At 45.0% G+C, this 70,727-nt stretch overlaps 5 protein-coding genes and 1 pseudogene across 10 annotated transcripts; 4 read left to right on the forward strand and 2 right to left on the reverse strand.

The window, feature by feature from the left end:
• The first annotated feature begins 3,604 nt into the window (after positions 1 to 3,604).
• LOC136451053 (histone-lysine N-methyltransferase, H3 lysine-9 specific SUVH4-like) lies at positions 3,605 to 18,611 on the forward strand. 4 transcript variants are annotated; one of them, XM_066451790.1, is made up of 17 exons: positions 3,605 to 3,735; positions 3,880 to 4,324; positions 4,406 to 4,489; positions 4,636 to 4,716; positions 4,815 to 4,869; positions 4,977 to 5,086; positions 6,331 to 6,510; positions 14,409 to 14,507; positions 14,699 to 14,797; positions 15,202 to 15,251; positions 15,968 to 16,056; positions 16,528 to 16,545; positions 16,791 to 16,953; positions 17,038 to 17,143; positions 17,376 to 17,555; positions 17,698 to 17,928; positions 18,007 to 18,610. In XM_066451790.1, exons 2-17 carry the CDS (start codon positions 3,887 to 3,889, stop codon positions 18,118 to 18,120), a joined length of 2,097 nt encoding a protein of 698 aa, XP_066307887.1. In that variant the 5' UTR covers positions 3,605 to 3,735; positions 3,880 to 3,886; the 3' UTR covers positions 18,121 to 18,610. The 4 variants fall into 4 exon arrangements, with proteins under 4 accessions (XP_066307887.1, XP_066307890.1, XP_066307888.1 ...); XM_066451791.1 differs by having other exon boundaries at positions 3,628 to 3,700; positions 18,007 to 18,611; XM_066451792.1 differs by lacking the exon at positions 3,605 to 3,735 and adding an exon at positions 3,755 to 3,792 and having other exon boundaries at positions 18,007 to 18,611.
• A 446-nt stretch (positions 18,612 to 19,057) lies between these two features.
• Positions 19,058 to 20,600, forward strand: LOC136453960 (trihelix transcription factor ASR3-like). The gene is made up of 3 exons (XM_066454508.1): positions 19,058 to 19,604; positions 19,678 to 19,731; positions 20,254 to 20,600. Exons 1-3 carry the CDS (start codon positions 19,058 to 19,060, stop codon positions 20,577 to 20,579), a joined length of 927 nt encoding a protein of 308 aa, XP_066310605.1. The 3' UTR covers positions 20,580 to 20,600.
• A 1,423-nt stretch (positions 20,601 to 22,023) lies between these two features.
• LOC136453961 (uncharacterized) lies at positions 22,024 to 26,343 on the reverse strand. Of its 2 annotated transcripts, none has more exons than XM_066454510.1 (3): positions 25,979 to 26,343; positions 22,666 to 22,747; positions 22,024 to 22,394 (listed from the first exon to the last, which is right to left on the reverse strand). In XM_066454510.1, exons 1-3 carry the CDS (start codon positions 26,135 to 26,137, stop codon positions 22,186 to 22,188), a joined length of 450 nt encoding a protein of 149 aa, XP_066310607.1. In that variant the 5' UTR covers positions 26,138 to 26,343; the 3' UTR covers positions 22,024 to 22,185. The 2 variants fall into 2 exon arrangements, with proteins under 2 accessions (XP_066310607.1, XP_066310606.1); XM_066454509.1 differs by having other exon boundaries at positions 22,024 to 22,397; positions 25,979 to 26,342.
• Positions 26,344 to 28,090: 1,747 nt separating this feature from the next.
• Positions 28,091 to 30,254, forward strand: LOC136453963 (heat shock protein 82-like). Its single transcript, XM_066454511.1, has 2 exons — positions 28,091 to 29,015; positions 29,175 to 30,254. Exon 2 carries the CDS (start codon positions 29,304 to 29,306, stop codon positions 29,670 to 29,672), a length of 369 nt encoding a protein of 122 aa, XP_066310608.1. The 5' UTR covers positions 28,091 to 29,015; positions 29,175 to 29,303; the 3' UTR covers positions 29,673 to 30,254.
• A 1,319-nt stretch (positions 30,255 to 31,573) lies between these two features.
• On the reverse strand, positions 31,574 to 34,031 carry LOC136453962 (uncharacterized; annotated as a pseudogene).
• Positions 34,032 to 36,428: 2,397 nt separating this feature from the next.
• On the forward strand, positions 36,429 to 40,810 carry LOC136453965 (inactive leucine-rich repeat receptor-like protein kinase CORYNE). Of its 2 annotated transcripts, XM_066454513.1 has the most exons (3): positions 36,429 to 36,980; positions 37,061 to 38,264; positions 40,117 to 40,810. In XM_066454513.1, the coding sequence occupies exons 2-3, from the start codon at positions 37,309 to 37,311 to the stop codon at positions 40,424 to 40,426; spliced, it is 1,266 nt and encodes a 421-aa protein (XP_066310610.1). In that variant the 5' UTR covers positions 36,429 to 36,980; positions 37,061 to 37,308; the 3' UTR covers positions 40,427 to 40,810. The 2 variants fall into 2 exon arrangements, with proteins under 2 accessions (XP_066310610.1, XP_066310609.1); XM_066454512.1 differs by having other exon boundaries at positions 36,429 to 38,264.
• Positions 40,811 to 70,727: the final 29,917 nt, after the last annotated feature.

Consider the following 70,727-nt stretch of genomic DNA (forward strand, 5'->3'; position numbering starts at 1 on the left):
TCACAAACATTTTTAAGGGTGTTAGCACTCACTAGAGTCTAAATGCATATGCAATGAGTTAGAGCATCTAGTGGCACTTTGATAACTGCATTTCGATACGAGTTTCACCACCCTCTTAATAGTATGACTATCGATCCTAAATGTGATCACACTCGCTAAGTGTCTCGATCACTAACTAAAAAGCTCCTATCAAGTTTTCACATTTGCCTTGAGCTTTTTGTTTTTCTTTCTTCTCTTTCCAAGTCCAAGCACTTGATCATCACCATGGTCATATCATCATCATGATCTTTACCAATGCTCCACCACTTAGAATAGTGCTACCTATCTTATGATCACTTAGATAAACTAGGTAGCACTTAGGGTTTCATCAATTCACCAAAACCAAACTAGAGCTTTCAACCACTCTGTACACACCAGAGAGCTCGGTGCTCAAAATAGCCCAAAACGCATGCTAAAAACCTTCTCAAGAACTACTCATCGGTGCACTACTCTGGTGCATATAGCTCTCATGCATTCAAACATTGTTTCTTCTCGCCTGTTGTTAGACTACTGTGCAAAATCTCCAGCACATGCACTCTGATGCACACCAAAAGGTAATTTGTGAATGCATTTTTAGCCATACAATATGCACTATTTGGAACCTCCGGTACAACAACTCGGTGCACACCGGAGGGCTCTGGTGAGTGCAAAACAATATCACCAAGTGCATCTCTCAAACTATTTTTGCAAGTGTGCTAACTCTCCAAATGTGTTCCACATGAACACCAACACTTTAGCACTAAGTTACCATTTCAAAATATTTTTCCAAACATTTTCGCTTGATTGCTTTCCACGCCACTCGATCTAAATGCAACATGAGGTTAGATCTCTCTCCTAGTGGCACTAGTAACCATTCAGTTCACAAGAAAGCCCCTCTTGATAGTATGACTATCTATCCTAAATCCAGTCAAACACTTCTCTACTCAATCCTTGACTGGTGAAATAAAATGCCCAACAAATATACCTTTGCCTTGCACATTCCATTCTATCTCCATGTCGGTGATGCCACAACAAGCATCTAACCTCCATCTTGATCAAATGATGAACAATGGTCATCCATCAATGTAGCCAACCACGGTACCTTGATAATTGCCTATAGCATGAAGCTCCTCCATCATTCTCCATCAAGCCACTTGATCACCACAACAAATCAACGCTTGACTTGATCTTCCATGAATGATATATTCCACTTCATAGCTTCGCATGGCCTTATTGGTTCATCGATCGTAGCCTCGCTTGCTCTTCACCGTTACCTCGATCCATCGGTGCCAAGCCCTCTACTCGCACTTCAGCGCCTTTACGATCCATCACACCCGAGTCTCTAGCTTGCCCTTCACGCTTGTAATTTATCCTTCATAGCCAAGCCTCGCCTCTTGATCTTCTCTACCTAGCCATATGACATCATATCATGTCTCATATTCAATGAGATCCTTTTGGAAAGTGAACAAAGCATACCCTAAAAGTCCTAAACAAGAGCACATTTGGTTTCTCAGGCAAAAACTCCTAATAAGGGCGCTTTAGATTTCTTAGGCAAATATTGACTAACCATTCTGAGTGAGAAACTAAAGTTATAAATGTGTTTGAATAGTCAGCTAACTATTCTTAGAGTGTGTGCTGGCAAGCTGTGCCAGCATTTACCTGTGCTAGGAAGCTATACCAGCATTTTTTGTGCTGGCAAGTTTTTCGAGGCTAGCTGGCTACAAAACCAAACACGCTCTAAGCCTTTTGTTGTATTGACTTGTCGCAACTTGCTTGTTGTAGCCACCTTATTTAGCTGGTTTGGGTTGGTATAAGGTGGGTGGCAGAGGGATACTTATTTGTGACCATTAAATGAGTGCTCTTCGACGAAGACGTCAGTCAAATGATGACAGCTCCACCATATCGATGTACAGCCTGTTCGTTTGGCTGTGGCTTGTCGTAAACGATCGTAAATTTCCAGTTGAAACAATATTTTTCTTTCACACAAACCAGCCAGCAGTACTTCTTCATGAACCAGCAATGATACAAACCAGCCAACCGAACAGGTTGGTAGCACACATATGACACAATTGAACGTGCACTCTGTCTTTTGGTCATATATCTGTCACAAAATTCAAAAGGGCACAACAACTCTATCATATAAAAAAGACAATAAACAGTGAGACAACATGTCACATCATACTCTGCGATGTACTCCATTCGTCCCATTAAAAGTGTCGTTTTTTGACTTTTGAACTTCTTCTTTGACCGTTCGTCTTATTCAAAATTTTAATATAAATAATAAAATAAATAAATCATTATTAAAGTATCTCTAATGGTAAAATAAGTTATAACAAAATAAAAAATATTTATATAAAATTTTTGAATAAAACGAACAGTCAGACATTTTCACTGAGATGGAGACTGTACACCCTGTCTTTTGGTCACAATCAGACAACTCCTGCATTGCCTGGAATCCACGAAAAGTCCATCTGTCACAAAATTCAAAAGAGCACAACAACTCTATCATATAAAAAAGACAACAAACAGTGAGATAACATGTCACATCATACTATGGGATGTACTCCCTCTGTCTCATTAAAAATATCGATTTTGACTTTTAAACTTTTTATTTGACCGTTCGTCTTATTTAAATTTTGAATATAAATAATAAAATAAATAAATTATTATTAAAGTATCTCTAATGATAAAATAAGTCATAACAAAATAAATAATATTTATATAAAAGTTTTGAATAAGATGAATATTTAAATAAGAAGTCTAAAAATAAAAAACGACACTTTCAATAAAACGGAGAGAGTAATTAACTGTACACCCTATCTTTTGGTCAATCAGACACCCAGTCTTTTGGTCATAATCGGACAACTCCCGCCAGGAAAAGCTCAGTCCCACAGCTGCTTTACCCTTTTTAGACTGCCCACAGCGTGATCGATGCTTAAAACAAAAGATTCCTATGCCACCTTCATCGATGCTGGGAACACTTAAAAGCCTACAGCGTCAGCATCGATGCCCATGCAAATATGGGACTATCTTGTCAGAACGTCACTGTCTCTATCTGCTCTAGTGGCTGGCTGTGAAATTATTTCTTTATTCAGCAAGCACCGGTGAACCTACATGCCACGGTGCTTGATTTTTTCAACTTGACATCGCACTCTACGATGGTATGAGCTGGTGCCTCATCCTTCTCTCTCCTCATTCAGCACCGGTGAAACCCAACACTGTGCGCAGTCTTAGCTCCTAGAAACCATACAGACAGTAGAAAAGATATGCAATGAAACCCCCGCATTGGGCCGTTGCCCGTTGGCGATTCTGGTAGTACACGTACACCACTGGCGCAGCGGTCATGTCGGGTTCAAACACCGCATCCCCCAATCGAACGGTGCTGCGGGCGCCTTCGATTCGAATCGCCAATCCTCAGCCGCCCAATGTGCGCCTCGCCCAAAATTCAAACACGCCCGGGCAAACACGCCCAGCCCATCCCGACGTGGCAGTGCCCATGAATACGATACGCCCCAACACTCAGGGGCAGTATCGTCATTTGTCTCCCGCAGCCAGAAAGGGCCGAGGACGCGCAGCGCGTGCGCAGCACCCAACCCCTGCCTATTTTGCTCTGTTCTGGACGCTACGCTCTCCTCTCCCCTCCCCTTCGGCTTCCGCCATTCCCGCTATCGCGGAGCGCAGGGTGAGCTCCTCGTCTTCTGCGGCAGCATCGGAAGGGTGAGCTCCTCGTCTCTCTGGCTGCTCTCGACGCGGCGGTCTGGGACTCGCCGCGAAGTATATTGCTGCGCTCGTTTGCAAGTGGGGTTTTCGGTTCCTGTGTTCTAACTTTGTTGGGGTTTTGTTGGGGCTGGTGTGGTGAAGCTGGTGGATGGCGAAGGTGGATTCGGTGGCGCCGGTCCCGAGCCCGACGTTCATGGACGCCACTCCCCTGAACCCGCTGCCGCCGCTGGTGGTGGAGGAGCTCGTGCTGCGCCGCAGTGCTCGTTGCCTCAATAGGCCAACCCGGCCCAGCTACGCGGACCAGGAGCCTCCTAAAAAGCCCGGCGGCCGGGGCCGGGGCAAGCGGAAGAGGGATGAGGAGAAGCCAGAGCTGGTGGTGGCGCAGCAGGGTGCCAAGAGCCCTGGCAGGAAGGTCTCCAAGGTCGAGGCGGGTGAGAGGAAGCCGATGCCCGTGATTGCGGCGGTGCCGGTCTCTTGCGCTGGCGTTGCTGCGGAAGACGATGCGACGGGGACAGGGAAGAGCGCCAAGCTGAGGGTGAAGGAGACATTGAGGGCGTTCAACAGCCACTACCTCCACTTTGTGCAGGTACCGTTGTGTGTCTGAATGCTCAGGTATTATCCAGTTTGGTTCATGTTTTTCGCTGAACTTGTAAGCATGTTGATACAGGAGGAGCAGAAAAGAGCTCAGGCTGCGCTACAGGAGATTGAGGCTAAGGGTGGCCTCAAACGTCAGACCAAAGGGGGTAAAAAGGTGCGAATCTTAGCTCTGTCTTGGAATTTATGTAATACCGATTTCTCGTATGCGTTTGTTCGTTAACTGTGCTATGGGTCTATGAGTTGTATCATGGTGAAAACTGTTCGGTAAATTTGTATGCTACTTTGCCCTTATAAATGCAGAAGAGCAGTAAGCAAGAGGCTGAAGCTGAGGAGAAAGAGAAACGCCCATCAAAGCGGCCTGACCTGAAGGCAATCACCAAGGTACATGTTGTTCTTTGCCATTCTTCTCCGTTACCGAGCTGAATCCCTATATGTGTTTGCTATACTTGCTGGTCTTATTCTTATTGTTGAAATCCCAGATGCAAGAAATGAATGCCGTGCTTTATCCAGAGAAGAGGATTGGGCATCTACCAGGTTAATCTTTTACTTCTCTCCAAGGAAAAATTTGTATTGTGAAGTTTGAGGGGCATGAATTTAGTATATGGATGTGTAAAGTGATGGTCTTATCCAATCCTTCTCAGGGATCGATGTCGGAGATCAGTTTTATTCTCGTGCTGAAATGGTAGTGTTGGGCATCCACAGCCATTGGCTCAATGGCATTGACTACATGGGGATGAAATACCAAGCAAAGGTAACAGCAGCAGACATTTCTGTAGAAGTAAAGAGACGTTTTTCAAGAAAAAAAATAGACGGGAAGGTTTTGGATCAGGAAATTTGCAAGTTTACTTCATTCTGAACATGCCATAGAACATCTCTTTTGTTCATTTGATAGGGGAATCACACCTTGATCCAACATGCTTTTATCGCTGTATGTAATTATTCAATATTAGCATTTCCCTTTCAGCACTCCCAAGTTACCCCTTCCGATCAGATATATAAGTCCATCTGGGTGTATCTTTAGTCAAACTTTTTTTTTACCTTTTGACTATCAATATCTGAATTTTAGTCGTATACTAGATTCATTATGAATCAAGAACCGTTGCTAGACTGCTGACCGCCTTGCAAGTTGGGGGCTTCCCACCCTGCAGTTTGTCCCTTGTGTGATCAGGCCCATGAAACGATACAGCATATCCTGATTGCTTGTGTTTGCAAGGCAGGTTTTGACAGCTATTTTTTTTCTGTGTTGGGGTTGCTTCCTTTTGCACCACAACCAGAGGACTCTCGTTTCAGTAGCTGGTGGAGCAAGAAAATCAAGGCAGTTCCTAAGGAGATAAAGAAAGGGCATTATTCGCTCATAATCTTAGTTGCTTGGGAGATTTGGAAACATACGGACCACTGTGTCTTTGAGGGTGGTAGTCCTTGCTTTCAAAAGGTTCTGCTTGTAGTTCATGAGGAGTGTAATCTGTGGTGCTGGGTTGGTGCTAAGGCTTTACATAGATCCTATGTAGGTCGTTGCCATTGGCTGCTTAGAATCCTGATGGTTTTTTTTGTCGTGTTTTTGTTTCCAGCATGTGGCGCTGTTAGCGTTGTACTAGGTGGCCTAGGGGTGTTGGCTCTGCCTCTCATTTGTTTTTTTCTACTTAATTAAATGACACAAAGATCTCTTGCGTCGTTTGAGAAAAACAAAGATTCATTATGAAAGATAGATCATGTTATATAGATCTCTTTATATTTTCATATCGACCGGCAAGATCTGCATTATTTAAGATAATATATTTTTATAGATTTGTGTGTCAAAGTGTCATATTGGAGACTATGTCAATGTCCTCATGGATAATTCCTTGCTGCAGCATCTTGTAGTTGTTTCTTTGTATTTTTCTAAATGTTGAGCAATTTATTGGCTATTCCATTTCAAGCTTCTAAAACAAACCAGAAATGGCTCCTAAAGGGAGTGATCATGTGCCGTAACTAATAATTTTGAATTTAATTATGCAGAAGGAGTATGAGAAGTTAACTTTTCCACTAGCCACCTGTATTGTAATGTCGGGGATATATGAAGATGATCTAGACAAAGCCGATGAAATTATTTATACGGGTCAAGGAGGAAACGATTTACTTGGTAACCATCGCCAAATTGGCTCTCAGCAGTTGAAACGTGGGAATTTAGCATTGAAGGTTGGTTTCAATGGTCTTATTTGTTACTTAGTTATATCCAATGTTTTCTGATCGGCTTATCGTTCCTAATCGGTCTGGTACCGATTAGGACGATCAGGACGATTAATCGATGATCAGGACGATTAATTGACCTTTGATCGGGCTAATCGTCCATATAATCGTCCAACATATAGCAGGACTTTATAAGTATATATCATATATGTATGGTATATATATAATATATCATATACTATATATTTATATAGTAGACATCGAGCATATTTCTAGTTAGTTGGTTACTTACCTATGAGATCTGACTCCATATTCTTGTCCCAGCCTCCATATGTTTGCAGATTTTCTGCAGGAATAATAGATAACTTGAGTAAGTAGATGCAAAAGAACAGTGTGACAGGCTGACAGCATTACAGCAGCACATACTCAATCCAGATCCAGAAAAGTAGGAATTAAGAAAACTAGCATAGTCCACAACTTAATATAGTACGAGTACTGAGTACATACTACAAACTAAATAATTAAACACTGCAAACAACATTAAGAGTTTTTAAGATAACACTACCTGCCATTCAATCAGCATTCAACACATCTAAATCTAAATAAGCAAATCATCATCCAAATTGAAGCCTCCTCCTCCATCTCCACCTGAGTCTCCATCCACCTCCATTCCTACTTCAGCATTAGATGCATCTGGCTGAACTTGTGCTTCATGGTCATCATCTTCAACATCAATGCTATCTGGAGCAGCAGCTGCAGCTGCAGCAGTCCTTAGACGCTTCCTGGTATACATCTGGCTGACAGAGGCTGCTGCACGAGCAGCAATAGCCCTAGGCAAGTTGTGGCCCTGTAGATTCTCAGATGCACCAATAGCTTCATCAACAGCAGCCCAAGTCGATTCCTCACAATTCTCATCCACCCATTCATTATCCCACTGAAATTCATCTAGCGTGAGAGGGTTGCTCTTCTGTCCTTTGCAACGAAGCTCTCTGATTTTTTGAAACATGTTTGACATCTTTTTGTTGTAACTGACATAGACCAATTTATTTAACCTCTTGTGCTCTAATCTGTTCCTCTTTTTGGTGTGGAACTGCATAAAAAATAATGAAGCCCATCTGCCTATTTAGTGCTGATCGGCAAAGAGACCTAATCGGACGATTAATCACGAGTAATCGACGGTTAATCGGACGATCAGGTTTCTGATCGCTCTGATCAAATCGTAGGGTCTAATCAAGTGCTAAGTACCGATAAGGACGATTAATCGCGATTAATCGGACGATCAGAAAACATTGGTTATATCAATTGCATGTAATGTACTGTGTTCCACTTTTTTGTGGTTATGCTTCTGTTCCAAGTTATAATTAATTTTGGCTTTGTCCTAAGTTAAACTTCCTCAACTTTGACAGTTTATACAAAAGTACACAAACATCTAGAACATCAAATGATCAAGTTTGTTCAATCAAACTCTTCATGAAATAAATTTTAATAGAGATTTTGTTTCAACTTGTAGATGTCTATATATTTTTCTAAAAACTCGGTTGAGGTTAAAGAAGTTTGATTTAGGGCAACCAAAAGTGAACTAGAAGTTGGAACAGAGGGAATATTATAGTTCTATAAAATGTGTTGTAATGTGACATACCAACTTGACTTGATTTGTCCCATGGTGGATCATGTGCACATGTGTATGATAAGTTGGGTGTTTAGTCCCATCTTGCTTGCATAGGGTGAGAAACACCAACATATAAGCTTAGCTGGTCCAAAATCCAATAGCACTAGCCCCAAATTAACCCTTCTACGTGAAACACGGACAAAAGTGTAAGTGGTTTTGTTATGAGTGTGGTTTACTAGGTGTGCAGGGTAGGCCTAGTCTTCGTTGGACCCTATGGGTCTGATTGGTTGCCTGTATTACCCTATATCCAGACTTGTGCAGTGCAGTTTGCTCGTGAGTGCTCAAAGCAAGCCTAATGCTGCATTGGCCAGTACGCCAGATTTTTTCATATTAGACAATGCAGGGCTGCACAAGCTGATGTGCATACAAAAATGAAATATTCTCATCCTTCATACCTTTACTAAAAACATGGCACCTCAACTAGAACATGGAGGTGACTACATGCAACAAAATTTAAACAACCAAATATAGTTTTATCAAATGTGTCTTGTCTGTGCAGACTGCAGAACAACTAAACACCAAGACACTTCATACGCTTATGTTGGCTTAGGTTATGTTGCGTAAGGCCTAATGTAGGTTAAGACTGGTTTTCCAGTTGTTCAAGCCATGACCCATGGCATGTCTATTTAACATTTCAGTGCCCGAGTTAATTTATATACTCAACATCTTGGTTGAGCGCGGTGGTAGGTCCTGTTGGAGGTACAGAGTGTTTTTACTCAGCCAGGGATTACACACCCAGGCGACTGCTCTTTCATATATAGGAGATAAGTAGCACATTGATTACATTGATGGCTCATTAGAGCATTAACTAAACAGCTAACTGCCTGGGTACTTGCACAGTCACTTGTGCTGCCCAAGGCCTTAATAGCAGAAACATAATTAAGCACAGATAACTAAGTGATAACTGGGAGCAGGACTTAACTTCTACAGTTCTCCCCCTAAGACCTGCTTCCCCCATCCTTGATCTTCATGATCCCAATCTTGCTTCTCATGTCTTCAAACTTGGCCTTGCCTAAGGCCTTAGTCAGAATGTCTGCCAGTTGATCATTTGTGGCGACGAACTCAGTCTTGATGCTGCCTTCTTCAACACAATCTCTGATGAAGTGTTGTTTGATTCTTATATGCTTGCTTCTGTCATGAAAGACAGGGTTCTTTGCAAGTGCTATTGCTGATTTGTTATCCACTCGCAGCTCTACTACTTCCACTTTCTTTCCCAACAATTCAGCAAGTAACCTGGACAGCCACAGAGCTTGTGTTGCAGCAGTAGTCATGGCAACATACTCTGCTTCACAGCTAGATAAGGCAACCACTCTTTGTTTAATGGACTGCCAACTGACCAGATTGTTGCCTAGGAAAAATAGACAACCTGTAGTGCTCTTGCTTGAGTCAATATCTCCAGCCAAGTCTGAGTCACAGTAGCCAATAAATCTGGCTTCACTGGATGCCTTGGTGAAGTGCAGGCCATACTCCAGACTGCCTGCCACATACCGAAGGATACGCTTCACTGCCTGCTGATGCTCTATGGTGGGCCTCTCCAGAAATCTACTCACAAACCCGACTGCAAATGCCAAGTCAGGTCGAGTATGAACCAAATATCGCAGGCTTCCAACCAGCTGCCTGTACTGTGTTGGATCAACTTCCTTGGCTGTACTCTTCTTGCTCAATCTTAGCCTTTCCTCCATAGGAGTGGCTGCTGGGTTGCAGTCCACCATACCACCCAATTCCAGTATCCTTTTGGCATAGTGAGTCTGTCTAAGGGTGATGCCATCGGTGTTCTGCTGTACTTCAATGCCCAGATAGAAGCTTAAGAGCCCGAGGTCACTCATCTCAAATGTTGCTTTCATTTCAGCCTTGAAGCTTTCAACATCCTGCTCTTTGGCCCCTGTGATGATCAAATCATCCACATACACACCGACAAGCAACAGAGAGTTTCCAGAACCTCGCCTATAGATTGCAGCTTCATGGTTGCTTTGTCTGAAACCTTTCTTTTTCAATGTTGAATCAAGCTTTGCATTCCATGCTCTTGGTGCTTGCCGTAGGCCATACAGAGCTTTGCGCAAGCGATACACCTTGTCTTCTTGTCCAGCAACAACAAAGCCAGGCGGCTGATGCACATATACCTCCTCGTTGAGGTCTCCATTCAGAAATGCGGACTTGACGTCCATCTGATGAACAGACCAACCCTCCTGTGCCGCCAGAGCCAACAAGACTCGAACGGATTCCATGCGTGCGACAGGGGCGAAAGCATCATCATAATCCACGCCTTCTTGCTGGACAAAGCCACGAGCGACAAGTCTGGCTTTGTGTTTGATAACATTACCGTGTTCGTCCTTCTTCAATTTGAACACCCACTTCAGGGTGATTGGACGGTGACCAGCAGGAGGCTTCACAAGCTCCCAGGTCTTGTTTCTCTCTACTGATCGCAGCTCTTCTTTCATTGCTGCGCACCACGCTGGATCTCTCTTGGCTTCAGTATGCGAAGTTGGTTCGCCAGAGTGCGTTAGATGCAGCTCTGCGAACAGGCGAGTTGCAGGTGGCGGTGTGGGCTGCTGGCCAATGATATTGCTGACAGTTCTGTAGCGAAGTGGTTCATCCTCGTGATAAGCATCCAGTCGATCATCATCATCCTCCAGAGGCGTGGCATGCTCAATCTGAGAACTTGGTGGCGGTGGTGACACTTCCAGTGCCGCTGGAGCAGAATTAGCTTGAGGATGAGTTGATGCGGAGCCCTCTACTCCTTCAACTCCAATTGGGCTGTTTGATGCGGGTGTTCTTGGTGAATCCGGGAGCAGAGGCGACGACGGCGGTGCTGGTTCGCTCACCTCCTCTGACCAGACATACTCAACTGTGAATTCACTGCTGTTCACAGCTGATGGCCCAGATTCCGGCGAGGACCAATCCCAGCCATGTTCTTCATCAAATACAACATCACGGCTGATCCTGACACGCCCGCTCACAGGCTCAAACACCCTATATGCCTTAGCTCCTTCTGCATAACCAATAAACACGCCGGCCTCGCCGCGGTCATCAAGTTTGCGCAGCTGACTGAGCTTCCTTGTGTATGCCACACACCCAAACACTTTCATGTGTCCCAGAGTTGGTGAACGTCCATGCCAGGCCTCATATGGGGTGATCCCCTTCAACGCACGTGTCGGTGATCGGTTCAGTATGTGGACTGCTGTCATCACAGCCTCCCCCCAAAACCGAGCTGGCAGGCCCCTCTGCTTAAGCAGTGCCCTTGCCATGGCCACTACTGACTGATTGCGCCGTTCAACTACCCCATTCTGCTGAGGTGAGTGAGGAGCACTGAAGTGCCTCTTAATGCCTTGTTCTGCGCAGTAGGTAGCGAAATCAGCAACTGTGAATTCTCCTCCATTATCGGTGCGAAGCACCCTGATTTTCTGACCACTTTCCGCCTCTGCGCTCAGTTTGATGCGCTTGATGGCTTCTGCTGCTGCATCCTTGCTTGGTATGAGCGCTGCCCACATGAAACGGCTAGCGTCATCGACGAGCAGCAGGAAATATCGATTCCCTCCAGGTGTTGCAGGTGTCACTGGTCCGCAAAGATCGCCGTGCACCAGCTCAAGGGGCTGTTTGGCACGGTACTGTGTTGCAGCTGGGAACGGGCGCCTTCTCATTTTGGTGGTGACACAGGTGTCACACACCTGCTCCACATGGTCAATAACCGGGACACCGCGCGCCATCTCCTCCTTCCCAAGTCTGCGGAGTGCATCAAAATTCAAATGCCCCATCCTCTCATGCCACTGCCACGCTACATCTCCTCTGCATGCTGCAAGACAAAGTGGCTGGACTGCATGAAGTTGGAGTGTGTACAATCTGTTAGCCCCTCTCTTCACCTTGGCAATCAAACGGCCAGTGTGTTCCCAGATACGTAACACGTCGTGATATATCTCCACCTTGGAACCAGTCTCGTCAAGCTGACCCAGACTGATAATGGAATTCTTCAGGGCTGGTATATAGTACACACCCTGCAGCACCCTATGCTCACCAGTTCTTCCTTCGAAAGCAATCGAACCGATGCCTTTGATGTCAACCTTGGACGCATCTCCAAATCGGACCGTGCCTCGCACGTCCGTGTTCAAGTCAGAAAAGAGCTCACGCCGTCCAGTCATATGGTGTGTAGCTCCTGAATCAAGGTACCACACATCTGCCTTTTCTTCATCGCCATTGGCACCAAGGAAGGCGCGGGCTTTTGGTTCTTCCAGATTCACCTCTTGAGCAGCATAGGTGTATGCCGGCGCGCACTTATCAAGATCAACGAGCCCATGCGCCAGAAACAGAGCCCCATCATCCTCGCATTCTGCATACTGCACACGGCCATTGTGGCCGCCGTCACCGCCGCCTGCGCCCCCTCGGCCACCAGCGTGCTGGCCTTGATTGCCACCGCGGCCGCCGCCACGACGGCCTCTGCCCCGTCCGCTGCCACGGTCACCGCCACCATCACGGTCACCATCTCTGTCTCGGCGTGGATGAGGGCAGTCTCTTGCCCAGTGGCCCTCCTGGCCACAATTGTGGCAGGTATCGCCACAGCGTCCACCATCGCGGCCGCCGCCACGGCCCTTTCCTCGCCAGCCGCCGCGACCGCGGCCACCACCGCCGCCTTGGCCGCCGCCGCGCTGATTCTTTGAACTAGAGCCAGCAGAATCATCCCCGCTGCCCTTCTTCTCCTTCTTCCAGCGTGCGCGCCATTGCTCCTCAGTATACATGAGCTTGCCGCCGACGGTGATTGGCTCGGTAGGCGCTTGCTCTTCACGGTCATCAACAGCCTTGAGCCTCCCAGTGGCTTCCTCAAGCGTGAGCATGTCAAAGTCCAGAAACTGCTCAATAGCAACCACAATCTGCGCATACTTCGACGGTACTGTACGCAGATACTTCTCCACCACACGCCTCTCATCGATGTCCTGATCACCATGAAGGACAAGCTGTCGATGCAGAGTTGAGAGGCGGAAGGCAAAATCTTCGACGCTCTCTCCTGGCTTGACACTGATGTTCTCCCAGTCGCGGCGGATGCGTTGCAGCGTCGCGCGGCGGACCCTGTCCACGCCGATGCGCGCAGCAGCTATGGCGTCCCACGCCTCCTTCGCCGTCCGCTTGTCGATGAGCGGAATCCCCATCTCCTTGGGAACCGCTGCGACAATCGCCTCCATAGCCCGCCGGTCGTCGCGGAACGAGACCCGCTCTCCTTCAACTGCGTCCCACAGATCGCGGGCCTGCATTCGCAGTTTCATCTCTTGGCTCCATTCGTGGTAGTTCGTCTTGGACAGCATCGGCCAGTTCGTGCTGCTGCCCGAGTCCCTGTATACGACCCTATCGTACACAGGCGACTCCCGACGCCCGCCACCGCGGCCACGCCTGCGGACTGGCGGAGATGGAGACCTCCGGCGCGGGCTCTTGACCTCCTCCTCTTCTTCTTCATACTCCAGCTCCTCTTCTTCCTTCTCTGCTGCAATCTCCTCCCTCAGCACCCGCGCGGTCCTTGCCGCCTCCTCTGCAGCCGCCGCCGCCTGCCGCGCCGCCTGGACCGCCTGCGCAGCTGCCTCCTCTGCAGCTTTCAAGCGCGCGGCCCGGCCAGAGGAGTCCTCCGCATCGCTGACGCCCTTGGCAGCCTTCCTTCGGCGCTCAGAAGATGTCGAGGCCATGGATAAGAAAGCAGGGAAGAGGGCTCGAGTAGAAGATGAGAGAGAGGTGTCTAACCTAGGCTCTGGTACCAATTGTTGGAGGTACAGAGTGTTTTTACTCAGCCAGGGATTACACACCCAGGCGACTGCTCTTTCATATATAGGAGATAAGTAGCACATTGATTACATTGATGGCTCATTAGAGCATTAACTAAACAGCTAACTGCCTGGGTACTTGCACAGTCACTTGTGCTGCCCAAGGCCTTAATAGCAGAAACATAATTAAGCACAGATAACTAAGTGATAACTGGGAGCAGGACTTAACTTCTACAGGTCCTCTGGTTGGGAGGCTGCCGGCCAGGGTTCAAATCCTGGGTTGCATGGAAAAAAACGTCCATCGATAGGTAACTGTCTACAGAGATATACGTGCTGCAGGTGTGTCCTGGGCAGCCAGCTTTCGGGGCCTTTATCCGACGGGTTGAGTTTTTTCTCTCTTATCGATCACAAATGTTTTGCCTTACACTTTCAAATGAATCGATCTCTAGCTTATATATAAATTAAGCTCATTTTATTGATCTCATTTTATTTTGCTGTTGCAGAATAGCAGGGACAATGGTAATCCTATCCGAGTTATTCGAGGTCATTTGTCAAAAAATAGCTATACGGGAAAGATCTACACCTACGATGGAATTTACAAGGTCTTTATGTTTTCTGAATTCTCTTATGAATAATGTAGACCAGATGTTCTCGTCTTGTTATTGGAGCTTGGGCTTTTTAACCTGCAATCCCATGGAGATACATACACACCAGAAATAGATTTGCTAGTATCTAGTTCTATTGCATTATCTGACCAATTCTATTTTTGCTATTTCATGTGGATAATCTGTAGGTTGTAGATGACTGGGTACAGAACGGAGTGCAAGGCCATGTGGTTTTCAAATTTAAATTGAAGCGGCTTGAGGGTCAGCCATCATTGACGACTTCTGAGGTATACCTGAACAGAGACAGCAAACTGAGTTGGTTGTGCTGATATTACCCACTGTCTTGTTATAGTTTGGATGGGTGGCCTTCACTTATTTTATACTATATCGTGTCAACTGGTAGAGAAGAAATGTGGAAATAACATGAGACTTCTCAGATTTGCTAATTCAATCACTAACACATTTGCTAGTTCTAGTGCAGTTTTCCTTTCAGAAATATGTTTGTGTCATCTTTTCTGTAACTGAAATATGCTTTTGAATTGCGATAATATACTAATAATACAGCCATCGTTGTGCTTGACCAGTTGACCTTTTAAATGGAATCTATATTCCCTTGAATAAATTTAACTTTGCATTTTTGTATATACTGGAAATATCATGTGTTTGTGTCATCACATATCTGTGTGTCCAGGTGCGATTTACTCGTGCAGAAGCTCCCACAACTATTTCTGAATTGCCTGGGTAAATGATCCAAACACCTGAAGTTTCATTTTTTGTGCGTGCGGAACTGAAGTTTCTATTTTACCATTCATGATTTCATTTTTTTTACGATAAGTTATGTGTTCTAAAATAAAGTAGCTCGTATTGATTATATGTGTGCTTAAACATGGAGGATACAATATTGAAAGACTATTGTCGGTTGTATTGCCTTAGCCTGGAGTGCGAGTATGTATTCTCCCTTGGTTCCAAAATGCAAGTCGTTTTAGTTTTGTCCTAAGTCAAACTTCTCTATCTTTGACCAAGTTTAGAGAAAAATGCATAATGTAAACATTAAATTAGTTTCATTAAATCCACTATGAATTACGTCTTGATAATTTATTTATTTGGTATTGTAGATCTTAATACTATTTTATATAAACCTGGTAAAGTTAGAGAGATTTAACTTAGACCAAAACTAAACCAACCTGCATTTTGAAACAGTAGTAGTTTTTAGTTCAAGTATCTGTATAAACATGCCAATCTACTAGAGATAAAGAAGGATCTGTACCATATAGAAATCTTAATAACTAAATATATCTTTAAAGATTTGTCATATATCACATATGTGGTTGTGGTCATTTCATGACTGTGCTATGCTAACATCCATGCATGTATTCTTTTATCACCTTAGTCTTAGTGATACAGAGGTTATGTTTCCTTGAATGAAACTTAATCATATGTCATGTTTAATTTGATAGACTGGTTTGTGACGACATCTCTGGAGGGCAAGAAAATATTCCAATTCCTGCTACTAACTTGGTTGATGATCCGCCTGTTCCTCCATCTGGTATGTTCAAATTTATCAATTGTTTATTTCATATTTTCTTTGTTGCAGGGCTGTTTGCATTGTTCCAATAAACTAGAGCAAATGTGTGTAGTGTGACTTTTAAATTTTGAACAAGCTACATCCTAGAATATGTCAAATAGCACTATAGCAGTTTATATCGCAAATCAGATTTTTGGAACTTGTACTATCCAATGGCTCTTCCTCCTTCCACATTTTTTCCACTGATTTTTCTGCGAGTTTCAAATAAGTGACATTTTGAGTTGGTGTCGACAGTTTGGATATTCTGAAAACGATACAGATAGATTGTATCAAAATGTAGTTTCATAACACTATACTTTTGCTATGTTTTATAAATTTAATTACAACAAAAGTCAGTAGTCAAAGTTGTATTTTGATGATCATGTCTATGTCCAAAACATATCTTATTCTGTAACTGTTGGGAGTAGAACATAACAATACTTCCGTTTGCAGATTTGGAAGTTAGCCAAGGTGCCCAACAAGAATATTTGGAAGTTGTACCAACAAACAAGATAATACAATGAAGTGCTCTTTGAAACTTTTAAAACATAATAGTAACTAAGCTGCCCAAATTCAGTGCCAAACGTTTCTTGTTTTATGAGAATTCATCGTGTCGCTTCTAGCAGATCTGCTTTCTTCAATTCCTGTTCCTGTTTCAATTTATACACTAATCATCAGTGGCTGATTGCTTAGTGTCACCTTTGGCAACATTTTAGGTTTCACATACTTGAAGTCTCTAAAAATTCCAAAGGACATCAAGATTCCATCTAGTATTATTGGCTGTGATTGTGAAGGAGATTGTGCTACCAACAAAAATTGTTCATGTGCTCAGCGCAATGGTTCTGATCTGCCTTATGTATCATATAAGAACATTGGCAGGTAAGCACAATGTTTAAATGGTTCAATACTTGGATGGATTTTGCAACTATTGTTTTTAAATTTTTTTTGCCTCTAATTCTATAGGTTGGTGGAGCCCAAAGCAGTTGTATTTGAATGTGGGGCTAACTGCAGTTGTGACCATGATTGTGTAAACAGAACATCTCAACAGGGTTTGCAGTATCGCTTAGAGGTTGGTATTTCTCTTTCCAAGAGTCGTGTGTTCTGATACTTCCTAGGATATCTATTTTAGACTTTTTCCCCTATCAAAAACGTAGGAGAGCTGTGTTTTGTTTCATTAAGAAAACACATTCTTTCTTGTGCTTCCACAGTTTGGCCCCTTTCACAATTCTTCCGTTGGGAGTGACACCTCTTACTAGCATTTGTATCTAGCTATATTTTGCTTAACAGGCTGAATTTTACAGGTATTTAAGACAGCTTCAAAAGGTTGGGGAGTCAGGACTTGGGACACTATCCTCCCTGGGGCTCCCATCTGTGAGTACACGGGGGTGTTGAGGAGGACCGAAGATTTGGATGGTTCACAAAACAACTATTGTTTTGACATCGACTGTCTTCAAACCATGAAGGGTTTGGATGGAAGGGAGGTAATAGTTTTCTCATTTACTGTAACATGAAATATTGCCAAATTCTACTCCTATATCACTAGTCCTTTCTGTAATAATTATTTTAGGTGTGCTGAAATTTCATCAGATGCTGAGCACTCATGCTATGTACTCTGTCCTGCAGAAAAGAGCTGGATCTGAAATGCACCTGCCTAATCTTCATCCTGAGAATGATTCAGATGGACCACCTGCACCTGAGTACTGCATAGACGCTAGTTCTATTGGCAATTTTGCCAGATTTATAAATCACAGCTGCCAACCTAACCTTTTCGTCCAGTGCGTTTTGAGCTCACACAATGATGTTAAACTGGCAAAAGTGACGCTTTTTGCTGCTGACACTATACTTCCTCTTCAGGTGAGAAGTGTTTGAGTTCTCTCAACCAAACAGTAGACTCTACCAAAATAAAATTTCTGATTACCATGTGCTTTTCAGGAGCTATCCTATGACTATGGTTATCGCTTGGACAGTGTTGTTGGGCCTGATGGAAAAATTGTGAAGCTGCCTTGCCACTGTGGTGCTCCTGATTGCCGGAAGCGCCTCTACTAGACCTGCAGTGTGTTTCTATTTGGATTTTGGAGGAAACAGCTTATATTGTAGGGAAGCAGTCATGGTATCTATGTAGTTGGCATGCTCTGATATATAGCAAAAGAGGAGCAACTTAATCTCCTTTTAGAGCATTCTTATTTTGTGAGCATTAGAGGACATGCTGGTCATGGTAGCATATTTTGCAGACAACCAATTAACTGATATCTCTGGACATCTGGTCCTAGAACAGTTAACCTCTAGATAAATATATATAGATTACTTGTTTCCTCAATGGCTTGGATCTGTGTTTTTTCTGTCATGTGCCGTCGTGTGTGTGTTTTAATCAATGGATACATGGACTACTCAGATGCCATTTTCAAATTTTGAAGGCAACTGAATTATCAAATAGCGACAAATACAATGTTGTCGATTCATGTAGCATTTTCTCCTGTTGAAATAGGTACTACAACTGATTCAATGGTATCTTGGATGTCTTGTGGTCTCTAGTGACTTGACTTTGAATTTTCGATGTCTCAGTACTGTCAATAGCTAGTAAGGCTTCGGGTGTTGGTGTTGCTGCTGGTGTATGTCAAACTGTTAATATGTCATGCTTTCATTCATATGATTTGATCATGACACTAATTTAGTAATTTGCATATCTCCCAGGATGTTAGCTGTGAGATTTCATTTGATCTCTGGTTTTAATCCGTACTAATTGTTACTCGTTGCTAATTGGCGGCAATTAAAAACTGCTTGCTAATTGTCTGATCTGATGGATATGTAATACCACTAAGCCAGACTGCATTTGCTGTACCACATTCAATTCTTGTAAAATTATGCTCACTGCTGAAAACCGCAAGCTTTGACGTCGATTCAAAGGCTAAGAAAAAGCAGCCGATAAATCCCATCCGGGGCTGACGTCTTGGCGAGAGGCCTCATAGTCATAGCGCGGCGCACGATGTCTGCCAACGAGAACTCACCGCCGGTGGAGGCCGCTGCCGCTGCAGCTGCAGCCGCCGCCGCCGCGTCCACGCCACGGTCGCGGCTGCCGCGGTGGACGCGGCACGAGACGCTAGTCCTGATCCAGGCGAGGCGCGCCATGGAGCGGCGCGGCCTGCAGCTGCCGGCGGTGCGGCCGCGGCCCAAGTGGGCGGCGGTGTCGGCCTACTGCTGGCGCCACGGCGTGGAGCGCGGGCCCATGCAGTGCCGGAAGCGGTGGGGCAACCTGTCCTGGGACCTCAAGAAGATCGTCGCGTGGGAAGGGAAGGCCATCGCCGGCGACGCGCAGCACGAGTCGTTCTGGGACATGCGCGGTGACCAGCGGCGCGCTAGGCAGCTGCCGTCGTCCTTCGACCGCGAGGTGTACGACGCGCTCGTCTGCGGCGCGTCCGCCGGAGACGGCGAGCACGCGGCCGCGGCCGCGGCCGTGATGCCGCCGGACTTCGGCGACGGGGAGCTGGAAGGGGTGTACCGGCAGCCGCCCATCATGGTCATGCCCATATCAGGTCAGCACTCGTACTGGCATGTATGTGCACGTGACATGAATGGCATCACATGTTTGGTTTGTTTTGCATGCAGTGAGGAAGTACGAGCCCCCTCCTGCCTCTTCTGAACATGAATGCTCTGGTCCAGGTGCGCCGAATATTTTCATCAATGTTACATACATGCATTATGCCATTATATCACGTGATTTTTATTTTATGAAAAAGAAAGTAACTACAACTTTTATCAGACCCGGCTACCGGGGGTCAACATGTCATCCAAATAGGCGTGGACTCTTTTCATATTTGCATGACAAGTGGGATCCACAACCTTTTTTAGCTCCTGAAATTTGTAGGTATTTGTTAGAAGGGTCAAAATTATTGTAGGTTTCTGAAATGGTCGATATGAATTCTAGTTTGAAAACGTACAAAATCTTTATATTTTTGTGAGATTAACTAAAAAAAGATATTATTCAGGCGATCCAAATTACAAAATGTTTTTTTATTGAAGTTCGTATGCATTTGTTACTATGGTTAAAATTTGTTGGAGGTTTGTGAAATGGTCAACATAGATTGTATAGTTTTATGACATCGCAAATAGTTGTAGTTCGTTGAAATTAATCGTAGCTGCAATGAACTGCACGATAAGCTGTTTCGCGTGTGGCCATGGCAGTGACAGAGAGCGATCAGAAGAAGGCGGGCGCCGCGGCGTCGGACAAGAACTCGACGTCGTCGCAGCACGACGGCGGCGGCTTCAAGGACAGCGACGCGACGTTCGTGGCGGATCAGGCAGAGGGCACGGCCACGGCCACGCGGGCGGCGACGGCCAGCATTGGGAAGCAGGTGATCGAGGCCCTGGAGAGGGGCAACCGGGCGCTGGAACAGCAGCTGGAGGCGCACAGGAGCAGGTGGGACGCCGACAGGGAGCAGCGGGCGGCTCACCTCCGCGCCATGGACAGGGTCGCCGACGCCGTGTGCAGGATCGCCGATAAGCTCTGAGGGTCCGGGTCGCCGACGGGAGCTGCATGGGATGCTTCGGTTGCCTTCGCCGTGGACTGAATGAAGAGTGACAAATACAAGACGTGCACGCATAAATGCATTATATACACAATGAAGTATAGCAGCTGTGAAACGGGGAACTGGAAACTCTTGAATCCTACTGAAATAATGAGATCTCTACCCACCTGCCCTACTGTCTCCTCTGAATCTATCAACTACTACGATGAACATGCTGCTGTCTTGTCTTGCTCAAAAGTCTGAAACGTTGTGCCGTGGGCCGTGGGCCGTGGCGTGGCTCCAGGTCCAGGATTTGGAGCCGGTCTGGATGGCTGGATCACTCTCGTCTTTTTTTTTTAAGTGGATCACTCTCGCTTTTGCTAGTTCGTGCGTTGAGCTTTTCTGTCTTTATGAAAAGGCACCTCGCCGCAGCGATCGGTTCTTGGTCTCTCACTCCCCTCCTCTCCCTCTCCCTGCTATGATTAGCGATCGGTTCTTGGTCCGTGCTTTTACCGACTGAATCTGAATCTAGCCCTGCTCTGTTCATCCGTAATTCACTAGCTTTTTTGCTCCTTTTTTAGTTTGAGGGGTCATGTACATGTGCTGCAACTCAAATGTTCAACAAGCCCTTCCCTGTGGCTGTGGGATCATGCTACTGAGTACTACTGACTGTGACTGTGCCAGTGTTCATGTTCCTGACTGTGACTATGATGCCGAGTTCACAGTGAGGCCAGGCCAGGTGTGAGCACTGCACAGCTCTCACTCAGCTAGTCAGCTTGAGGCTTTCCAGTTCAGAATTTCAGACGCTGCTGCCCTGCCTCTGCTCTGCTCGCTCATCAGACAAGTGGCTACAGCTACACAAGCAGCAAACGTGAAAAAAGAATATTCAGGCGACGCCGCGACGACACAGGAGCCGACCAGGCAGGCAGTCAGCTAACTCTTGCTCTGTTCTTCTCGCCTTGTCTGTCACTGCACCCGCGACACAGGTGCATGGCATGGGATTTCTCGATCTGAGGCGTCACGCCGGGGCCCGCTGCGGTGCTCCGGAGTGTCCCCAGCACAGCACGGATCCGGTTATTTCGCCGCGCGTGCTGGATCTGGATGGGGGGGGGAGCGGGCGGGGGCTGCCGGCCTGCCGCTGCTGCTACCGCTAGTGTTTAGTTCAGCAGACCGCGACGCGAGGTGGTCTTGTTCGGCCAGTGCATGCAGTAGGTGAGACGATAGCTATCGATACAGCGTGGAAGCAGAATGCATGATCCTCCCTGAATCTGAATGAACACATATGCTCTGCTGAATGGATGCGTGAAGGAAGAAGACACGGGGATCGTGGAGCACGGGCACTTGCGTGGCATATACATATATACATATACATATGGCTGCTTGCTTGCTGCATACATGCATGCTACATTATTCAGAATGGAAAAAAAAGCAATGAAAGAAATGGAAATAAACGGACTGGAAGAAGAAATAGATTACCACTAACAGATTATTACAAACTATATATGCAGCTGCTACTAGTTATGTATAAATATAACAAGCACATACAGCAGTATCATACTCTATATATGCGGTATATATATAGACTATAGTACTATACTAGCTATGGTGGTCATGAGCCGTAGCATCCCAAAAACCAGGACAGCGTCCTGGCATGGCCGCCGCCGGGCGAAGACGCCGCCGCCGATGTGGCGTCGTCCCAGCCTGCTGCAGCACCCAGCAGTGCCTTCCTGTGCTTCTTCTTCTTCTTCTTGGTGTGCACCACCTTCCCGCGCACCGTCACCTCCTTCTTCCCGAAGTCCACCATGTAGTCCAGCAGCCCTGCTAATGGAATGGACACAACACAAGCACAGACATGAGCTATGGATGAGCAGGCAGCAGTACGTACGTACAATGGCCAGTAGGCCAAGATGGATGCGTAAGAAGGAAGAACGATGCATTAGTTAGCACTGCTAGTAAAGGTAAACGCATTACGGACATCACATGACGCGTCCTAAACTCCTAATGACAGGTAATTGGTGGTGATGGTCCATATGTACTTGTGCGAATTAACTGACATGAGTACATGGCATCTCTGAATGTGGATGCTCACCGTTCATCTTGGAGACGACGTTGGCGACCCGCTGCCGGCAGTGCGAGCACCCCATGTTGGCGCTCATCACCACCACCTGCACCTGCGCATTATTATTCCAGCAATTTCTCTTCATCAGTTTCATCTCTACATCAACACACTCACTCTCCATAAACATCATTATTGGCATCCATCACCACCATATATATACAACTCATCATGCATCATCTGCATTTGCATTGCTTCTACGTAATGAATAAGGGTGCATTTGGCACTTGGCAGGGATCCTTCGTGTTGTTTCCCCGCCAAAACGGCACCCAAGGTATAAGGTATGGAGTATGGACCAGCTCGCTATCCAACCACCGATCCGTTCAGCGATAGCACGGCACGCATGAATCGATCAGATCGATGCTTGTTTACAACGCCGGCTGGCCAATGCAAGTTGGGTTAGATAGATAGCCTCGCCTTAGCTGTTGACATTAATCATGAACGGTTAAGTGGTCACAGACTTATATCCTAATTAAAAGCTAGTTAATTAACTAGCTACCTATGCGTACATCACACCTAACCATTAATCCACCTTCCACTAATCAGGACGCACGGCTAGAGTTCATTGTACATTTATAAACTATTTGTGAGGAATATACGTACCACAGGGGAAGAGAACTATGATATAGCCATATAGGGTACATATATGTTCCTCTCTCAAATACCAAAAGTCACATGGCCGCCACTCTTGAACCCTAATGCAGATTGTACTACTCCTATAGCCCTGTCAGGCAGCCAGCAGTGGTATTACTATTGTTATATCTCCCTGTCTATGTGCCTCCACGGCACATCATATCATAACAATATCACTAACATATATCTATTGGCTATGCAAGCCACTTGCATTATAGTATGAATACTGTATCACGTGCAGTGTGGCCTGGGCTGGGTCGTCTGGACTAGTCGCATGCCTATCGTTGTGATCAGCGGCGGACCAAGAAAATATTTCAGGGTTCAACAACACTGCTGTTAAGTCTCAGCTCTCCTACACTATAACACTATAGAACTTTGCCTAAAAATTCATGGGGACTCTATAGGGGTTCTATTGCTGCGATATGGGTAGGGGGGCTTAAGCCCCCCTGTTGGTCTATAGTGATCAGGCCAAGACTTTTTTCAGAGATACCATGCAGAGCAAATGCATGTGGCCATCATCCCTTGTTGTCGGGATAAAAATTACTGCGAGGATAGATGTAATGTAAGTAGCAGGGCCATGACGCATGTCAGTAATGCATGTACACAACAACGTCTCTCTAAAGAATCTTCAGAAGCAGCAGCAGGATGTGGAAAGCGTCAGTATCGCTGACGCTCTGTTGTTCATTCTACAGTGTAATCTACCACTATAGTCTACAAATCCATCCATCCTGATAGCGATCAGCGAATCATTGTAGTATCTGTTATCGAAATTCCCTTTGTCTAGACGTAAGAAACTTGTGCAGATGCTGGAAATTAAACTCATTAAATATAGATAATGTTCGGTCAGAGCTATAACTGATGGTGAAATGCTGGACACTGAATCAAATGGGAGTACGCATGTGTGTATACTTGCATGCATTGGTCAAAATCAAATGGGACAAGAGAATGGATTAACGAGTGAAGGGGATGGTTTACTTAGGCCCCGTGTAGATTGAAGCTGCTAAAATTTAGACAGCTAAACCATTTGCTAAATTTTAGCCACCCCTGTTTAGTTTGGTGGACTAAAAAGTCATTTAGTCCCTTTTAGTCAGGGTGTTTAGATCTAAAGTGACTAAAATATGAGGCAACCTGGGCTTTAGTCCCATTTAGCAACCCCTTGGTGACTAATTGGCTAAATGCTCTTTTAGTCCTATTTAGTCATAGTATTTAGGTAAAAAGTGACTAAATAGGACTAAAATTAGCCGGCTAAACTTTAGCAGCCCCATCTAAACACCCCTAAATTTATTAATTCCACATGCATGCGCGTGTACATATCAGGTCAAAGGAAGCGTACGTGTACGTGTTGCGTAGCACATGCCTTGGATTTGACGGCATAAACACGCAGGAATACGGACGGATAGATAGCCTACCCCGGAGAAAATGACTCTGAAGCAACCTAGCTCCACGAATAGGATGCAAACATTCTGCACTGTCACCTAAATTCATTTCTTATTTCTTTTTTGTTTTGAAAAAAGAGACAGAAACTTGCCGGTCAAAGCAAAGGCTAATACTCCTACTACTACTAGTAGTAATCTTCAACGGTAGGAATAAGATGGTATACTTGGTGAGAGTATTCATCAGGCATGGCGGCTACAGTTCTTGCCTGCTCATGCTTGGCACGTGATGTCTGCTCATGCCTTAGCCTTGTCTACTGCTTATGGTCAGAAGTCAAAAACACTGCGAGAGAAGAGGAGACACCGAAATCGGTGACGGCTTCACCATCGTCGTGGCCAGACAGGCAGCTCGAGCTCCCAGCAACGGCCAACAGCCGACAGCTCAGCTGTGGCCGAGACCGGCACAAGAAACAAGCGGCATCAATAGCATAGCAGAGCATAGACCGGCGCAAGAAACAGGCTACAGTGCAGCATGCGTGCCCGGTGTCTGCTACCAGATTCAGTCTTGCTAACAAGTTACTGCGTGCTACTCTCTCAATTGATTTCCATGTGAACAACAACAGTAATGTGTAGTAGTTCACAGATTCTGATCTCCAGGCTGATCAGATCACTTCCGTCTTATTTCCATACAGGGCAGGGCAGGTTAAGAGATAGAAAGAGAGACAGACAGACAGGGAAGTAAACTGCTCCGTGCAGTGGAGTTGTTTGGCGGATTGGCACTAACAGTAACAGGGGCAGGGCCTTTCACCTTTACGCTAAAAGCCGGACTGGAAGGCAAAAGCGATTGCAACAGGGGGGCTCTTGAGAATCCAAGGAGATAACCACATCTCTTCTCCCTCGATGAGCAGAGAAGAAACAGTGGGACAACGGACACTGAATGTGTGGAGCTGGAGACTGTCGGAATGCAGTGAAGGATGGAGTGACTTTACTGTTAGTCTGTTACTACCACTGAAGCCTGAACTGATAGGCTCTATTGAGAAACATGTAGTGATGGACACGGCTAATGGTTTCTGGAACGGCAAAGGCTAGCATCCTCAACGAAAGAAGAAGAACAGAATTTCTTCGGCAGAAAGAATGGCTCTAGTTTCAGCAGAGTAATAATAATCTAAGCTGGATTTCAAGAACCCAACGACATGCAAGCCATTGCAGATTTTTCATTTCTGGGTACTGATCAGCTAGCTGACAATGATGAGAGACAGAGAGAGAGGGAGAGAGCGTACCGATGGGAGAGAGAGGTCCTCTGCAAACCTCAGAGCTTGCAGCTTGCTTGGTGTGCTGCTGACGGTTGCGTCCGACGAAGCGCCGAAGCTCCTCTCGGAGGAGCACGACTCACTCCCCATGACGTCTTCATCCCCTCCGTGCTCCAGCTCCATGTCCATGGCGGTGTGGCGTGGGCTCTTCTTGAGGCTTGAGCTCTGCCTTTCCTGTCCAACGACAGCACCCAAGGCTTCTCCTTTTTATACTAGCTATTCTAGACCACCCACTGAGAAGGGCGGATTATTTTAATCACTTGGGAATGAAATTAGGTGTAGGATGAATGGAAGGTGAACTGCAGCAATCATGCTTGTTTGCTGATGGATCTCCTTTTCCAAAGACCCACCCGGTCCTCCATCCCAATGTGTCATGGTCATTCACTTTCATAGTTTCATTGGATGACTATACGTATATATGATGTCAGTTGTCTTGGAGGCAAGTGCCAATTTCCAACTGAAGGTGGGCCCACCTTGTATTGGATTTCTCTGCCTTATTTGTTTTCACTGTTACAGTAGCATCTCCAAGAGTTTGTCAAATTTTACTTGGCAAATCTTGTGATTTGCCAACTCCCAAAATTATATGCCAAGTAAAAAAATAATCCATCTCCAAGAGTTTGTCATTTTTGACTTGGTAAAATAAAAAAAAACCCGTTAACAAAACGAAGAGGCCCGCTAAGCGAATGAAGAGCCCTGCTAAGAAACGAAGAGCCCCGGATGCCAAGCCGTATACGCGCGCGTATATTTGCGCGCGCGGAGGGAAGATTTGCCAAGTTGCTATTGATGCCAAGTTGTTTTGCCAAACTGTTGGAGGCTATTTTTTCTTGTTTTGCCAAAATTATATAGATGCCAAGTTAAGATAGCATACTGTTGGAGATGCTCTTACTTGCAGTGCCAAAAGTAAAAAATAGAAAGGCCTACAAAGTCTAAAATGGTCGCCATGGATGGTGAAATGTGACATTGGAACAACAAAATACAGTCAGGATCTCTCCAGGATCCATATGCTACAAATTTTAGGATCTTTAAAAGTTTCTGCAAGGAAATCCTCCTGCAGCTATGCATATTTCACCAGCACACACGCGCGCGCGGGGAGAAAAAGGTTCCAGTTCTTGCCGCCTTATAGCGTGATGGTTTTAAGATGTACTAGGTAGAGTTGATATTGAAAAATAAAGGAACAGAGCAACAACAGTTGCAGTGATGTAAAAAGGAGGATCGAAGTGCTGTTTAGGTACACGTAAATAGTATGTAGTTTCTGCTATATATTTTCTCTAGTATCTTTAGGTATCTTTACTGTTCTGTTAGCACGAAATGATTAGCATATATTATCCTTCAAACTTACAACAAAAGGCCAGAATAAGAGACACCAAACTATTGTTCTTTAAATGGTAGGCAAAGAAGAACCATCAATCTCCCAAACCCGAGATGACCAGAATTAAAGCGAAAACCGAAGATCACAGCTGGCATGCATTCAGGGCTTGTTCGGAACAAAGGAACGAAAAACAGAGGAAAGGAAAAAAGTACAGGAAATAGTTAGGAGTGAAATGACAAAACAGAGGAACAAAAAATACAGAAAACAATCGAGAGATGTGTTTGGAATGCAGAAATGAAAAACAGAGGAATCAAAGTAACGCATAAATAAAATATAGATTGGCTTGTGCGCTAAGCGTGGCCACGAGCACCGTAGGAAAATTTCTCTTGGTTCTGAGCTCATTTTTCCATTTCTCTGGAAAGGTTTGTCCGAGTTCCTTCATTCCAAATGAGCATATAGGATTCCTTTCCTCTGGAACTCAATCCTCCACTTTTCCTCCGCTCCAAATGAGGCCTGATTTTAACTTTCAATACTGAAAGTACGATGCAGTTAGAACCGAGAAGATATGACAAGGAGGGATTTAGCCATATATAGAAGGATTAAGTCCACTTTTGGCCCCTCAACTGTTATGTCGGTCTAATTTTAACTCTCAACTACAAAACTGTCTAATATCGGTACCATAAATGTCAAAACCGTTCACTTTTAGCACCTGGGCGGGGCAAGACTGTTTTGACCGACGTTGAGTGGTTTTGACACGCAACCTCCATCTCAGTGACATGTAGGGCCCACGCGTCATCGACTCAGTCCCTCGCTCTACATCCTCACGGCCTCTGCCTGCCTGCTCCACTTCACTCTGGACCTCTGAGCGCGCCCGCAGCGCAGCCACCAGCGCCGGCGGCAGGAGTCCGTCGCGCTCTGCCGCGCCCGCGCCGAGCTGCTCTCCGCGGCCGTCCGCCACCGCCACACCCCCCACCCCCCACCTGTTCCCACCTCACAATCCCACAACCTAAGAAAGCAGCAGCACCACCACCGCACGGATCTGACCTCCAACACCATCCAAGGAACGATCCAGGCTCCAGAGCCGCTCCCAAGGCCGGAAGGAGGCAGGCAGCAGAGGAGGAGGCAAGCCATGGCGGTGGACCTGATGTCCTGCGGCAGCGAGGCCTGGGCGTACGAGCAGCTGGCGTTCCAGGAGGCGGCCACGCGGGGCTGCGCAGCCTGGAGCTGCTGGCTTCCTCGCTATCGTCCCCGTGCGCCGCGGGGCGGGCGGAGTCGCCGCCGCTCGGGCAGATCGCCGACCAGGCGATGTCCCGGTTCCGACGCGTCATCAACTTGCTGGAACGCACGGGGCACGCCCGGTTCCGCCGCGCTCCCGCCGCCACGCCGAAGAGAGAGAGGCAAAGGCTCACGAAACAGAGCAGGGCAGGACGCTGCGGTGAGCACGGGAAAGCTTGCGAAGACACTGGAACACCTGCGAACCCTCCCTCCCTGATCCATCCACTGCCCTCCTATAAAGGCATCCATCTGTTCGTTCGACCTCGGCGTGACAGGAAACCAAGCAAGCATCAATTGTGCGTTCGATCGCCTGCCTTTCAGCAATCCAGCCGCGACAACAAAGCATTCGATTCGATTCTCCTACAACAGTCTCGTCGAGAGCAAGCAAAAGCAGTCGATTCGATTCTCCTACAATAGCCCGATGTAAGTTCCTCCTTCCTTCCCGATCAAATCATCATCTTGTGATAGAATCGATCCTCTGTTTTGTGCTCTTCTTGTCATTCAGGATGCTCTGTTTCGTGAATTGAAATGCCCTGCTTTACACCCAACACCAATCTAATCAATGGCAAACTTGCAAAGCAGGCGCTTGACAAGATCCGGTTCGAAAGCCTGACGGACAAGTCGAAGCTGGACACACAGCCGAAGCTCTTCATCCGGCTGGTCCCGGACAAGGCCAGCAAGACGCTGTCCATCATCGACTCCGGCGTGGGCATGACCAAGTCGGACCTTGTCAACAACCTCGGCACCATCGCGCGGTCAGGCACCAAGGAGTTCATGGAGGCGCTGGCGGCGGGCACCACCGACGTGTCCATGATCGGCCAGTTCGGGGTCGGCTTCTACTCCACCTACCTCGTCGCCGACAAGGTCCTGATCACCACCAAGCACAACGACGACGAGCAGTACGTCTGGGAGTCCCAAGCCGGTGGCTCCTTCACCGTCACGCTCGATACCACGGGGGAGCGGCTTGGCTGGGGCACCAAGATCACGCTCTTCCTCAAGGACGACCAGCTCGAGTACCTGGAGGAGCCACGCATCGGGGGAGTGGCCGTGAGGACGGAGAGCGAGGGACTGAGTCAATGACATGTGGGCCCTATATGTCATTGAGATGGAGGTTGCCTGTCAAAACCACTCAACGTCGGTCAAAAAAAGCTTTGCCCTTGTCTAGGTATTAAAAGTGAACGGTTTTGACAATTGGGGTACCGGTACTAGACGGTTTTGTAGCTGAGGATTAAAATTAGACCGACACAATAGTTGAGGGGCCAAAAGTAGACTTAATCCTATATAAAAACCACTGAAATTCCATACTCATGGCTCAATGCAATTCAGCAGAAACTTTATTTAAGAAACATGAAAGGAAACTGAAAATCAAATGGCCTAGAATCTCCAAAAACAAGGATGACAAAAACTGAACCCTGATTGATGTCATACACAAGACAGATATACACCCTGAATGGATAAGCAGCTATCATTTTCTGGACCTTCAGCTACTTATGGTGATTTGCTGTGTATGTAAAAATTCAGACAATGCTGCAAATTCCATGTAAAAAAGGGGGGCATGCCTCTGCCCACCTAGCAGTCTAGCACCTACTACCCTTCATAGGCACGCTACTGACCAAGATTGCAATTTTCAGGTTCCAACATCAGCAAGGAGAATAACTTCCACTTCGAGCATTACTAGCAACGTGTAGTTTACAGAGTAATATGCGATTCTCTGCATAATTTAGGTGTGATGTTGACATCCGGATGGTATTCGAAATAATCTCCAGTGTTGCATGTGAATACCACAGAATGCTTCAAGTCTCTTGCTCACATGAATTTATCTCTCTCTGTCGTTCTTAAGTTTCTTAGATCCACTTGGGAGGCAGAAAACTTCATATTTGAATGCAAAAACACTTAAAAACAGTTGCACTTGAGCACAAGAAAAACACATAGACTATGCTCGCTCAACAAGCAATCAGCTGGTTAGGTCTTGTCTGAGAAAAAAAGGGAAAATAGTAAGTTAAATCAGCAAAAGCATTTGAAGTTTACAGGAAACTAGTTGCGTACTACATTTGACAATAGGATACAAGTGCAGACCAAAAAGTCAGATTGAAAAAGGGTACATTAATACCAAGGCATCGTCTAATTTTATTCTAAGCTGCCTGCATCATATGAAAGGACCACAAAATACGCTACTTATTCCTGCCTAACATTTCCTTTGAATGAGGCAATTACAAGGCTGGAACCAAGGAAAATGATATCCAGCATGCAATAATTGAACGAAATTCAGTAAATTTATCACAATTCAATTTTGTACTGGAACTATAAATTTCACAGTGCTGACATGTGCATGAATTTATAGGGAGGGCTGAAGGTAAGTACAGAAATGAAGTACCTAACAAGCATTACAAGATATCCAAATAACCAAAAAAAGGAGTATTTAGTGTATCCACAAAGTCAGTTATACTTGATTGATATGTGCTGATATGGACCTCCAAACAGCCTAAGAGGGTGACTACAGAAGACATCATCCTCTTGTTTCATGGACATTCAAACAGCTTAAGAGGGTGACTACAGAATAACCTCTTTTTTCAAAGTCTGCAAAAATCATATTCTGATGGCAAGACAAATCATCTCAATAGAATTATCTAGCAGTGACATGCGACAACGATATTTTGGGCAATCTGTCACAAGGAACACCGAAACACATCATTGGTTGACGATTATGTGTTTCCTTTCTTCAACTGTACTGCAGTGTCGGCAGATCCAATAAAGAGAGATCATTTACATTAATGTTCCACTACACCAAAAATTAATCAACAATGAAGTTGGTGATTGCATACAGTGCTCATCATGAAGCAACTAAAAGAACAGAACGGCTGACACAACATATAATCCCAACCGGGGAGCCTGTAGCAGCATCAATTGGCAGTCGATGGCAGCAGTAAAATAGTGCTACAGTAAACCTTAGTTTAAGTTACATTACTTTTTCGTTTTGTATTGTGCCTCCTTATTTCATGGTAAAAGAACTCATTTCCAAATTTTAACACATGTCAGACCTGGTCTGCAATTGGTAAAACATGGGAATTTTGAAGAGTTGATCAAACAGTACTCTTCACAAATGAGACAGTAAGGACAAGATGATTAATGGAGACAAGTAGAACAATTTAAAATGGAGCGATAGGGAAGGGTGGAGTCATTAGTTCATTACAATTGGCTACTGGCTACTTCTGCTACTATACATGTGTTAATTTATGATCCTCCTTGTAGGAAGGGCACTTGGTTCCAAATGACATGACCCTTTTGGTATATCATGATCTTTGATGTCAACAATCACAAAAGCAGGAACACGATGGGAAAAGCTGAGCATTTCAGACCTTGGAATCCACCTTGTCAAATGGAAATCTTCCATTACTACCCTATGAAAAAAGGTAAAGCAACTTTTTACCCGAGCCAAGCTGCACACATTTACTCCATTTTCATCAGAGTAGTCTGAGAGGATCTCAACCATGCGGGGTTCACATTTGTCAATGTCAGTGCTATTCAAGGTGATCTTCCAATTTTTTAGCATTGCCCATATTTCCCCTTTTTGGTGGAAAATTCGTTAAAAATACCTTTTTGCACTCCAGTCACACTCTACAGGGTGTGAGAATTCCCAGATATCCTTGTATGTAGTTTCAGTACCAGCGCGAAATACCCCAGAAGCAACTGGTAGACCATCTTCAACCCACTGTATCTCTTCATTAAGCATAGGGTGAGGTTCCAACTTCAAAACAAAAACTGAGGTATATGAAACCACATGGATAATCCTGACATAAGACCTAGGCATCCAGCCTGCTTCAATTTTGCTTGTTGATGAAGGATTTGAGAATTTTGCAACAGCAGTTTCAGGGAAGCCATTTGTGTCATCATGCAAACCTGAAAGCTCAGAAAAATGAGAAACACACGCTGATGTATTTTCTTGGTGAATATTTTCTGGAACCACGGAATGTTCAAGCTCGAACATAGTTCCGGCCTCAGGAGTAAATCTGAAAGAAGGGATCCTGTGAGAGAACATGATCAGATTGTCCCTGTGTATGCGTAACAAGTGCTCTGTTCCACTCTTGAAGTGCCTCTGGAAAAATTTCCATTCCCATCTACCTTTACCAAATGTGCAACAGTGCATCCTGATTCACTAGAATAACTGGTAAGAATTTCAACAATAGAGAAGGCACTATTCTTCCACATCCTAGGATCAGTGTACCACCCAATACCCCAATTACTATAAATGGCCCATGCCTCACCTTCCTGGGGATAAACTTCAAGATGTTGATTCAGGTTGTTGCTGAAAATTTGGTGACAGAACATAGTTCAATGTTAATGAGATACGGTGTTCTTCTGCAATGAAAGTTCCACAAACCAATGGCAAGCCAGCATGGCACCATTTCTTATCTTCAGGAGTTTGCGGACAGGTCTTGAACCATGAGACATAACTGCATCTTATCCGTCGGTACTTTAACAATCAGTGCATATCTACGAGGAAACTTCTCCCAGTCATATGCTGCCCAAACTTGGCCAGCAGCAAAATTCTTGATCGCCCTATCTTCCTTGAAGTTATGGTATTCATACTGCTTGCTAGTGCAGAGCTCATCTTCTTTGGCACCAGATGGATCATCAAAGCAGGCATCCAAATCTTGTTCCATGGAAGGTGATGGATCATCAAAGCAGGCATCCCAATCTTCCTGTGAGGGCGATATGCAATTAACATCCTTTTCACAGACACCCTTTTGCCTCTTGTCAACATGAGTGCCGTCAGGTGACTGCAACTCAGCCGTCATCACCATGAAAGCAAGGATCCATCCTCTTAGTCCCGGAAGAACTTGCCACATTTGAAAGAAGGGGGTCCCTTCCATCAAAACATGGCCTGTCAGCAGCGTGGTTGACATGCGAGGCTGCATTGCTCGCACCATCTGCGCCCCTAATCTCCTTTGTATGAATACTGTTCACCCTGTCAGAACGGACGACTGTACCACCGGGTGGTGGCGCATCAACAACACCAGACCGAACGAACCGATTGAACACGTCCCTCGAATTGAACCCCTCTCGCTTCTCTGGATCAGACAGCACCGCGTATGCCTCCGTCAACGAGCTTGAGGGCCAATTCGGCGCCGGGCAGAGCCCCCATGGCCGGCTCCACCTGGGCCACGATGCTCTTGTAGCGCGCCTCGATCCTGGTGCCATCATCCCCGGGCAGCACCTGGAGGACCCTGTACCAGTCCACACCCCCACGGCCGCCGGCCGCGCTGCCGGCGGCACAGCAGAGGACCTCGAGCACCGGGAGCATCTCCAGGGCGCCCTCCAGCCTGGAGTTCGTCTGCAGCAGTCCAGCAGCAGCAGCGCCCTCGCGCCCGCGTAGTCCTGGGCCCGCATCCTCGCCGTGATCGCGTCCCGCTGCGCCTCCTCCGCCTCCCCGTCCTCCATCCTGCGACGGAACCACCGTCAGAGCCAAGCATTGCGCCGTGGATTCCAATTGGAATTTAACCGAACTCATCGCGCCAGAGCCTAGCCTACGCGTTCGATCAGACGGGATTGGGCCCTTCAGTGGGGAATGGGGAACGGGGATTGGGTCCTTACCGAACCAATCGATCCTGCTCCGCGAGGTCGCAGCGCCGAGGGGTGGGTGCGGATGGAATTGGGCGAGGAAGCCCTAAACCCTAGCACAGCAGCCAGCCATGGATTATCTCGCCGGATGAACCGATCGGATCGATTTGGGTGTCGCTAGTAGTAATTTGCTATGCTGCCTGCCACCTGCCAGTGTGGAAGAAACCGAGGCTTTCCAGTTCAACGATACTGGAGATAAACTGGGCCTCGAAGGAGTCGTAACGAACAGTATGGGCACGGCCCATATTGTTTATTATGTCCTCTTTGTGGCCTGGCCCGCTACTAATATGGGTCTACATGCGATCTCACTTAACGACGGCCCATCTGGTAAGAGACCTCACATGGGCTGACCGTCTCGCCGTCGCCTCCGCGGCACGTGGGGGGTGCAGCGAGGTCCCCACACGTCAGTGAGGATCACGTCGCGGCGGCCGAAAAGAGGGGCCGAACACAAGCGGCGGGAAAAGGAAAAAGGGACCTCAAAGTACGGGCCCCGGTATAATGACGTCCCATGCTTTTTACTGCAACCTCTGTCGAAAACAAACACTGACGTGTGGGGACCTCCAGAGAACATTTCAGTTTTAATCAAATATATAAAAATCATTAACATTTATATATCTAAGAAATATTAATAAATATTTACTCCACTTCAAAATTTTAAGATGTTTTGATACTAGTGGACTACCCCGTGCGTTGCTACAGGAATTACATATTAGTGAATTACGTGGTAGGATGACGTAGATAATAAAATACTATGTCTTGCTAACATGGACATTACAGTTGCATGTGCTAGTGGACTTTAATTGTATGTGATAGTGTATTGGTAGTTGGATAACTTATATGTTGGCCACGTTCGCTTCGCTGAAAAAACAAGCCGAAACACTAGTTTCGGCTGAAAAAAGCTGAGAAAGACGGATTATAGGAGAAGCGAATAAGCCGTTGAGATAAATAGTTGGTGGAGTTTTGCTTAGCGGATGTTAATTGTATGTGATAGTACATATCCTAGTTGGATAGCTTATAAGTTGAGAGAAATAGCTAGTGGGGTTTTTGCTTTATAAGAGTATAAGATTTTTAGATACATTATTTTACTATATATAAGTAGACAGCGTATATGTAAGTGTATAGTAAAATTTTGTATTAAAAAAGTCAAAGCGACTTATAATTTGAAATGAAGAGAGTATAATAATTTTATAATAAACTTAATTGAAGATTAAAAACTTGTTTAATACTTTTTGGAAGTTAGAAAAAAACTGTTTGTCTCAAGCCTATAATTATTTTTTTTCTCAGCAGCGCAAAGCAGCAGCCAAAGGACCCCAAATAAAGTTGTTTTGCTCGTCCGGTTCCGGAGCAGTAATCCATTTGCAGGAGGAAGAATGCAAGATTACCATTATCAAACAGTGTGACGAGATCCCATTCGGCCTGAGTTAAATTCATGTTAGGAGAGAGAGTTAGATAAAGCGGTAAAAGAAGAGTCGTTATAGGATCAGTAGCATCACTTGCGCGTACCGTACTACTGAATTGCTGTGTACTCCCTAAAAAGGAACGTAACTACTTGTTACGTGTAAGCAAAAGTAGCTCACATTTAATTAACAGCATGTTGTTTGGCTGTGGCTTATCATAAATAATCATAAATTTTTAGTTAGAATAATATTTTTCTCTCACACGAATCAGCCAACAGTACTTCTTTACGAACCAGCAACGATACGAATCAGCCAACCGAACAGAACGTAAATTTTTAGTAAATACTATTCATATTTATGGTTTTAAAATAATTTATTATAAAAAATATATTTTATAATTAATCTAATAATATTTATTTAATATTATAAATATTAATATTTTTTATTTTATAATTGAACGGACTTAAGATACTAAACTATAAACTATGACACGGCTAGAATTGCGTTCTTTCACGAAGGAGAGAGTTTTTGACCGGTGTTTTACACGGCGAGTGATATTACCGAATCCGGAGTGCTACTACTGCACTGTGTTCCAGGTGAAAAGAAAATTTTACTCCTACCGCTACCAGCAGCGGCAGTACTGTGGGGAGAAGCGACAGTTCTCACTTTGAGGAAGGACAGATAAAAGAAGAGATTCGAAACAGTGTGGGCAATTGCTGTGCACGGGCATCAAAGCATCTCTGTTCCGTCTTGGGCTCCTCCTCTCTCTGACTCTCTCCCTCCGCTACGGCCACGCGCCGCGCTGCATCCCCGGGCCCCGCGGGTGTGGGGTAGAAACGGGAGAGAGAAAGAATCCAAAGTCCAAGCCATCCTGTCGCGCGCGCGCCGGGGAGCGGGGACGGGGGGAGGAGGAGAATGTCTGGCTGGTCCGGTCCGGTCGCACGGCATGGTGGTGCACGCGAGCCGCCTGCGAGGGGAGAGGGGTGCATCAACAAAGCTCTCGGCTTTTAGCTCCGGGCGCCCACACCAATGCCACACTGCTCTGCTCTCCGAGTAACTTATTGCGAGCAGTGCCCCAGGTGAGAGAGCCGGCGAGGACGAGGGCTCAGCTTTGCCTGTTGTCGTTTTGGTTTGAAGCTTTCTGGAGGGAGCACACAGCTCGGTGCCAGTGAGAGGAGTGAAAAAAAAAGGGAGAGATCATGCTTGCATAGTGTGCTCCGTGCTGGTGCGGTGAGCGCCGCTAACCTCTGTTGAGTTCTTGGTGGGAGGCGACAAGTGCGTGAGCCGCCGCCTGCTTGGGAGCGCGGGAGGTTGTGAGACTAGGCGTGCTCCTTCGCTCGGTCTTGTCTCTGTCTGGGTTCTTCATGGTCAGGTACCCCTCCTCCTTCCAAAGCTCCACGCCGCTCGCGCCTTGGGCGACTGCCTTTTCGATTTGTCTTCCTTGTTGAACAGTTTCTGCGGGTAAAGATCACGAGCGCCATGCCCGAGTTGTTGAAGCTCCGCAACTTCCTCGCTTCTTGCATCCTTTGCACCTTGTCTCCAGTTGTTTTCCACTGATTTCCATGGAGGAAAGCTGCTGGGTGTGTGAGTGAGGTGAACGAGGAACAGGGAAAACCTGAGCATTGATCGATTTCTTCACCCCTCTTTCTCGCCCAAGGAATTTTGCTCGTTTCTCCTAGCAAATCCTGTATACTTGTTTCATGGTGGTAGGAGTTAGGATGACAAGCAGGAACCCTACCAAAACCCTGGCGCTCCTGGCCACCACCCTTGTCCTCCTCCTGCTCGCGTTCCTCGCGCTGTGCGCGCCCGCCGCCTCCCAGCCGCTCCACTCGGAGCCTATGGCGACGCAGTCCCGCCGCCATCGCCCGCCGCCGCGGTCCAGTATTCCCCGTGCGCAGGCTGGCGGCGCCGCGCGCCTCCGTCGCATCGCGCTCGGGGTCCTCTTCGGCTCGCTCTCGGGCTTCCTCCTTGCTCTCGCCTTCCTCTACGCCATCCGCCTCGCCATCCTGCACGCCAAGAGCACGCCCGCGATCGCCAAGGGCCCCGTCTCCTTCGCCCCGCAAATCTCCGCCAAGAACCTCCTGGCCGCGCTCCCCGCCGCGCAGCCGCTCGCCCATGGGCCCCACGGCAAGTACTACAAGCTGGCACTCGACAACGACCTCACCGTCGCCATCAAGCGGCTCGAGGCGGCCGGTCGCCCCGAGGCCTCGCCGTCCATGTCCCCGAGCGCGTCCAAGTCGGACATGAGGAGGGTGCAGAGGCAGCTTGAGGCACTTGCTCGCGTCAGGCACCAGAATGTGTTGTCGCTGAAGGCGTACGTTCGTGAGGCGGACCGCCTCTCGCTCGTGTACGACTTCGTTCCTGGGGGCAGCCTCGAGGATGTCATGAAGAGGGTGAGATCGCAGCAAGTCAGCCTCAGTTTGGATGCGAGGAGCAGGATTGCTGTTGGGATCGCCAAGGGATTGAGGCACTTGCATTTTGAGTGCAATCCGAGGATACTCCATTGCAACCTCAAACTGTCGAATGTGATGCTAGATGAAGGTTTGGAGCCAATATTGGCAGATTGCGGTGTTGCAAGGCTGATTGCAGCAGGTTCAGGTGATCCAGAATTGTGCAGTGGCCTCTACGCTGCTCCAGAATGCTACCAAAGCAGCAGGTAACATCAATGCATTACCATTTTCATTTTTGTTCTGGATTTAAAGAACTAGCTAAATCCCTGAAAATTTTCATCAACATTCTGACAACCCTGTGGGAAAGCATGATTTTTTACAGGAAACAATCCAAATCTTGCTTGAGTATTTGAAAAAAGGCCCACATTCTAAGGGCCCTTAGCTTATTGTTTCGATACTTGATTGTACAAATAAAACTTTCAGAGTTACCAATGTCTTTCTCATGGTAGTCGTTCTTGAACTGGAGAAGGGAATATAAATCTAGGTGATTCAAGATTTTATAGTATTAAGTTATTAACTAAATGTTACATATGTGGCATTCTTGATGGATGGCGATCCTATATCATTCTCGCTCGGTCAAAGGTTAGCCCATGAACAAGAAGAATATGTTGTAGACTTTGAGTTCCTTGCTATTCATGTATATAATGTTTAGAACCAGATGGCTGGTGTGTATATGTTCATCTTTTGGATATCAAATCTCAACTGTTCTAATAAAATTCTCGGACCATGGAAATACCAAAGGTGTTTCATTATAGATACATGGAGATAAGAAAGGAATTGTAGAAATCTATGACGTATATAAAGGTTCCTTTCATATTTTCATTTTGTGTTGTCTAGCTAGTTGACAACTTGACATTGTAGACAAACTATATCTTGTAGTGATTTTACCCGATCATTCTCTGTATTTGACATCCGCCTGGATTTGCAGTGATACCACAAGCATCTGAGTATTGTTTTAGAATACCTAGTGGCTGGCAAAACAAATGTTAAGCTTAAAACTTCCACTTTATATAGGAAGGGAGTCTAGCTCAAGTAGTTGGGTGGGAGCCTGAGAGGTGTGGTCATTCACCCAACCATGTTGCTTCAAGTCCTCTTCGACTCAAATTTGAGTCTCTATATTTTCTTCTTAATGATAATGATAATGAAAACTGCCTAGTTCCTCCTAGGTTGGTCTCTTTTTACTTTGACTCAAATTTGAGTCTCTATATTTTCTTCTTAATGATAATGATAATGAAAACTGCCTAGTTCCTCCTAGGTTGGTCTCTTTTTTAACTTCCACTTTATATATTTTTTTAGAAAAAAATCTTAACCCACTAGATAGTATACATCCGTTGACTTGTGGTTGCTACCATTCAGTTTTTCCTAGTTACTACTAGTGGAGTAGTGGTCTTCTTTGTCATTAAACTTGCCAGAAGAGTAACTGAGAAGGCATAAAGCATAAAAATGATGATTATCCCTAGGGCTTAGTGAAAGTATCTAACTTTTGCTTTTCGCGGCATGAGAATCTTTACTTTGCTAGAGGACCTCAATTTGCCTGCCTTTGATGCTCCCGCTTTTCATAAATTCCTGCGTGAGCGTGAGCGCATACAGAATACCGGTCTGCTCCCTTTTTATCTCCAAAATGTTTTTGCCATCTTTTTCACTCAGACCTTCCATATGTCCATCAAAGAATAAATCCTTCATTCTGATTCTATTGTTCATATTCCATCCTCTTTCCTGACAAACCCAGCTACATCAGTAATTTTTAGAGGGTTAATTTCTAAGCAATTACTTTCTACGAGACTCTAATATCTTTCTTGCAGGAAAAAAACACTCATTTATCTAAGCCATGTATAAGGGCTTGGTTAATGCTTTGCCTCAGTCATGATAGTGGTGGGTTTTGAATTTACGCCCCTTGAGAGGAAGAAGTATACTGATTGTTTTGAATAAAATTGATCTTCTTTTCTGTACAAGTATTGTAGTTGATCTGTCCAAGTATTTCCTTGATGATTTAAGACTGTAATGCCTTTGCACGTGTAGGTGCCTCATGTCATATAAACTTACCATTTTATGGTACAGGTACACCGATAAGAGTGATGTCTATGCCCTTGGCATGATCCTGGGCGTGCTGCTCACTGGGAGAGACCCAACAGACTCTTTCTTCTCGGGAGAAGCTGGGCAGGGCGGCCTCGCAAGATGGCTCCGGCATATGCAGCAATCTGCGGATCTGAAAGAAGCACTGGATAGTAGCATCCTCGGAGACGAGGGAGAAGAAGAGGAGATGCTGATGGCCATCAGGATTGCCATCATCTGCCTCTCGGATTCGCCAACCGATCGGCCATCCAGCGACGAGCTCGTCGCAATGCTAATGCAGCTCCACAGCTTATAATCATCATCACAAATTTCCTGAGCGCTGCGCGTGTCCTTAAATCACGGGCATGCCGCCGGATAATGTTGGATCAATGCTTGCTGTTGCACAGCACTGGTGAGTGTAGCAGCTAGCGACAGGGAGCCAACAGTTCAAAGCCACATACAAGCAGCGGCTGTACCCTGTATGATTCAGTCATGTACTCATGTAGTAGCTACATGCTAGTGGTTGAGCTTCCTGGGTTGTTTTGCCCATGGGCTGTGAATACATCTTTGTAGAAAGCTCTGTGCCATGGATCTGTTGGTGTTAGCTGTAGCCTGTAGCCTGTAGCCTGTAGAAAGATGTGTTGTGCTGTGCACTGAGCCTCATCTGATAGACATAGTGGATCATCTAGACATAAATCTAACGGGTACAACCTTACATATGGGATAAAAACTTTCTAGAACATGATCTAAAGAGAGAGGAAGGGAGGTGAGATGTCACCGACCATCCGCGGGCTTGGAGGAAGAGCTCGACGTAGCCATGGCGAAAGTGATGCGGTCCGGGTCGGCGGTGTCGCGGTAATGGTGTTGAGGTTAGTCGTAGTGCAGTGGTGGTGCAGAGGCGGTGGTGAAGACGGCAGTGGAGCTTCCCGTCGCTGGCTGCGCCTCTCACTAGATCGGATTGTGTTTGTTGATGGGTGTGGCGGGTCACGGTGAACCTCGTACTGAGAGCCGTCGGCCCCCACCTCTCTTTATAGCGCAGTGCGACGGGTCCATCAACCATGTAGGGTTGAGCGCCCCCGATCAGGGCGTGAGGTCAAGGCCCAACTTGGCCGTTGGGCCGAGCTGAAGAGATCAACACTGACGATCTTCCCCTTGATCTCATCTTATTAATTAAACTTAACTTACTTTATCTTTTTTTATTCCATCATAGATCAGTGCATAGAGCGTGCCTCATCGTCACGGTCAGTGCCATTAGATTAACAGCTATAATGCACCTCTCTGTTTTGAAACAGATTCTTAACTAGGCTCTTATTGTCCAGGGATCATAGGCTTTTCCTTAAACCCATGCCGGCTAAGTATTCTCTAAACACGGGTGGTAAGACTTTTGTAAGCGGATCCGCGAGCATCTTTTCTGTACTTATATGTTCAAGACTAATTATATGATCCCGGACTTTATCTTTCACAACATAATATTTTATGTCAATGTGTTTGGCAGCACCACTTGACTTATTGTTGTGAGCATAATATACTGCTGGATTATTATCGCAGTATAACTTTAGTGGCTTATGTATGTCGTCTACCACTTTCAACCCGGGCATAAACTTCTTCAGCCAATTCATCTGTCCTGTGGCCTCATAATACACTACAAACTTGGCATACATCGTAGACAATGTAGTGACAGTTTGCTTGGAGCCTTTTCACGATATAGCTCCTCCTGCGATAGTAAATATATATCCTGACGTGGACTTTTTATCATCTCCCGCATAATTTGAATCTGAATACCCATCTATGTGTAGGGAAATAGATCTTCTGCATGTTAGCATGAGGCCTTTTGTGCCTTGCAAGTAATGCAAAACTTTCTTTACCAGTCTCTAGTGTTCTATTCCTAGATTACTCTGATATTTGCCAAATAACCCAGTAACAAACGCTAAGTTAGGGCGTGTATACACTCGAGCATACTATAAACTTTCGACAGCTGAAGCATATGGAACCGCTTTTATTTGATCGATCTTATATTGGTTCTGGGGACATTGAAATTTTCCAAATCTATCGCCCTTGACTATGGAAGCAGGTGAACGCTTACAATTTTGCATACTATATTTCTTTAGAATATTTTCTAAGTATGCCTTTTGTGATAATCTTAAAACCCCTTTCTTCTATCTCGGTGAATCTCTATTCCTAGAACGAACGAAGCTTCATCGAGATCCTTCATATCAAAATTTGAGGACAAGAACTTCATTTCTAGTAGTAGATTAACATCACTACTAGCGAGTAAAATGTCATCCACATACAAGATTAGGAAAATGTATTTCCCATTCTTGAACTTTGCATAAACACAATTGTCCTCTACATTATCTTAAATTCAAACTTTGTTATTGTACTATCAAACCTTAAATACCACCGTCTTGATGCTTGTTTTAATCCGTAAATGGATTTCTTCAAGCGACATCCCATACGTTCTTTTTCTTTCACAACAAACCCTTTTGATTGTGCCATATAAACATTTTCTTCCAAATCCCCGTTGAAAGGTCCTACTGGCTAGACGGGGTGAATAGCCTATTAAAAATTTTCTACAACAACACTTAATAAACCGGTTAGACAATTATGAGGCGAAGCAAGTGTTGCGCTAGCCTACTAAAAATGCAAGACACCTACCATAATTCTAGTTTATATAGTTTCTATCTAAAAAATAACTATGTTACTACACTAAGTTAGCGTGCTCTCAAAGGCTAACTAAAGAGTTACACTAACCAAACTAACAAGCTCTCACAACTAGCTACACTAAAGAGCTTGACAACTAGTTTACGGTAATATAAAGAGAGTGAGCAATTTGTTTATACCACCGTGTAGATGAAGAAGTCAATCAATCACAAGGATGAATAACAATGAAGACCAATCACCTCGGAATCAATGATGAACACAAAGATTTTTTACTGAGGTTTATTTGCTTGCCGGCAAGCTAGTCCTCGTTGTGGCGATTCACTCACTTGGAGGTTCACGCGCTAATTGACTTCACACGCCAAACCCTCAATAGGGTGCCACACAACCAACACAAGATGAGGATCACACAAGCCACGAGCAATCCACTAGAGTACCTTTTGGCTCTCCGTCGGGGAAAGGTCAAGAATCCCTCACAATCCCATGATCGGAGCCGGAGACAATCATCACCCTCCGCTCAACGATCCTCGCTGCTCCAAGCCATCTAGGTGGCGGCAACCACCAAGAGTAACAAGCGAATCACGCAGCGAAACACGAACACCAAGTGCCTCTAGATGCAAACACTCAAGCAATGCACTTGGATTCTCTCCCAATCTCACAAAGATGATGAATCAATGATGGAGATGAGTGGGAGGGCTTTGGCTAAGCTCACAAGGTTGCTATATCAATGCAAATGGCCAAGAGAGTGAGCTTGAGCCGGCTATGGGGCTTAAATAGAAGCCCCCACAAAATAGAGCCGTAATACCCCTTCACTGAGCACAACTAGGGGTGACCGAACGCTCCGGTCAGATCGACCGGACGCTGGCCCTCAGCGTCTGGTCACGTGATACACGCCACATGTCTCATCTCTTTGAATACTATTCGCCCGATCTCAACGGTCAACAGTCGACCGAACGCACTGCTGCGAAGTGACCGGACGCTGGACCTCAGCGTCCAGTCGTTTCTAGTAAGGTTCCATTCGCGCAAAATCACAACCAGACGTGTCCGGTCATGCTCGACCGGACACACCCAGCGTCCAGTCACTCGGCGACACCTCTGTGCACGACCATGTCAGTGTGACCGAACACAGCCCGCCAGCGTCCGGTCGTTTCAGCGCTAGCGTCCGGTCGACGACCGACGTTGCGCTTCTTCTACTGCTACTGACCGGACGCGCCGATCACTTACAGAGACCTCTGTCTTTTCTGTCTAGGGTGCCGGTGGCACCATCAGACTATCCGCACTCTACATGCGGACACTCTGCCGGTGAAGTTCCTAACCCTTGCTCAAATGTACCAACCACCAAGTGTTTCACCTTGTGCATATGTGTTAGCATATTTTTACAAACATTTTCAAGGATGTTGGCACTCCACTGATCCTAAATGCATATGCAATGAGTTAGAGCATCTAGTGGCACTTTGATAACCGTATTCTGATACGAGTTTCACCTCTCTTAATAGTACGTCTATCGAACCTAAATGTGATCACACTCTCTAAGTGTCTTGATCACCAAAATAAAATAGCTCCTACTATTTATATCTTTGCCTTGAGCCTTTTGTTTTTCTCTTTCTTCTTTTCAAGTCCAAGCACTTGATCATCACCATGGCATCACCATCATCATGTCATGATCTTCATTTGCTTCACCACTTGGAATGTGCTACCTATCTCATGATCACTTGATAAACTAAGTTAGCACTTAGGGTTTCATCAATTCACCAAAATCAAACTAGAGCTTTTAATCTCCCTATTTTTAGTAATTGATGACAACCCTTTCACAAAGATATGAATTAAAATTCAATTGAATCCATGTTGCTTATCCAAGCCTATTTACTATGTGTAAAAGGATATGGACAAGTTTTATGGACCCCATATGGTAGCAATTGCTCCCCCTACATATGTGCTAAGAGTTTAGATTGTAGCTTGTACATATGCTTAGATAGAAAATATAGGAGACACTGTCTACCAAATGATACTAAGGTGTAAAAGATGGACCTTTGAAGCGTGATACCAATCGAAGTGCACCATTATACCATCCTTAGCACAATGGCTAGCTTGATACCACTTAGAAACACTTAGAAATGAAATCACTAGATAAACTTATGCATGCTAGATTTTCATTTCATTATTCAAACCTAAAACTAGCATACACCACACAAGCATGAATATTGAAATTTAAAACTTGTGACATGCAAGCAAACATATGAAATGCACATTCAAATGCATCATATAAGTTCATGAGCTTGCTTCCACTACTTGTGTGCTCAAAATTTTAATTGATCCCTTTCCTTTATCATATCTCTCCCCCTATATCAAGTTCTCCCCCTATCACTTGTATTTTTATTTTCCTCCCCTTTGTGCTGTTTTTTCACTATCTTTGTGCACTATTTCTCCCTCTTTGTCATCAATAACCACAAAGGTTCAAAATGTAGATAGGTTGAGATTATCAATGTCAATCAATGGGGTGAGGATCATTTTCTCAAATTTGGTCCAATCTAGATCATTTGCCAAAGATATTTAACTCGGTTTGATCCAAGGACAAGCTTTTTCACACCTCCAAATAAGGGTTATCTTGTATCATGTTGGGTTAAACACTTAGAGCTCATTTTCTAGACTAAACACTAGGTTTACAAGCCCACAAACATATCATATGCTACCACTAGATCAAGTCAAGCATAGAAGCAATAGTGGTACCATACAATCATCAAAATCGTTTGATTTTCATGAATGAGCCTATTAAAATTGAGAGATGACTAGATGCACTAATCATGTCCTTAGCAAGGATGTATACCATGTCAATCAGCTTTTACCTTGGATTGCTCAAAGGAGAGGCATGTCATATAAGTGAGGGTGCATCAACACATATTTGAGAAATCCAATATATTCAACTCATTCCTTAGCTTGCAAAACCTTTTCTCATCCAATGACTTGGTGAATATATTGGCAAGTTGATCTTTGGTGCCTACACTCTCAATACAAATGTCCCCTTTTTGTTGATGATCTCTTATGAAATGGTGGCGGACATCAATGTGCTTTATTCTTACATGTTGAACAGGATTGTTGGTCAACTTGATTGCACTCTTATTGTCACATAGCAATGGCACTTTCTTGAACTTGATTCCAAAATCACTCAAAGTGGCCTTCATCCAAAGTATTTGTGCACAACAACTATCGACGGATATGTATTCAGCTTCGGCGGTTGATAATGCAACACTATTTTGCTTCTTTGATGACAATGAAATAAGTGATCTTCCCAACAATTGACATATGCCCGAGGTGCTCTTCCTTTCAACCTTGCATCCCGCATAATCTGAGTCGGAGTAACAAACTAGCTCAAACTTTGCTCTTTTGGGATACCACAAACCAACATTTGGTGTATACTTCAAGTACCTCAATATTCTCTTTGTAGCCTTCAAATGACTTTCTCTTGGTGAGGCTTGAAATCTTGCACACATACATACACTAAACATGACATCCGGTCTTGATGCAGTCACATAAAGTAGGCTTCCAATCATAGACCGATACAATTTTTGATCCACTATATTTTCACTTGCATCACTATCTAAGTTGTCATTTGTTCCCATTGGTGTACTAATGACTTTGCTATCACTCATGTCAAACTTCTTGATCATGTTCTTGATATACTTGCCTTGACTCACAAAAGTATCATTCTTCAATTGCTTGATTTGAAGACCAAGGAAGTAACTCAACTCTCCAATCATAGACATCTCAAACTCATTATCCATCATCTTTCCAAACTCATCATAAAAGTCTTGATTGGTTGATCCAAATATGATGTCATCAACATAGATTTGCAACACAAATAAATATTTTCCAATCTTCTTGATGAAAAGAGTGGTGTCAACCGTGCCCATCATGAACCCTTTAGAGAGTAGAAAGTCCCTCAATCTCTTATACCATGCTCTAGATGCTTGCTTCAAGCCATATAATGCCTTCTTCAACTTATACACATGGTCGGGCTTCTTGTCATCTTCAAAACTAGGAGGTTGCTCAACATATACTTCTTCATTGATGTAACCATTGAGAAATGCACTCTTAACATCCATTTGATAGAGCTTGATGTTGTGGGCACAAGCATAGGCTAGCAAGATTCTAATTGCTTTCAATCTAGCAACCGGAGCATATGTTTCTCCAAAGTCAAGACCTTCAACTTATGTATAGCCTTGTGCTACCAATCTTGCTTTATTCCTTACTACTATCCCATCTTGATCTTGCTTGTTTCTAAAGACCCATTTGATTCCAATCACATTGTGTCCCTTTGGTCTCTCTACTAATTCCCATATTTGATTTCTTGTGAAGTTATTCAATTCTTCATGCATAACATTCACCTAATCAACATCATTCAATGCTTTATCTATCTTCTTTGGTTCAATAGATGACACAAATGAGAAATGCTCATAAAATGAAGTCAATCTTGATCTAGTTTGCACACCTCTTGAAATATCACCAATAATAGTGTCCAATGGATGATCCCTTGCAATATTTGTTGGTTGGAGGATTGGAACTTGATTGCTTACACTTGCTTGATCATTGGGTTGAGATGATATACTAGCCACTTGATCTTGTTCATTATTATGAGAACCACTTGTACTAGCTTGAGTTGTATCATCTTGTACATTTGAGTTAGAGAGCACTTGCACTTGATTATCTTCATCATCATTCACTTACCTAGGCCTCAATTCACCAACATCCATGTTCTTCATGGCATTTGAAAGTTGAATGCCTTTAACATCTTTCAAGTTCTCATTCTCTACTTATGAACCCTTGGTTTCATCAAATTCAACATCATGAACTTCCTCAAGAGTACCACTATCTAAATTCCAAACTCTATATGCTTTGCTTATAGTGGAATAACTAAGTAGGAATCCTTCATCACATTTCTTATCAAACTTGTCCAATCTAGTGCCTTTCTTCAAGATATAACATTTGCAACCAAAGACCAAAAAATATGCAATGTTGGGCTTTCTACTATTTAAGAGCTCATATGGTGTCTTCTCTTTCAATGGGTGACAATAGAGGCGGTTGCTACAATAACAAGCCGTGTTGATAGCTTCGGCCCAAAAAGATTGACTCACATTGTACTCACTAAGCATAGACCTTACCATATCAATGAGTGTTCTATTCTTTCTCTCAACAAGGCCATTTGATTGTGGAGTGTACTTAGTCGAGAATTGATGTCTAATTCTAAATTTATCACACAACTCATCAATTCTAGTGTTCTTAAACTTAACTACCATTGTCACTTCTAACTCTCTTGATGGTTGTTTCAAACTCATTGTGTATGCCCTTGACAAATAATTTGAATGTTGCAAACACATCATTTTTGTCCACTAGAAAGAATACCCAAGTGTATCTAGTATAATTATCCACTATCACAAAGCCATATTTGTTACCACTAATGCTAGTGTATTGAGTTGGCCCAAACAAGTCTATGTGCAATAACTTAAATGCTTTACTAGTGCTCATCATGCTTTTCTTAGGATGGGTATTTCCAACTTGTTTTCTAGCTTGACAAGAGCTACAAAGCTTATCTTTTTCAAACACAATATCTTTCAAGCCTCTAACCAAGTCATGCTTAACCAATCTATTCAATTATTTCATTCCAATATGACCAAGCCTTCTATGCCATAACCAACCCATGCTAGACTTAGTGAACAAGCATGTAGATAATTTAGCTTCACTAGCATTGAAATCAACCAAGTATAGATTCTTATATCTAAATCCTTTGAAGATCAAATTAGAGCCATCTATATTTATGATCTCTACATCATCTACCCCAAATATGTATTTGAATCCAAGATCACACAATTAAGTCATAGATAGTAAATTGAAGTTCAAGCTCTCTACTAGTGACACATTAGATATGCTCATGTCATTGGATATTGCAATCTTACCAAGCCCTTTGACCTTGCTTTTGCCATTATCACCAAATGTGATACTATCATAACCATCATTGTCATTGGTGTTGATTGAGTTGAACATTGTTGCATCACCGGTCATGTATTGAGTGCACCTACTATTAAGAACCCAATGCCTTCCTACGGCTTTGTAATTGGCCTACAAAAGAAGATCAATTCTTTTTAGGCACCCACTATTAAGAAGGTTAGTTACTAAGCTCTTTGGTACCCAAATGGTTTTCTTCTTTGAGCCCATCCATGGTTTACCAATAAACTTAACCTTTACACCATTTGTACCCTTAGTAAGCACATAGAAAGAATTAATCTTAATGGAGGATACATTAGCATTTTTACTCTTGTTCTTGCACTCATACTCTTTATGATCAACTTGCTTGCAACTAGTGCAAAACCGATCATTGTTCTTCACAAAACTAGTCTTGTGAGGAGTAAATGTTGCCTTGCCTTTTTTGGGGGTATAGCCCAATTCCTCTTTATAGAGAGAAGCTCTTTGACTACCCAAGCACATAAGCAAGCGGTCCTCACCACCATAGGCTTTAGCTAAGGTGTGAGTGAGCTTATTGACCTCCTTCTTGAAGTTCTCATTCTCAACCATTAGTGAGGTATCACCAGTGAGATCATCACTACTAGATGAGGTGGAAGTAGAAGTACTACAAGAAGGGTTAGTGGGAGCAACAATGATAGGCATATATAATGATTCATCAATTATATCACAAGTTAAGTCTATATTGCAAGTTTCTACATGCTTCTTTTTATTTTGCTCATTAAGCAAAGAGGAATGAGCTTTTTCAAGCTTCTTGTGAGCCTTGCCAAGCTTCTCATGGGCTTTTTCTAGCCTCTCATGAGTTGCTTTGAGCTCATCAAGGACTTGCTTAAGGGCTTTTACCTCCTTATTCAAGCTATTGCATTCCCTTCTCGTAATGTCAAAGTGTTCTTTGGCATCTTTTAGTATGTCAAATAATTCATCTTTAGTAGGTTCATTATCATCACTATCACTATCATTTTCATTATCATGTTCATCATCACTTCTATCATCATCATAAGTTTGTACCTTAGTGGCCTTAGCCATAAAGCATGATGGAGAGTCGAAGAGAGAAGCTTCTCATTGATAGCAATGCTTGCAAGTGCCTTCTTCTTGGTAGTCTTATTATCATCACTATCATCATCATCACTTGAGGAGGCATCACTATCCTAAGTGACCACATATGAACCACCCTTCTTCCTAAAGGTCATCTTGTCCTTTTTCTCTTTCTTTTCCTTTTTGTCCTTCTTGTTCTTCTTGTTGTCATTATCATTGTCAGTATTGTATGGACATTAAGCAACAAGATGATCTTTGCTTCCACATTTGAAGCACCTTCTTGACTCTTCCTTGTTCTTAGATGAAGAATTCTTTCTTCTAGTATGGTACCCTTTCTTCATCATGAACTTGCCAAATTTCTTTACAAAGAGAGCCATCTTCTCATCATCATCATCATCATTCCATGAGCCATCATCTTCACTTGATGTTTCTTGCTTTGCCTTGCCCTTGGATGATGTGGCCTTGAATGCCACACTCTTCTTCTTCTCATCCTTCTTTTCATCTTTCTTCTCCTTCTTTTCTTCTTTCTCATCATCATCTCTATATATATCATCGATCGTTATATCTCCCAACACTTGGTTTGGTGTCATGGTGTCCAAACCACTCCTTACTAGAATAGTGACCAATATGCCAAATCTTAAAGGCAAACATCTCAAGAACTTGTGGGAGAAGTCCTTGTTCTTCACCTCTTCTCCAAGTGCTTTGAGATCATTGACAAGCACTTGAAGTCTATGGAACATCTCTGGCACACTCTCATCCTCCTTCATCTTGAAGCTTGCAAACTTTTCTTTGAGAATGTATGCCTTTGCACCCTTCACAGCTTAAGTGCCCTCAAATGATTTCTCCAATTTCTTCCATGCCTTATGAGCTCTCTCAATATTCTTGATTTACTCAAATGTTCTTTCATCCAAAGCATCATGGATGGCACTAAGAGCAATGTTATTATTTTAGAGTAGTATTTCTTCGGTGGCGGTGGGAGCCTCTTCATCTTTAATCTCAATCTTTGTCTCTACCACCTTCCAAACCTTCCTATTGATTGACTTGATATAAGTTGTCATCTTAGCCTTTCAATAGGGATAGTTGAAGCCATAAAATTGGGGTGGCTTCTTTGTATTGTTGATTTGAGCCATTTTTTATACCGAAGGTTGTTAAGCCTCAAATCACGGTGACCTCGGCTCTAATACCACTTGATAAGGTCCTAATGGCTAGAGGAGGGTGAATAGCCTATTAAAAAATTTCTACAAAAACACTTAACAAACCGGTTAGACAATTATGAGGTGAAGCGAGTGTTGCGCTAGCCTACTAAAAATGTAAGCCACCTACCACAATTCTAGTTTATGTAGTTTCTATCCACACAATAACTATGTCACTACACTAAGTTAGCATACTCTCAAAGGCTAACTAAAGAGTCACACTAACCAAACTAACAAGCTCTCACAACTAGCTACACTAGAGAGCTTGACAACTAGTTTATAGTAATGTAAAGAGAGTGAGCAATTTGTTTATACCATCGTGTAGATGAAGAAGCCAATTAATCACAAGGATAAATAACAATGAAGACCAATCACCTCGGAATCAATGATGAACACAATGATTTTTTACTGAGGTTCACTTGCCTATCGGCAAGCTAGTCCTCGTTGTGGTGATTCACTCACTTAGAGGTTCACGCGCTAATTGGCTTCACACGCCAAACCCTCAATAGGGTGCCGCACAACCAACATAAGATGAGGATCACACAAGCTACGAGTAATCCACTAGAGTACCTTTTGGCTCTCCGCTGGGGAAAGGTCAAAAACCCCTCACAATCACCATGATCGGAGTCGAAGACAATCACCACCCTCCGCTCAATGATCCTCACTGCTCCAAGCTATCTAGGTGGTGGCAACCACCAAGAGTAACAAGCGAATCACGTAGCGAAACACGAACACCAAGTGCCTCTAGATGCAAACACTCAAGCAATGCACTTGGATTCTCTCCCAATCTCACAAAGATGATGAATCAATGATGAAGATGAGTGGGAGGGCTTTGGCTAAGCTCACAAGGTTGCTATGTCAATGCAAATGGCCAAGAGAGTGAGCTTGAGCTGACTATGGGGCTTAAATAGAAGCCCCCACAAAATAGAGCCATTATACCCCTTCACTGGGCACAACTCGAGGTGACCGGACGCTCTGGTCGGATTGACTGGACGCTGGCCCTCAGCATCCGGTCATGTGATACACGCCATATGTCCCCTCTCTTTGAATATTGTTCGGCCGATCTCAATGATCAACAGTCGACCGGACGCACTGCTACGAAGTGACCGGACACTGGACCTTAGTGTCCGGTCATTTCCAGTAAGGTTCCATTCACGCAAAATCATGACTGGACGTATCCGGTCATGCTCGACCGGACACACCCAGCGTCTGGTCACTTGGTGACACCTCTGTGTATGACCATGTCAGTGTGACCGGACACAGCTAGCCAGCGTCTGGTCATTTTAGCGCTAGCGTCCGGTCGATGACCGACACTGTGCTTCTTCTGTTGCTACTGACTGGATGCACTGGTCTTTCAGAGACCGGCGTCCGGTCACTTACAGAGACCTCTGTCTTTTCTGTCTAGGGTGCCGGTGGTACCGTCAGACTATCTATACTCTATGTGTGGACACTCCACCAGTGAAGTTCCTAACCCTTGCTTAAATGTACCAACCACCAAGTGTATCAACTTGTGCACATTTGTTAGCATATTTTCACAAACATTTTCAAGGGTGTTAGCACTCCACTAGATCCTAAATACATATGCAATGAGTTAGAGCATCTAGTGGCACTTTGATAACCACATTCTAATACGAGTTTCACCTCTCTTAATAGTATGGCTATCGAACCTAAATGTGATCACACTCTCTAAGTATCTTAATCACCAAAACAAAATAGCTCATACTATTTATACCTTTGCCTTGAGCCTTTTGTTTTTCTCTTTCTTCTTTTCAAGTCCAAGCACTTGATCATCACCATGGCATCACCATCATCATGTCATGATCTTCATTTGCTTCACCACTTGGAATGTGCTACCTATCTCATGATCACTTGATAAACTAAGTTAGCACTTAGGGTTTCATCAATTCTTCAAAACCAAACTAGAGCTTTCACCCATTTAGGAACGTCGTCTTTACATCCATCTAATGTAATTCTAAATCATAATATGCTACAAGCACCATTATAATTCTAAAAGAATCCTTACATGAGACTAAAGAAAATATCTCATTGTAATCTATGCCTTTTCTTTGCGTAAAGCCTTTCACCACAAGTCGCGCTTTAAATCTTTCTACATTCCCTTTGGAGTCATATTTAGTTTTGTAGACCCATTTACAGCCTACTGTCTTGGCTCCTTTAGGATTTGTTTCTAAGTCCCAAACACCGTTGGTATTTATTGATCTCATTTCATCTTTTATGACTTCAAGCCACTTTAATGAGTGAGCGCTTCTCATGGCTTCTTCAAATAAGGTGGGATCACCCTCTATTTGAAATTCTTTACATTCATAGGCTTCGTAGTCATCAGGAATGGCTGGTTTTCTGACTCTTTGAGACCTTCTAGGAGCCTCGTTAGTTGGTGCTTGTTCTATATGAGGCTATTATTGCTCTTCCTCATGTGTGACAATAGGTTCTATAGGATCCTAAAGGACAGGTTCCTCATGTTCATTCATTGTCACCGCAGGAGAACTAACAATAGGTGCTATTACTACAGTGTCTTGTACTATTGGTGCAGCAACAACAGGTAGCATGAAGAATGGCTCCTGAACCATCAGAGTAGGCACATGTATCCGCTTCTTCTCTAGCTTAATTTCTCGCGCTGCCATGCTCCCCTGATCAACTCTTCCTCCAAGAACACAACATATCTTATTTATACAAACTTCATATGTCTGTCAGGACAATATAAGCGATAACCTTTTGACTTTTCTGGATAGCCAATGAAATGACAACTGACTGTCTTGAAGTCTAGCTTCTCTATGTTTGGGTTAAAGACTTTATCCTCAGTTGGACAACCCCACACACGTAAATAGTTAAGTGAGGGTTTCTTTTCTATCCACAACTCATATGGTGTTTTGGACACTGACTTGCTTGGCACTCGATTAAGAATATAAATAGCGGTTTTTAGCGCCTCCATCCATAAACTTATTGGTAGAGTAGAGTAACTTATCATACTTCTCACCATATCCATTAAGGTACGGTTGCATCTTTTAGCTACTCCATTCTGCTGAGGCTCACACGGTGTAGAGTACTAGGTAACTATGCCATTTTCCTATAAGAATCTTATAAAAGGTCCAGGAACTTGGCCATATGGGGTGTATCGACCGTAGTACTCCCCCCACGGTCGGATCTTACTATCTTAATCTTTAAATTGTGCTGATTTCTATTTCAGCCTTAAATATCTTAAATTTATCCAATGCTTTTGATCTTTCCTTAATTGGATAAATATAGCCATAAGTTATAAATGAATCATAACCATTCACACTCTTCATAGGAAAAGGACCACTGATGTCTGTGTCAATTACTTCTAAAATTTCTACATTTCGTTTGGCATCTTTCTTTATTTTCTTAACATACTTTTCTTTTATGCAATCAATACATTGTTCTAAATCTAAAAATTCTAGTGGCGGAAGAATTGATTTCTTAATCAATCGCTCTATTCCCCCCCTCGAAATATGGCCTAAACAATAGTGCCATAATTTTGATGATACATCATGAACTCTATTTCGCTTATTTCTTGCATTCATAGATGAGAAGGCATTCTCATTCTCAGTGCTCACAACATTCACATTCTCAGAAAGTGATAACAAATAAAGCTTGTCTTATCGGAAGGCAAGACCAACACACTTATTATTAAACACAATCTGACATTTGTCATTACCAAAATGGCAATCATATCCATCATCGTCTAGACGTGAAACACTTATCAAATTTTTACGCAAAGAGGGTACATAAAGGACATATGAAAGTTGAAGTACAAAACCATCATCTAATTCTAGATAGAGATCTCTAATGGCTTCAACTTTAGCTTTAACTCGATTTGTTACTTTAATTCTTCTTTCTCCTCTTTGCAGGGTCCTCCTCGTATGGAATTTGTGGGGGTATGGCCCCAAGACATGGCCCGCACCATCAGAGGTGGCTCGGTCCACAAGATCAAGGCATGCACGGTGCTGCTCGGCGTGTACCACAAGACATTGTATAGTACCAAATAGGATACTTTACTTATAACCCTACCCCTCCAGAGTATATAAGGAGAGGCAGGGGTCCTCTACTCGACATCATGTATTCAATACAATACAATAAAGACATAGGACGTAGGGTATTACGTCGATCAGATGGCCCGAACCTGTCTAAATCTCTGTCTCTACGCCTTGTGTCACCATTTGGTTCCTGATTACGCGCATCCCCACTGACAAATCTACCATCACGGGATACCCCTCGGTGGACTGCCGAGCATATTCTGTCGATAGTTGGCGCGTCAGGTAGGGGTGTGTGCTTGATTCATGGTGAGACAGATGGACCTCAAATCAACAATGTGTTCTCGTCGTCAATCTCGTGGAGATCCATGCCGATGGACGACGACGATTCATCGCTGGCTACATCAGCCCTCGCGACAGCAGATCTGATCTCAAAACACCTCCGAGGTTGTCTTCACCGACAACTCACCGCCCGCTAGGCGCTCGCCGTCAATGCCAACCAGATAGCACCATACGCCGCCGACTAGACGCTCCGTCTAAAGCTAAGTCACGCTTTAATATTCTTCTAAATATTTTCCAATCTTCGTATATCGCCATAATGTTTTCCGAATTGTTTTCTCCATATTTGCTCTCCAAGTGATTTTTTGAACCCTCGAACAGTCACGTTGATGCTCGAACGCCTCCAGAGATGGCCCTATCTCCGGCTCCTCCCTACACGTGCACAAGCATGTGCCCTCTGCGTTATGGGTGGTCGGCAGTGGCTCCTTGGTCACGCTTGTTCCTCCTACATGTGCATAGGCTCTGCGCTCGACGTTATGGACTATGGGCTAGCTAGGGCTAGAGACTCAGCTACACACTAACTGTTTGGGTGGTTTATATTAAATATATTTTCACACCAACTGATTATCGAACTGCATACGCCATTTCATCACCATTGCTGATTTTTCTCCAGAGTTCATTTATTTTTACATCATGTACTACCCATTCTACATGTTTGTATTATAGGATCGTCGTCCAGGTGATCGGATCACCTGGTGCTCGGGCTTCTCCACCGATCAACTGGTCAGACCGCTTGGTTCATGGACTCCATCGCCGACCAATTGATCGGCTGTTCGCTGGTCGCTTCTACTCAATGCTCACTTCACCACCGACCAGTTGACCAGACTGTTCACCGCTCGTGCTTCATCGCCAGCTACGCTGGTTACTCCTCAGCGCTCAGATTCTTCATGCCCGAGGACTAAGTGGGCACACTTCACCGCATGGATGTCGTCAGCTATGTCGGTGCTCGGACCTCGCCGCCTATGCCGGGGACTCCTCGTTCCTCGGTGCTCGAACATCGCCGCCTACGCTGGGGACTCCTCGGTGCTCGGTCATCGCCAGCGATGTCGGGGACTCCTCGCTCCTTGGTGCTCGGTCATCGCCAGCGACGTCGGGGACTCCTCGCTCCTCGGTACTCAAACATCGCCGCCTAAGCTGGGGACTCCTCGCTCCTCGGTGCTCGGTCATCGCCAGTGATGCTGAGGACTCCTCGCTCCTTGGTGCTTGGTCATCGCCAGCGATGCCGGAGACTCTTCGCTCCTCGGTGCTCAGACCTCGCCAGCTTCGTCGGGGACTCCTTGGCGCTCGGACATCGCTAGCTTCATCAGGGACTCCTTGGTGCTCAAACATCGCCGCCTACGCCGGGGACTCCTTGGTGCTCAGTCATCGCCAGCGACGCCGAGGACTCCTTGCTCCTCGGTGCTCGGTCATCGCTAGTGATGTTAGGGACTCCTTGATGCTCGGACATTTCCGCCTACACTAGGGACTCCTTGCTCCTCGGTGCTCGGTCATCGCCGCCTACATCGGGGACTCCTCGCTCCTCGGTGCTTGGTCATCGTCAGCGACGTTGGGGACTCCTCGCTCCTTAGTGCTTGGTCATTGCCAGCGACGCCGGGGACTCCTCACTCCTCGGTGCTCGGTCATTGCCACATACGCCAGGGACTCCTCGGTACTCGGTCATCGCTAGCGATGCCGAGGACTCCTCGGTGCTCGGTCATCGCCACATACGCCGAGGACTCCTCGATGCTCGGTCATCGCCAGCAACACCGGGGACTCCTCGATGCTCGGTCATCACCAGCGACGCCGGGGACTCCTCGCTCCTTAGTGCTCGGTCATCGCTAGTGTCGCCGGAGACTCCTCGCTCCTCGGTGCTCGGTCATCGCCAGTGACACCGAGGACTCCTCGCTCCTCGGTGCTCGGTCATCGCCAGCAACGTCGAGGACTCCTCGCTCCTCGGTGCTTGGTCATCGCCAGCGACGTCGGGGACTCCTCGCTCCTCGGTGCTCGATCATCGCTAGCGACGTTGGGGACTCCTCACTCCTCGGTGCTCGGTCATCGCCAGCGACACCGGGGACTCCTCACTCCTCGGTGCTTAGTTATCGCCAGCGACATCGAGGACTCCTCACTCCTTGGTGCTCGGTCATTGCCAGCGACACTAGAGATTCCTCGCTCCTCAGTGCTCGAACATCACCAGCTACACCAGGGACTCTCTTGGTGGTTGGATCTTGCTATGTCTCATCGATGTGCTATCAAGTTGCTCCATGCTATTCAGATCAGGGTACTAATCTTAGGCAACATGTCTAGGGTCTTGATACGCGCATGTCAGACGACATCGGCAAGCTTTCAGACTTCTTTTCCTTTGACCCTGCTACAAGATTCATTCTTCATCTTCCAGTAGGCTTGGGGACTAAGTGGGCACACTTCACCTTGTGATGAATGTGCTTGTTCTCATCTTGAGGCTACGCCCGGGGACTAGCTGCCTGCTCGGCTGGTTTTCTACTTTATAACCCTGGCACCACGTGACTACGTCACCTACTATTAGGCTCGGGGACTAGCTGTGGGGTATGGCCCCCAAGACATGGGCCACACCATCAGAGGTGGCCCAGCCCACAAGATCAAGGCGTGCACGGCGCTACTCGGCGTGCACCACAAGACATTGTATAGTACCAAATAGGGTACTTTACTTATAACCCTACCCCTCCAAAGTATATAAGGAGAGGCATGGGTCCTCTACTCGACATCATGTATTCAATACAATACAACAAAGACATAGAACATAGGGTATTACATCGATCAGACGGCCCGAACCTGTCTAAATCACTATCGCTGCGCCTTGTGTCACCATCTGGTTCTTGATTACGTGCATCCCCACCAACAAATCTACGATCGCGGGATACCCCTCGGTGGACTGCCGAGCATATTCTGTCGATAGAATCCCTCTCTTCAAAAAGCTCTTTAGGAAATCTGGATAGTCCTTCTGGTAATGTCCATGCTTGTTGCACCATTTGCATTGATCTTTATCAAATTGAACATTGTTATTCTTCTGATGGTGATCATTCTAAGGGGCTTTTCCTTGAGGTTTGGTATTCTTGTTAAAGTTCTTCTTTTTATAGTCCTTCACATGGTTAGCAAAGTCACCATGTGAGCTTTTAAGCCTCTCCTCTTCTTGCACACACATGGCAATGAGCTTCTCAATGTCCCCTTTATCGGGCTACATGTTGTAATTAACAATAAAAGTTTCATACTCTTTGGGCAAAGAAGCAAAAACCAAATGAATCAGGAACTCATCTTTGAGCTCCAAATCTATTGGCTTGAGCTTGAATGCTGTGTTGCTCATCTTCAATATATGCTCTCTTATCCCTCCGCCAAAGTATTTCTCATTGAATAACTTCTTGATTAGGGTGCTTGCATAAGCCTTTTGAAGAGCTAGTAAACTGACTCTCTACTTTCTTGAGATACTCGGTGGCGGTGTCACAATCTAGGATTGATCCCCTTATTACATCTGAAATAGTGGACTTAGCCACCATCAAGCACCTGTGGTTTGAAATGTCCCACTTCTTACGATCAGGATCGTATTTCATTCTCACTTCTGCATGATATCGCTGCCATGCAGTGAAATCAGCATCAGTTTCATTCTCTACCCTCACTGGGTCTACTGGCTTAGTAGGACACGAAGAGATAAGTGCTAGGTCATTCTCGAACAGCGCAAGTGTTAACTCATACTTCTCTCGCCATACACGATAGTTGCCCCCTTTAAGAGGCGGAATGTGCGAAATGAATGCAATAGGGTTGAGTCCTAAAAACATCATCAGAGAAAGTGAGAAAACATAACATAATAATTGCATGCCGTAATTTAACGTTGGTCAAAATTAAAATATACAATATGCTTTTATATTAATTCTACATCACCGTTGGGTAGAAATAGAACTAATGCATGGAAAAACTCATGAACAAAATTATAATATTGCTATTATCAACACTGGTCAGAAAAATAGCAATATCATAAATTAACTTAAATAAATATAACTACTCCAATTTAAATTTTCTCATTGGTTCCAATTGAAATTAGAGGTTAAACATAATAATAATTTACTGAACAAAAAAATAATTGCTCTTCAAATTAAATCATCACATTGGTTCGAATTTAATTAGAAGATAATAAGCATTAACTTTGCAGTGAAAACATGATAGATAATCTTAAAATTAATATTATCAAAAGCATTTCTTTGTGCTTGACTACTCTCTGAATAAATTCTTATGAGGGTTCAAATTTAAATAGAGATATTAACTCAAAACTTAACAAAATTCATCAAAAGAATGCTTCTGAAAAGGATAAAACTTAAAATCAGTGTTCATTTGGCTCGGCCTTGGGAACACAGCTCATGGGCCATTCCATAATAGCAGTGCATGGCCCAGCAAAAACACGGTGGCCCAGTGGTGAAACTTAGCCCAGTGGCCTGCTTCGTGCAACGCGTGCGCCCACTCCCCCTTGCCTAGGCCACAACCGGGCCTAGGTCAAGAATCTCTTCACCCACCTAGGCCTAAAGCAGGCCCGAGCGCTGTCAGCCATCAAATCCGATCTGATGGTTCTCCGTGCGCTTTGGTGGAACAAAAACCCCTCCCCAGTCGCTCCTCCCGTACCCTAGAGCATTTGCTTTCTCCCTCCCCTTGCTTCCTTCTCAATGCCGGACCAAGTGAGGAGAGCATCAGCGGCGGACATCCATGGCGCCCGGAGGAGAGATAGTGGTGCCGCCATAGGCCCCTTTGTTGGTGCGCATGTGCGTTCGATGGTGAGCGTGCCGCCATCGAGCGGCCTTGCGTCGGTGCCCTAAGCCCAAGCCACTGCGGCGGCACTCTTTGCCCGATGGCGCGTGGCTCAGCTCGTTCTCCCAAGCAGCGGCAGGGCTTTCTTCCCACGCGACGGTGGTGCAACGGCGGTGGAGGAGCCCTAGTGAGTCCCTCTCCCAATCCGTCCATGTTCTTTTAGGGTTATGGTTTTGGGTTTGCTCGGGATTTGGTATTTCTAGGGTTAGGTTTTGTGGTAGAACCGTCCGAAATAACACATCTTTAGAGGCGCTCGTCTTCTACCAGACACTAAGCACCCCGAAAGCAAGCTACTTCGGGCGGGTCCTGTCAGGCACACCTTAAGGGAGGGCTCGAATAATCCATATTTTTTTCCAAGGATCTAATAATGAGAATGAGTTACAATACTTAGTCTATTTCATACATCTAGAGTTCTTAGAAATATATTATTATAGTAACAAATTCAGAGTGCGGAACTTTAACAGCGGAATGAAAAAGAAACATCTATCGATAATATACAAGGATCCGTCTGTGCCCACCAGATGAATCCTTCACACAATGGCTACTCCTCGGGCAGTACCTGCAACAGGGGTAAATAAACCCTGAGTACACAATGTACTCGCAAGACTTATCCGACTAGTGGGAATAATTTTCCGACTTCAAGGAATATGACAAGCTTTATGGTTTGCTGGGTTCCCTTTTTATGGAAAGCAATACTAATAGTAAATCCTTATTCATGTTATTATTAGCAGCCTTGATTAATTTATTATCTAGCCATTCTATGTAAGCAGCTATTCTATTTTTAAGCAAGAGTTGAGTAAACAGTTCCATTTCATCACATTTCATCTTTCAGTTCTTACTACGGTGCTAGACTGTAGACAAGCCATACTAGAACATTAGTGATTCATGAATCAATATGCCCAGCTAGATACCCCAAAACACACGCCCCACTTATACCCCCAGCATAAGTAGGACCAACCCATCACTCTCCTGTCACGGGGTCCAGGTCTCCGTCTAAACTTGGACTCCAAGCTCTCGCTCCTAAGTCTCGGACTCAGTGCGGTGCTTAGACTTCCACCATTCCTGCCTCCAATCAGTTGGTCCAGAAAGAGCCAGAACCTACAATAAGAAAGCAATAAGTATTCTATGTGCCCATACCTAAGTATGTGCTCAAGATAATAAGTCTGTGACTTGCCTAGAACCTAATGCAACGGCCGGTCCTTAACCGACACAGACAAGGAAAAAGTATAACCAAGCTATGCCATGTTGGCCGTAGGACACCTCTTACACCCACCAATACCCAAACCATATCCATGTCTAGTCTCCATTTTTCCTTTCCACCATTTTATCATGAGTGATCATAATAATCACCTATTGTGAGTAACGATAGGTTACTCACGCTACCAAAATCCTGAGCATAGCAGCTACTCGACCTATACTAGTAGGACTCATAGGTAAGTTTATCTATGTATGTGGTTTCCATAAAATGCCTCTAACGTAAATGCACATCATATATATATTCAGTGATCATTCAAAAATAAGGGTTATGCACTGGGGCTTGCCTTGGGCAGGCGGGGTGTCAACAAAGTCAGCAATTGATAGCTCCAGGGCTCCCTCCTGTACAAGAATCTCATCCTCGTACTCCTCAATGATCTCCTCATAGTCCTGTTTACCCGCAGGTACGAACTCTACCAACTCATTATCTACATGCATGAAATGATGACGCAACACTTAGTAATACGGCAACAACAACACTTAAAATAAAAATACATCTATCAAGCTACTAAGCTAGCTCTACCGACTAAGATGCTAAGTTACCTATTGTTACCACTAACTGGTATGAAACATTGCATGCATTAACTTAGCAACTAAAGGCATTCTTACTCTTAATACCGATTTACTATATATATACTTAAACAAGGAGTACTAGCTACCATATTTATCAACTCTAAGGCTACAAAAATTTTAGTGAGCACATAATACTCTAATGAGCCTACTGTAAAAATTTCATGGCTAAAACTATTACCGATTTGCCACAAAAATTCCTACAATTATTACTCTAAATAACATTAATACTTCTAAATGATTTAATGGACCTTAGCATCAACACAGATATATATAAACTAACTGTACCATCAGATAGACAACATTTTTAGGAACTCAACATAATTTATTTCACAATTTTTGGTTACATGTGTGAATTGATATTAATTTCCAAAGTTCACTTAGAATGTGAATTATAAAGTTAATTCTATCCTTTATAAAATGGAAAACGAATTCTAACATGCGCGGCCCACGAGCGAGTGGCTCGGCCCACTCCCGCGCGGCCCACGTGGGCACGACCCAGCTATGCGGTAATGGCCCACGACGGGGAGGCCTGTGCACGCCGATCAATTATGCGAAAACCCCCTTGACCTACCAGTGAATCACTCTGAGACCCATGACACTATTCCTACAATCGGTACTTAAGCAATCTAACCCTCGGAATATTCTATCTTCACCGCGGCTAGACCCTCGGGCACCCGCGAGCGCGCCGGCGCGGCGACGCTGGCACAAGACGGTTACGTTGGACAGCCTAGCCCCTCCCTACCCCTGATAGCGAGCTGATGCTCACCTAGACGCAAACTCAAAGCGGTGGGTGGTGAAGCGACGAACGGATACGCGATCTAGAGCTCCCTCCTTGACAGCGGACCCCCTACAGCTACGGTGGCCATGTTCCTATGAGCTAAGGCACAAACGACGTGAACGCACCAAGGAATGGGCATCAGCGACTCACCCCGAAACTACCTATGGTGATGGATTGGCGGGGGACGGACTGGGTGCGTCCGGCCACGCGCGCATGATAAGCTTCACGACGGCGACGGTGGCACGACCATGTCAGCGGCGCTGGGAAGGCAGTGGCGGTGAAAGAGGGGTGCGCACTGGATGGAGGGAATCAAGGCGGAACTCGTGGTGTAGGTGAATTGGTGAGAGGTGGTGCGTCGGGTAGCTATCCTCGGCCGTGGCCCGGTTCTAGCCTTAATGGCGCAACGGAGGGGGAAACAACCAATCGAAGCACGACCAGGCTCAATTGAAAGCCGGAGGTGACTGGGGCGATAGCAGGGCTCCAACACTAGCGCCTGGCGTGAGTAATTGCTCTGGCAATGACCACGCGCGGTGAATTTGACTCGGGCATAGCTCGGTCCCGCCTGCCGTCCTAGGTGACCGTAGCAGTACGCGCGAGAGATGCAGGGACGAGACGGCACGATGTGTCACGAAACCATTTAACACACGAGGACAAGGTGAGGGGACGACAACTCCACGTGCGGCGTAGTGCGAGGCCAGCAACAGCGGTGTGTTGCCTCGGTGGGACGCGGACGCCAGGCAGAGCAGTAGCACATGGGGGTGTCGCGCGCCTACGCGTGTTGTGCGCCTGACGTGACGACGCAGCACAGAGAAACATGCGCATGCTGTGGCGTGACGGTGACGGCACGAGGCAGCACGGTGATGGGATGGTGGCGGTCCATGGCACAACGATGACAACATGAGGCGGGCGTCTAGGCGGCAGCAGACCGGCCAGAGCGACTGGCCCACGACGCAACGACAAGGACACTGCAGGCAGAGCGGCCAGGCTAGCGCGGTGGCACGCGTGTGTCGGGCGGCTAGTGCAGCGACGCCGAGTGCCGAGGCACGGTGACCACGTCCACGCGAGGAACTTGGCCCAAAACGTGTCATGCACGCTTTTTAAAGCGTCCCAAAAACCCAATTCAATGCTTCAATTGCTAAACCACCTATTCTATACTCGAGAGGGCATGTTAGGCTATCCAAACCTGCCATAAAACCATACCACTAATTAATCCAATTCTCCTACAAAAATTGCCAAACTTGGCCTCGTCAAATCCTTTTCAAACTTACGAAATCGCATGTCTTGATCGGGTTCACGTCAAATTCGATTTCCAAGCTATTAAGTATGCTAGCTAGTGAATTCATTTCTCGACCGCATGTATTTTATCGCCATCTACAAAATTCATACTTCAAACTCTACTAAAATTCTGTATATACATTCTATAGTGTTTTTTATTAATAAAAATTGATTTAAAACCCTAAGTGATATAACTTGACTATGAAATGTAGCTTTCGTTTCGCGTTTCCGATGATCGTTTCAAGTTATAGAAATTGATTTACACACTATATCACATGCATTAACACATAACCATGATGTTCATGACATGTTTTAGCAAAAGATTTGGTGTTACAGGTTTAATCCCAATCGAATCAAATCGAATCACCTCCTTCTTAAGTCTACCCCAAATCCTAGATCTACACCTAGACCTGGCTTAACTCATACCAATGATAGACATAGTGGATCACCTAGACACAGATCTAGCGGATACAACCTTACATACGGGATAAAAAACTTTCTAGAACATGATCTAGAGAGAGAGAGGATGGGAGGTGAGATGTCACCGACCATCCGCCGGCTTGGAGGAAGAGCTCGACATAGCCATGGCGAATGTGATGTGGACTGGGTCGGCGGTGTCGCGGTGACAGTGTTGAGGTCAGTCACAGTGCAGTGGTGGCGCAGAGACGACGGTGAAGAAGACAGTGGAGCTTCCCATCGTTGGCTGTGCCCCTCACTACATCAGATTGGGTTTGTTGGTGGATGTGGCGGTTCACAGTAAACCTCATACTGAGAGCCATCGGCCCTACCTTTCTTTATAACATAGTGTAATGGGGACCCACCAATCATATAAGATTGAACGTTCTCAATCAGGACGACAGTTCCCAAGGAGCACTGCCGTGGTCATGAACTGCTGGCCACTGTGCTTGCTTGATTGCCTCGATGTGCAGCCTGTTCTTGTAGACTCCTTGACTCTGTCAGACAGTGAGACCGGACCATTGGTAACAAGAATCCTATGTGTGACTGAGACCGGACCATTGGAAAAATATCTTCTTGTCCCTTGCTCCGGACTCTGGTATCTGGAGAGCTGCATTGAAATTTGCAAGCATCAACGGCTTATGGGTTGATAAGTCATGACTGAAAATATTATTGATTGATTTATTATAAAAAAAATATTATTCATTAACTAAAAATATGACTTATAAGTTAAACGAACTATGTGTTTATTGCCACCCAACAACTCCTATTTCACTGTCTACCTGCAATGGCCTGAATGGCATGCATGGGATGGGCCATGGGCGTCGCGGAGATGGTGAGCCCCTGCACACTAGCACAACGCAGCTGGGGGCTATGTTTAGTTGCCCCAAATTTTAGAATTTGGCATTATGCAAAAAGAAGATTATCTATCACATCAAATTTGCGGTACATGCATAGAGTATTAAATGTTGACGAAATCAAAAACTAATTGCACAGTTAGGTTGTACTTTGCGAGACGAACGTTTTAAGTCTAATTAGTCAACGATTAGACAATTTTTACCAAATACAAACAAAATACTATAGCACACTGGGAATTCCGGCGGCGCCGATTCCGGAGGCAAACTAAGCGCGGCCTGGATTGGATCGGGATGGCCAAGGCCTGCAGGCTGCAGCCTGAAGGGATGCAGTGGCAAGGCCTATGCTTCCCCCCGCAAGACTGCTAGGGTCGTGTGCCCCTGCTAAGCAAAGGTGGTGGCACGCTGGCACTAGGAGGCCGATGCAATGCATGCCAGTGGGCCATGCGTGTAGCACTGACGGGGCCCAGTGGCAGGACGAGCCTCGCACGAGTACAGCATGCATGCGACATCGCAGGCTTTCCACTGAACGGGGCGGCTGTTCCCGGCGCTCACCTTTCCACCTGACAAAGCCCTTAACTTATAAATATAGTATTTTTTTTCTTACAGTAAATCAATTTTAGTCGATTTATCAGCAGTAGAAATCATCTCCCGAAGAGCTCAAACCAAATATGTTTTCTGGGTTTTTTTTACGACCTCTATATACGACCTATATAAAAGTCCATCACGTTACCGCTCACAGAACCAAACGGGTCGTACGCCCTAAACTAAGCGCTAATCTTATTAGAAGACAACTTAGCGGATTCCTTTGATGAAAAGATCCCAATTGATACGGAGAGTTGACGTACCATTCTCCTTCTAAAGAATAGACCAAAAGCGTGTCTAGTACGTAGTTCTGAGTGCAAGTAAGAATAAATTATCTGTTTTTTAGAACATCATTTTGTCTCATCAAAAATAGATGAGATGATTGCACTTACTTCCACACAAACTTGGGATCGCAATTTAGAGTCTACTTGTTTTTTTCAAAGCCAAAAAAAAAAAATGTTTCCTGGTGGATGTAAACAAAAAGCAACTTGAACCACTCTCCAAAATGTGTTGCATTACAATCGAAAAATAAGTGTTAAGTAGTTTCTTATTTGTTGCAAAAAACCAGCATGCTTTAACATCTTCCCATTTTACTTAATAAAATTATTTTTAGTTAAAATTACCTTCATCGTAAGGAACCAAATTAAAACCTTAATTTTCATATTCCATTTAATCAAACCTCGTTTGTCATCTAATTGCATAAACGCTACTTATTTGACTAACTTGTTCCGTTTTGCTATATCACCCATCAGTGTCGTGTGAAACTTATGATTAGTTCCGTTCAGCTTACTCCATATTCGGCTTGTTTTTTTAGCAGGAATAGTATTTTTCTCTTACAACAATTCAACTAGAATAGTGTTTTTTCAGTCAGTTTCAGCCAAAATTCAGCAAACGGAACGGGCCTAGGTGGTCTACAACCAAAGACATCAGCAAGTAGCAAATGAAGCATTCTTCTTCATAGCGATGTTATAAAGAGGTCAGTATTTTTCTTTGAGAACAAGCTCCCTAACCACAATATATTATTACTAGCGTGAAGTCTGAATTCAGACAACTCTAATAAACAGGGTTCATTTGTCTTCGTAGGCTTGACCAAAAATGTGAATCTCCAAGGTTCCATTGTGATTCACCAGTGGCCTAGCTTTTTAAGTACTTCTTCATAAGAAATTCTTGCCGGACATCATCTTCATCAACTAGATTGAAGAGCCCCTTGCATCTCAAGATGCATGACGCCTAGACCACCTTGTCACTTTAATAGACAAAGGATTCCTCATCACCAATCTGCATTATTTTCTTATGGCTATCCCCTTGCCAATAAAATCTTGATCCATAATAGTCTAACATCCTAAGGATAATATCTTGGTACTTCAAAGAAAGATATCACATTCATAGCAAGACTGCTTAAAACAGAGTTTATCAAGACTTCTTTACCGTCATAAGACAAAGTTTTCTTTTCAAATTGCCTAATTGATTACCGTCGTCAACATATTTCCAGTCCATATTACTTAGCCTCCTATGATTTATTGGGATTTCTAAATATCTAAAGGAAACTTGACCCGTACCAGATCTAATGATATGTGATTTGTGAAATGTGAGGTCTTTGGCCTCCCAATAGCAATTTGTTTTTCTTCTAAAATTAGCATCACTTGATGCTTGGGAAATGTTTTGCGGACCATGCATGTATTATTAGCATAGTAGACCTAAAATATCAAAACCACTCCGAGAAAAAAATGAGGCGATCTTTGAGGCACGTGTTTGTTGAGATATATTCTCTCAGTTATAAATTATAAGATGTTTTGGTTTTTCTAGATACATTACTTTTACTACATATTTGAATATATAGTAAAAATTATGTATCAAGAAAAGCCAAAAGGTCGATGCAGGAGTATACGTATATTTACCCAGAAGGAGAAAACAGGATATAGGAAAGAGAGGAATAATTAGAGAGAGAAGAGATCAAGATGCGGAGAGCATGGGCCTGCCCCTAGGCAGGCACGAGCATGAGGGCCCAAGCCAAGGACGGCGTGCTCCGAAGCCAGAGCAGGCCGGCCAGCGGCAGCGGGCGGGCATCGGCGAGACAGGCAGGCAGACCCGTGAGCCCCCCCTCCCCTCGGGTCTCGGCCATCATGCTCACTACAGGCTACTACAGTACTACTTGCCTCTTGATTTGCCCATTGGGTCACCCACCACCCACCAGGCTACGGCCTGTACGGCCCACGGAACCGAGCCCCATCCCAGCCGTCCGACCCGGGTTGGACGGCCCGGATCACCCTCGCCTCTCGTGCCCGTGGGCCAGGCCGGGAGCATCACCGTCGTCGGGGACGTGCGCCAGGCCGAGATGCCTGTCGGGCCGTACGTCACGACGGACGACGGCCCGCGAGCCCCTTTTCCCGGTCGCCGAGGCAGGCGACCGATGAAACCTGACGGAGAGGGAGAGGAGAGAGAGACCACGTGGTGTGGTGGTGTGTGCCCTGGGCTTTGCGCGCGCTTTCTCTCTGCCTTGCCTGCACAGGCCGCGCGCAGCGGCGGTGGGCCGTCCCGTCCGCGCTCCTCCCTTGTCCTCTGACGGACTCAGACCACTCCTCCCTGTGATATGAGTAACGCCGAATATCCTGGCCGGATTCGAAGTTCGAACTGGCAGGGGTGGCGTTTTGTTTCCGTGACTTTTGCTCTTGGTGGTTCGTTCCTCCGGGGTCTGGACGGGAAGCACACGGGGGTGGCCGACGGGACGGGGCGGACAGCGACCAGCAACACGCGCGTGGGTTGAACGTTCCTTCGTTTTCCATCCCACATCTCCTTCCTCCTGTCAAGTATCAACCGCACTGCGTTTGCGTTTGCGTGTGGATTCCGGGGACCCGAGACCCTCCACTTTTGACGCCTCGTTTTTGGTTCACAAGGAAAAAAGACGAGGAAAGAAACGTAGCACTGGAAATAGTGTAGAAAATGTTACTGTCCGTATCTTTAGTTCACTGGAATAGAGCGTATATAGGATTATTGTAGCAAAAAATTTCTCTGCATGTTATTCTCAAGGATAAATATATAAAAAAAGTTTGCTTTCACCATGATATTCGGGTAAAAATCCAACATTTTTTTCTACGCCGTATTCAAGTGGCCGAGAAGGGAGCACGGCTGTGCTCTTGCTCCTACGGGTCGTCCTGTGAGGTGGCCGGGAGTCAACTTCAGGGAATTTCCTATGGTCGCGTCGCCCCCTTTCTATTCACTTGCAGAATTTGATGATGGCTCAGGCTCGGTTCGGCTGTCATTATAGCTCGGCTTATCAGTTATGATATAATATTTTTTTCTTCCAATAAATCAGCCATATAAATCAGCACAAACGGCTTATAGATCAACCGAATGTAGCCTTTGGCTGGTCAGTTAACATTTTCACGTTGCTGTCTGATACACACTGTGCTAGCAACAACCATATACCATTACTACCAGTACTATACTATACTAGATATTCCTAGGAGCCTTTTTCGTCGGAGATGACTAGGTTGCCCAGACTTTTCGGTGGTTCAGGGAACCGTGGGAAATCGCTCTCGCGCTCAGGTAGAGTGTGTTCATAGGGAGCTCCTCAGCTGGCACCCAGCATAGCTAGTTTTTTTTTTCCTTTCTTTCTTCCAGACGAGACGGAGAAGAAGCTAGGCTAGCCTAGCTCTAGCTAGCCGTGGATGCAGCGTGCAACGAAGTGTTCAAACGGAACCGAGGAGGGGGAAAACGATGCAAGCGCTGGCGGTCACCGAGACGATGGTGATCTAGACGACCCGCACGACCCAGTAGTAGTAGCACAGCAAGCTACAAGGCGGGAAGGCGCCTCCCGGCTGCGGCCGCTGGATCCGCCGGCAGCGACAAAGCCGTCGCCGTCGGCGTTCCAGCTCCCGGGCTGCAAACTGGCCACCACGGCGGCCGTTGCCCGGATGCGTGGGAATTACCAGCCAGTCGGGTCAAAGGTAATCCCAACCAAATCAAACCAAACACATATCTTGTTTGTTAGGCCGATAAATCATGATTAAAAGTATTGTTGGCTGATTTATTATGAGAGAAAAATAATAATCTTTGACTGAAAAAATACGACTTATAAGAAGACAAACGTGGACTAAATTTCTTTTCTTCCCGCGTTGTTTATTTCTCCTCCAAAAATAAATGTGGATCTCGCTGAATTACGGGTACCACTAGCAGTACTGCATTTAAATAAAAAATTATGGACAGAAATTATAGGAAAAGAGAGCAATGTCTGCTCTACAAGGGGGTTTAGAGCTTTGTCGGGTTGTCTCCATTATCGTTTTTGTCATGGAAAAAGTCTACTTAACCCCCCAGCTATTAATTATGGTCTACTTCACCCCCAAACTATAAAACCGTCTATTTTACCCCTTAAACTTTTTAAAACCGTCTATTTTACCCCCCGGGCGGTTTTCGACGGTGGTTTTGCTACAGTAACGGTAGTTTGCTACGCTACCCGTGGTTTCACCTTTTTTTTTATTTATTTTTGCTGAATCTTTGAAAAATCATAGTAAATCATAGAAAAATCATAAAATAGAAAATCCAATTTTGTTGGACTCCACATGAGTAGATCTACATAGTTAACATATAATGTTGTATGTTTTAGTACAAAGGTTTTGCTGTACCTTTAGATTAATTGAAAAATCTAATTTTGTCTGTAATTAATTGGAATTTATCTATAACTAAGTTATACATGGTCCAATGAGTACGAAATTTTTACTATAGTTCAAGCATACAATAATTAGCCTACCATAAAAATTTCACCATAATTAGACCACAGAAGCTGCAGCTATGAATT

The sequence above is a fragment of the Miscanthus floridulus genome, chromosome 5 (assembly GCF_019320115.1).
Source record: "Miscanthus floridulus cultivar M001 chromosome 5, ASM1932011v1, whole genome shotgun sequence".
Classification (NCBI taxonomy): domain Eukaryota; kingdom Viridiplantae; phylum Streptophyta; class Magnoliopsida; order Poales; family Poaceae; genus Miscanthus; species Miscanthus floridulus.

Excerpts from the sequence above, each read along its gene's own strand:
- LOC136451053 (XM_066451790.1), top strand. The coding sequence starts at position 3,887 with ATGGCGAAGGTGGATTCGGTGGCGCCGGTCCCGAGCCCGACGTTCATG. Across the intron at positions 4,490-4,635 it reads AGACCAAAGGGGGTAAAAAG|AAGAGCAGTAAGCAAGAGGC; the intron begins GTGCGAATCTTA and ends TTATAAATGCAG. Across the intron at positions 14,798-15,201 it reads CATCATTGACGACTTCTGAG|GTGCGATTTACTCGTGCAGA; the intron begins GTATACCTGAAC and ends CTGTGTGTCCAG.
- LOC136453960 (XM_066454508.1), top strand. The coding sequence starts at position 19,058 with ATGTCTGCCAACGAGAACTCACCGCCGGTGGAGGCCGCTGCCGCTGCA. Across the intron at positions 19,605-19,677 it reads CATGGTCATGCCCATATCAG|TGAGGAAGTACGAGCCCCCT; the intron begins GTCAGCACTCGT and ends TTTTGCATGCAG. Across the intron at positions 19,732-20,253 it reads ACATGAATGCTCTGGTCCAG|TGACAGAGAGCGATCAGAAG; the intron begins GTGCGCCGAATA and ends TGGCCATGGCAG.
- LOC136453961 (XM_066454509.1), bottom strand. The coding sequence starts at position 26,137 with ATGGACATGGAGCTGGAGCACGGAGGGGATGAAGACGTCATGGGGAGT. Across the intron at positions 22,748-25,978 it reads AGGACCTCTCTCTCCCATCG|GTGCAGGTGGTGGTGATGAG; the intron begins GTACGCTCTCTC and ends AATAATGCGCAG. Across the intron at positions 22,398-22,665 it reads CGTCGTCTCCAAGATGAACG|CAGGGCTGCTGGACTACATG; the intron begins GTGAGCATCCAC and ends CCATTCCATTAG.
- LOC136453963 (XM_066454511.1), top strand. The coding sequence starts at position 29,304 with ATGACCAAGTCGGACCTTGTCAACAACCTCGGCACCATCGCGCGGTCA.
- LOC136453965 (XM_066454512.1), top strand. The coding sequence starts at position 37,309 with ATGGTGGTAGGAGTTAGGATGACAAGCAGGAACCCTACCAAAACCCTG. Across the intron at positions 38,265-40,116 it reads GAATGCTACCAAAGCAGCAG|GTACACCGATAAGAGTGATG; the intron begins GTAACATCAATG and ends TTTATGGTACAG.